At 43.3% G+C, this 72,089-nt stretch overlaps 2 protein-coding genes across 9 annotated transcripts in view; one reads left to right on the top strand and one right to left on the bottom strand.

The window, feature by feature from the left end:
- Nucleotides 1–17,688: 17,688 nt before the first annotated feature.
- On the top strand, nucleotides 17,689–42,403 carry si:ch211-89o9.6 (transcription factor Sp2). Of its 3 annotated transcripts, none has more exons than XM_019360489.2 (9): nucleotides 17,689–18,183; nucleotides 22,928–23,031; nucleotides 23,123–23,240; nucleotides 25,821–25,960; nucleotides 31,444–31,534; nucleotides 31,817–31,981; nucleotides 36,972–37,036; nucleotides 39,812–40,208; nucleotides 40,992–42,403. In XM_019360489.2, the coding sequence occupies exons 1-9, from the start codon at nucleotides 17,889–17,891 to the stop codon at nucleotides 41,639–41,641; spliced, it is 2,025 nt and encodes a 674-aa protein (XP_019216034.1). In that variant the 5' UTR covers nucleotides 17,689–17,888; the 3' UTR covers nucleotides 41,642–42,403. The 3 variants fall into 3 exon arrangements, with proteins under 3 accessions (XP_019216034.1, XP_019216033.1, XP_019216035.1); XM_019360488.2 differs by having other exon boundaries at nucleotides 17,690–18,183; nucleotides 31,441–31,534; XM_019360490.2 differs by lacking the exon at nucleotides 36,972–37,036 and having other exon boundaries at nucleotides 17,692–18,183; nucleotides 31,441–31,534; nucleotides 31,817–31,932.
- Nucleotides 42,404–64,214: 21,811 nt separating this feature from the next.
- Nucleotides 64,215–72,089, bottom strand: part of tmem132a (transmembrane protein 132A) — a 41,766-nt gene continuing 33,891 nt past the window's right edge. For all 6 annotated transcript variants that reach the window (XM_013264934.3, XM_025908115.1, XM_013264935.3 and 3 more), the window contains 3 exons: nucleotides 65,893–66,112; nucleotides 65,621–65,812; nucleotides 64,215–65,536 (listed from right to left, as the gene is read on the bottom strand). In XM_013264934.3, coding sequence (XP_013120388.1) covers nucleotides 64,685–65,536; nucleotides 65,621–65,812; nucleotides 65,893–66,112 — 1,264 coding nt within the window. In that variant the 3' untranslated portion in view covers nucleotides 64,215–64,684. The remainder of the gene's footprint in view (nucleotides 65,537–65,620; nucleotides 65,813–65,892; nucleotides 66,113–72,089) is intronic.

Genomic DNA, 72,089 nt, shown 5'->3' with positions numbered 1-72,089 from the left:
GAGAAAAACCAAAAGCTCCTCCATACTGGTGTGGAGGTGTACTTTCCTCCACAGCTCTGCCGTTAGGACTGCACCGAGTCAAATACAAGTATGAAATGTGATGGTGCTGTGAAAGCACGGTTCATGTCACAGCCACAGCTTCAGTTGACTTCCACAGCCTGCCATGATCCCCCCCCCCCCCGTTCACCGACTAACCATCGGCCCTGGTCACTGCATAGACAAACAGAGGAGCCAGTGGGACCGCGATGTCTGTAATAAACCAATATTTGAAGAATTCATTACATTACAAACGATTGTGGTAAAAACCCGAGTCAGGAAACACAGAAGTGATGGTACCTGAAGCTTCATCGTTAGTACTCACCAGCAGTAGCACGGTGTGTGGGACTGAGCCAGGAGAGAGTATCATCCAGTGCCACAGTGGCTCAGCTCTAACACACTCAAGACTAACATACATACACCCAGAATAATGTGTATTTTTCATCAAATGCTCATATGACTCTCAGTTGTAGGCAAAAACTCCACACTTGATTTCAGTCTTACTGCCTGTGTGAGAGCTGGGATGCAGTTTGGGTGAACATGCACAGTGCTGTGGAACATCCTTTTATGGATTTTGGTTCATATTCTGTCTGAATGAAACTACCATAAAACCTAGAGACTGTTCGAGTGTTTGGAAGTGAACTTACAGATTCAGCCGTTGTACCAGCGCACTGGAAATGTAGGACTGAGACTAAAAAAGTATCCAGATCAGTTAAAAAAGCACTTTGGCGTTTCACTGAAGGTGAAAAGGAGAAACTTGTCAGGTATTAACCTGAAAAATGCCGTTTCTAATCCTGTTTCTTTGCTGTGGGCTCCTCAGGCTCCACTCCAGGGAAACAGTCCCTCCCAGGGGCAGCTGGATTGGCAGAAGGACATCAGGACTGAAGATACGGAGCAGCCATCCTGTTCTACACTCAAAACTGCATCAATCAACCAAATCAGTTCAAAGCCAGCCTCTGCTTTTCCACCAGGTTCCAAGATGGCTCAGAGTGACATGGAAGAGTGGAGCTCTGCTGCAAAGCTTGACGGCGCTGCAGTCGGCTTACTGCCACATGGGGCTGACAGACGTGGTGGGGTGTGGCCGTCGGTAGGAGGTGGAGATGAGGGAGCGCCTCTCAGCAGCACTGAGTGCTGACATCATCAGCCATTGCTATGTATACAGCTTAATGAGCCAGCTGGAGGTGTGGGGTTTAACTGCGCGTCTTCCTTTAACGCCTCTCCTGTTGCCATAGAAACAGTGGACTCCCAGGTCCAGCTAACACGGCCATCGTGGTTGCAGATGCAGCAGATGGACAACTTGTCGAGTCCGAGCAGCATTTCCGATTGCCCCGGCTGTCAGGAGCAGGAGCTTTAGCTGAGCTTTGCTCTTGTTTGGTGTGTGTCGGAGCGATAATGCTTCTTTTGCAGTGCAGCTGTCTTTGCACCAGTCTTTCGCCGATGTAGTGTGTGGACTGTGTGGGAGAACCAGTATGTGACTGAACACCAATGGGCTATTAACTGACAAGGTGTAGCCTTCAGATCGTCATCACCAGGTGTTCCTAATACACTCTGGGGTGACCCAGCCACTGTGACAGAAAACAGCCTTCATTTAGTTTTCCTGACACGTTCAAAGGTGGACTCTGTGTGCTTGAACTACAGTGAATGATGGTCAGACTTTCTGCCTCAGGACTTTCTGGTAGAGAGCAGAATTCATGGTTTCATCAATTACAGCAAGTCATCCAGGTCATGGAGCTGCAGTTCACCCCAGACCAGGGGTCGGCAACCTTTCTGATGATGAGTGCATCTAAAATTTCCTCAGAAGTCGATGTGCCATATGATTGCATTAGCAATAAATTCTGAAGACAGTTAAACTTGTCAGGTAGTGATGTCCAGCAGGTGAAAATGCAGCTCCATGAACACACACAGCTGTGGATTCCAGCTGCTTTCGTAGTTTTGCAAACTTTGACCCCCACAGAGTCGAGCTTTTCAGTTCAATCAGCTGCATTTCGATGTCCTCTGTGTCCAGCCAGTTAATGTGAGACAAACCCAGCTGCTCATTAAACCTTTCTAGTTTGATCAGAAAAGAAAACATTGGTCCACCTGAAAGTCCTGAAAACTCATTGTGAATTCTGTCTCGAGTCTACGGATGTATCCGTGTATTTCCGTGGTGCTGATGCTGCGCTGAGCGGACAGATCCTGAAGCTTTTGAAGTGTTGGAATGTGGAAATTTCAATATCGCTTGAAAAAACTGCCAGCTAGCAACGTCCCTCTCACCGGTAGGCTAAGTTATTTTTAGCCAATTACAAGTTGAATCTGGTAGTTGGGGTTGTTAGCTAAGATACCGTCATTAAGAAGCGGCACAACTAATGTGTCTATGCAAGCTAATTTGCGATGTGCACCGCTGGCCCGGCCATTTATTTTTTAATGCACCTCCTTAGATTAATTCACTGCATGTCGTGCCCAGGGCTGGACTGGGACAAAAAATCGGCCCGGGCATTTTGACTAGAGACCGGCCCCCCAGGTATTATAGGAAAAGCCATAAAGCCTTTGAATGAAAATGAACACTGTTGTGACAGTGATGTACACTGTCTTTGTTGGTATATGTATGATTTCTATACATTTTACATCAGATAAAGACTTTGGTTGTAAGATTCAGATAATTATTTATTAAAAGCGAGACATTTTAAATGAGAATAAGAAAGAAAACTATTTCTTTGTCCACCTTTCCCTGTTAATGCCCTACCTGGCCCCCTGGCAAAACTTTGCTAGACCCGCTCTCAGAAACAGTTCATAACTTCCCTTCAACTCATCCATGTCACCTAAAAGGTAAACCTGTTTCTCCATCACCTGTTCAGCTCTGATGATTCAGTAAGGACATCCGCTGGTTTCATCTTTCTGGTGCAAAGTGGGCGATAAACAAATGAGAGAGAAAAGCCGATCAGCTGATCATTGATCAGTTTCATGATTGAAGTAGCAACAGGAGAGGGAGGGGGAGAAGAAGAGGCAGCTGTGCAGCATAAAGACAGTAACTCCAGCTTTGTGTCTTTTCCATTCTAGCTGAAGTACAGGACAAACTGTGTTTCTCAGCTCAATACGAAACGCCTAATGTTTTCTCTGAATGCGGGACGATTTTACGGGACGGTTGGCAACTCTACTAACTAACCTTAAGAACAAAATAAAGTTCACTATCAGTAACATCACAGCACCCACCCAGCTGTATAGAAACTCCGTCATGCTAGCTAGCACGCAGTACGAGTTATTGTAACTGACTGTAAAAAGTCAGCACAACGAAAATAAACTCCACCTAAACTTGGTTTATATCTGACCCAGATAGACTGCAGGTCATAACTTCTTACCTGAAGTTCAGTTCACCTGACACTCGGACCGGCGGCCGCCTCAGGTCTCTGCTCCTCCTGCCTCCCCTTCCCCTCATCCACCTGCTGGCCTCTGTGGAAGCTCCGCCATAGCCACCACCAAACAACTGAGTTATTTTTACACATCGGCCAGCATCTGGCCAATCCACCACCTTTCATTGTTTACACCGTTACAAAAAAATAAATTAAAAAAAAGATCATCGGCGCATAAAAACGAAAAATCACCATCGGCCATCGGGCATACCGGCCAGTCCAGCTATGGTCGTGCCATCAGTTAACCCTTCGCGTGCCAGTTGTGGCACACGTGCCCAGGGTTGCCGACCCCTGCCCCAGACTATCACACTACCACCGCCATGTTTGACTGATGTATGACGGTCTTTTTATGAAACGCTGTGTTACATCTTGATGCACTCTCAATCATTCAGGTAAGTAAATCTCCAAAGGTTGATTCTGTTCATCTGGACATTTTCAGTGGGAGAAACATTTCGTCACTCATCCAAGTGACTTCTTCAGTCTCAGCTGACTGCAGGTTTCCCCAATCTTATAAACAGGACATTTGCATACTGACTGAAACCAGCCCAGTGAAGGAACAATGGGCTGGGAGGTCACATTATGATGAAGGTGACCTCCCAGCCCATTGTTCATTCAGTGGGGTTAGCGCTAGGTGGTCAGCATGAACAGTTAACATCATTTTCAGCATCGCTGACAACAGCAGCTATCAAATCTAACACAAGGCATTATGTGATGTTATTCAAACTGAGGGCACCGTGCAGTGGATGAACTCAGAACCCGAGTGATTGTAAACACAGCTGTTAAAGACCTCAGAGTGAGAGTGGGTAAACGTACCTGTAGAGCTGCTGTGGATGCAAAGGTCTTGCTTTGGATTTTTATTGTGTGGATGCCTTCAAAGGCATCCACACTATTGAGTTCCTGTTTCTCTTTAAACTTTATTGTGTGGATGCCCTAAAAGGGCTTCCACACTATTGAGTTGCTGTTTCTCTTTAAACATTATTGTGTGGATGCCTCAGGCATCCGCACTATTGAGTTCCTGTTTCTCTTTATTCTTTATTGTATGGATGCTGGAGGCATCTGCAGGTATAAGATTAAAACGGTAGAAGATCTGAAAAAGCTGAATCATACAGTAATAGCCCAATAATCTGAGAACATTTTAAAGTTTGAATGGAGTTTCTAGGTGAAAGTATAAGGAAGTAGTTAAGTTTCCAAAACAAGCAAGTTTTAGCAGAATTTCTGAAGATTTCCATTCATTTCAATGGGACAAATTAAAGGAAAAAAGTGTAATATTTTAAAAAGTATAATAGTAATAAACACCAAAAGTCATAGCTGGCATTAGCAGAAAGGGCAGAACAGTTTAGAATTTGAACTGAGAAAATCGGCTGAAAACTGAGAGAGTAGTTCATCGGCAAAAAACGTACGGAAGCAACTAGAGGAATAATAAAGAACTAGAAAAAGTTTGCATTTCCTGCGAAAATGCTGTGTGGATGCCTTAACGCTGAAGCTGTCTGCTGAAAAGCTGAAAAAGATGAAAAGTTGCAAAAAGTTGTATGGTGGTGAAAAAAAAAATGTCACCCTGAGCAGGATTCGAACCTGGCCCTCCTGGTCTTAAGGTAGCCACTCATCTCACTCAGCCAAACTCATTCTCCCAATGAAGAGGTGGAGAGACTGACAATTTTGCTGAAATGAGCAGAAGCTGCTGAGAATTGTGCTGATAAGAGGTGAAAAGGCTGAAAATTTTGCAGAAAAGAGGTGAATCAGCAGAATTTCTGCAGAAAAGAGGCAAAGACGCAGAACGTTACACTAAAAAGAGGTGAATCAGCAGAATTTCTGCTGAAAAGAGGCAGAACAACCTGGTTCTGCTCAAATTCACCAATCAGAGGTACTGCTTCTGTCTGCTTCATCAGGCTGTGTACTTGTATGTATTTCTGCCATGGAGCGTTAACAAGAATCTGAGGTCCATATTTTATAGCACACATTAGCAGAAATAGCAGAATTTTTTTTAAAGTTTGAACATAGTATTTATAATATAACATAGTCTTTCTTCTAAATCATAATATTTGAACCAAATGATAGTATTTCTGCCAAATCACAGTATTTGTACCAAATCATAGCACTTGTGACAAATCATAGTTGTTAGCTGAATCTGTGCTAAAACATCGCATTTCTGCTAAAACGTAGTATTTATACTAAATAATATTTTTTCTTACAAATCATAGCATTTGTGCTGAAACATAGAAAATTCTGCCAAATCATAGTATTTGAGCCAAATCATACAATTTGTGCTGAAACATTATGTATGATTTATGATTTAGCAGAAACACTGGGACTTGGTAGAAATACTATGATTTACATGAAATACTTTGACTTAGCAGAAATACTATAATCTAGCAAAAAGTACTACAGCATAGCAGAAAACCTATCATCTAGCAAAATTACTAGGATTTAGCAGAAATACTATGATTTGGCACAAATACTATGTTTTAGCACAAAAAATATGTTTGGCTCAAAAACTTTATTTTGCAGTTATACTATGATTTGGAAGAAATACTATGTTTTGGAAGAAATACTATGCTTTGGAACATATACCATGATTTGGCAGAAATACTATGAGCAGTAATAATATAACATAGCAGAAATACTATTACTTGGGTGAATGCTATTGTTTGGCACAAACACTATGATTTAGCACTGTACAGAATGGTGTACGTCAGTTTAATGCTGGGTGGTGCTGCAATAGTAGCTATCCTCGGTCAGAAGGAGAGGCTAACATCCAGGGATTAGATTACCACAGGTGGAGTTTATTGGCAGTCTGATGGATGTTACAGGGAGATATGGCATACAGTAGGAGGATGTGGAGGGGTGATATGGTGTGGTTTCTATGATTAAGAACAGGGTATACATTACAACATGAATACAGATTAAAGATTAAAGAAACTGGCAACAAATTCCTCCACTAAAAACCAGTCTGATACCACTTCTTGCAGTGTTCACGTTTACTAAAGCACTACCCAAAAGGCGCCACAAGAGGGCACTCCAACACAAGAGATGACCTATGTACACTGATGCACTTAGTAACAGTCAGCCTCCTACGTAGCCACTACGTAATACAGCGATATTACAGTGTACAAATTCACAGAAATTTGCAGGGACAAAGAAACAAAGCAGGAACAAGCCCAAAACAATCAAAATAACTGGGCTGCCATAGCTATCGCTAACTAGCACATACGCTAAAGGTAACTAAAACCAATACACACAAGTAGCAGGGTAAACATCTTGAGCATGGAACATTAACTCACATTTATGTGACACACACCATCCCCAACAAATACAGGATGGGCTATTTGCTCCCCTTCCCAGCAGCTCTCTCCTCAATCGTTAGCGCAGGAACAAAGGAAGACCATCTAGCTCAGAAGTCCCATGAATCCCCTCACTGCTCAGAGGCTGCTGGGTAATGTAGCTCACACTAACACAGGTTTTTCTACAAGCACAAATACTATAATATAGCAGAAATACTGTGATTTTGTTGAAATACTATGCTTTGAGACAAATACTATGATTTGGCAGAAATACTATGTTTTAGGACATATGATCATGAAACTTTGCAGAATTGTAATAAATTAGCAATATAAATTACAGGTCTGTGATAGTGTATAAATTTGTAGTGTAGTGAAATTTGTAGTGAAAAAAAACCCCACGTGGACCAAGGTGGGATTGAACCCACGACCATTGAGCTGCAGAGCGGTGTCATTACTGATTGCGCCACCTGGACGGGGGGTGGGCGTCTAAAACACAGACACTTGAGCAGTCAGAATTAGATCGCGGTGAGAGGCGAAAAACGCCGTTTTTTGGAGTTACAAAACGTCGTGTAACTCGAAAACTAGGTGGGATAGAAGCATAATTCTTGTACTGGGTGAATCAGCGGACTTTGGTGTACTTTGACTGCGATTTTCATTGCTCTTTGTACCTTCATCGCGGAGATATGACGAGAGAAGAAACGGCTTCATTTTCGGAGTTTGAAAACTGAGAGGAGGACAGATTTCCACCCCTCAAACAAACGTAATTCATTGCTCAATGGTAAGATAATTGTAAAAACTGCTTCCACTGTGAGTGTCAGCAGTGTCTGAAGATATATTGGCACAAGCCTCATGTCCTAACTTTGCTTTGTTAAAGAGATATGGCAATTTGAAAATGCCTCCCGTTACAGAATTTCAGCTGTGAATTTCAAAACCTCCCCATAGACTTTGAATGGGGACTTGTCAGACCTTGTGTCACTCCGAGGCAAATTGCGAAAAAACGGTAAACCTCACAATAAAGATAGTGACATTTTCTGAAAGCCAGCAAAAATACCTACGTTTTGATGTATAATTTGTGGGGGTTGAGTGGAAATTGAGTGAGTAGCAAGAAGTTGTTTAGACATGAAGAGAAAATTCAGAACGGACCAGCACTCACTCTGACTTAATTGCATAGCAACCATAGCAACGCATGTATTTTCTGAAAAATCACAATTTTGCAACTGAAAACTTAAAGAGAGATAAGATTAAAACGGTAGAAGATCTGAAAAAGCTGAATCAGACAGGAATAGCCCAATATTCTGAGAACATTTTAAAGTTTGAATGGAGTTTCTAGGTGAAAGCATGAGGACGTAGTTAAGTTTCAAAGACAAGCAAGTTTTAGCAGAATTGTGGAAGTTTCCCATTCATTTCAATGGGACAAATTAAAGGAAAAAAGTGTAATATTTTAAAAAGTATAATAGTAATAAACACCAAAAGATATAGCCGGAATTAGCAGAAATAGCAGAACAGTTTAGAGTTTGAACGGAGAAAATCGGCTGAAAACTGAGGGAGTAGTTCAGTGCCGAAAAACGGGGCAGCAACTTGAAGAATAAAGTTTAAAACAGGAACTCAATAGTGTGGAAGCCCTTTTAGGGCATCCACACAATAAAGAATAAAGAGAAACAGGAAAAGAATAGTGTGGAAGCCCTTTTAGGGCATCCACACAATAATAAAGAAGAAAGAGAAACAGGAAAACAACAGTGTGGAAGCCCTTTTAGGGCATCCACACAATAAAGTAGAATAAAGAATAAAGAGAAACAGGAACTCAATAGTGTGGAAGCCCTTTGAGGGCATCCACACAATAAAGAATAAAGAGAAACAGGAACTCAATAGTGTGGATGCCTCCAGCATCCACACAATAATAAAGTAGAACTAGAAAAATTTGCATTTCCTGCGAAAATGCTGTGTGGATGCCTTAACGCTGAAGTTGTCTGCTGAAAAGCTGAAAAAGATGAAAAGTTGCAAAATGTTGCATGGTGGTGAAAAAAAAAAAAATGTCACCCTGAGCAGAATTCGAACCTGGCCCTCCTGGTCTCAAGGTGGCTATTCATTTCCCTGAGCCAAAGTCATTCTTACAAAGAAGAGGTGGAGAGACGGACAATTCTGCTGAAATTAGCAGAAGCTGCTGAGAATTGTGCTGATAAGAGGTGAAAAGGCTGAAAATTTTGCGGAAAAGAGGTGAATGTCTACGTGTATTTAAAATTGAGAGGTGGGCAACGACGCCAGGGGTGAGGTAGTAAAAATAATTCTAGCTGCAACAAAGAAAGCAATCACAAAGAATTGGTTACACCCAGACCCTCCCACTCAACGAGATAAAAGTTTTCCACTCGATAAAAGTTAACGTGAGGGTTCCTGATGGTTAGGGACAAATGCAATCGCATGGCAGGATGCTGTAAACGGACCAAACTTCAGTCAGGAGAACAACTGAGATAATCCATCCACAATATGAGGTTAGTCATTAATATACTGCAACAACATGGGAATAGAGCAGCTGTGATAGAATACAGCATTAATGAATCAATGGTACAGAAGTGGAGGAAGCAAGAATGAGATGAATAAAGTTTGATTTATCTGACTGCTTTGTTTTGCTTAATGTGCCTTATAATCCCGTGCACCTTATGGTCCGAAAAATACATATTTGACTTTTTTATTGGGCACACTGCAGTTTCATGTTGCAAAGCACCTCTTTTTAACTTCAGTGGATATTATACATGGTTATGCTCAGGATATGTCAGCCCATTTCTACTGGAAATGCCTTTTGGTTAAACGTTCAGCAAGGAATTTGCATTTGCACTGTTAAATGTTTATATAGCTTTAATGCACATAAAAAACAGCTGCTTGTTTAAGTGAGAATACATGGATGGGTTTTTTGCGCTAGTAAAGTTGTGGAGTTGTATTTTGTATTTTGTGTCACATCAATTATATCGTCAGTTATATCGTTATCGCAAATTTTCAAATATATATCGTGATAAATATTTTTGGCCATATCGCCCTGCTGTAGTCACGAAAATGTTTTCTTTGGTCAGCGTTGGTATTGTCTGTGAAATTCATACTTTTCTACTTCTGTTTAAGTTAGCTTTAATGATATCATACATACCTTGACCTTCAAATAACAAATAACTAAATTCTTACACTCTTACCTGATACAGCCGACAATGCTGTGCAGGAGCTCCTATATGGGCTCAAATTGTGGTCATAAATATTTTGTACTTGTAAATCAGGATTTGTATGTGTAAAAAAGATTTGTATGTAATGTATAATGTATAATATGTAATGTATGATTTTAGTTGTCGTGGATTTGCAAACTGATGACGAGTCGTCTCATAAGTCATGTGACACTGCTCTCCCTGATACTAGATGCTTATATAGGGTAAAAGTATTGCTATCAGTACTGGTACTGGCAATACTGTCCCTGAATTTACTTGGTATTGGACAACAGTAACAAAAGGGTGTGGCCTGACAGCTGTGAGCCAGTGAGAAGGCTGGATGCTGATTGTCTGAAAAGCTGAATATGACAGAGGGCCAGCAGAGTTCAAACAGGGGGAAAACCTCCAAAATAACAAAGCTCAAGTACTTTTGAGAAGGTTCTCAGTCATCCAGCTCATCGTCGTCTAAAGAGCTTGGACAGAAAAGCGTCTGGACTTCTTTAAGGTTCTTTGAAGACGTTTCATCCGAGGAGCTTCTTCAGCTCTAAGAGCAACTGGTGGAGAGTCTCTATGGGAGTGTCCCCAAGAGAGACATGGACCCCCTATTGAGCCTCTGTCTAATCACACGAGGCGAGGTGTGAAAACGGGTGTGGGTCACAATCAGCCAAGGTTTCAGGTGAACCCACTGTGAGCCTGGCCCCACCCTATCATGTGATTTCCTGAGGTCAGATGGCCCATGAGGTGAGTGGGCGTTAAGGCGCCTGGGAAGGATCTCAAACTGGATTACAGATGGCAGACTTGTGTAGCAGCATGAGACGCTGCAGAGGTGACCCGCGTGTGTGTGATCAGCCATCACAGCCCCTCCACATCACACACTCACCTGCATCTTGCACAGGAGTGCCATGGTTACACTTCCTGTCAGGATGTAGACCTCAGAATGCCTGATGATTAAGGCCTGTGTTTTTAACACACACACACACACACACACACACACACACACACACACACGCAGACAGACACAGACACAGTGGTGGTTATTTTTGTAACCTGCATGCTGTCACATGTGGGGCGGCAGCCTGCGACATGATACTAAACAACAAACTGACGTCATCAGCAGGCGACTCCCACCTGACAGCGCTATAGCGCTCGGAGCGCCCAGGAGGCCGACGCCAAGCCTGTGCATGTCTTCGGCCACACATCAGTGCGCGGATCTCCTGACGCCCGTGCACCGCAGCGTCTGCCGCGCGCATCTGTCCGTGCACTCCGACAGCGCGGGCCACGATGGCGGACTGCGTCGGCTTCCAAGCGCAGATCGCCTCCATCATAGAGATGCTGGCCAACTCGGCGGTGGCCGAAATTTGCAAACTGGTGGACGACGGTTACGCGGCGCTGCGCTCTCAGATGGAGCAGGAGCGGGAGAAGAGCGAGAAGGAGAACCGAGCCCTGCGGCAGAGGCTGCGAGACATGGACGTGAAGATGCGGAGCTGTGAGAGGAGGATGAGGAGACGGAGTCAGCGCGAGGAGCATCACACGGCTCATTTTAGGCCGCCCAAAGGTAGGGGAGCGGGACACCCTGCACATCCATCCATCCATCCGTCCACCCATCCAGATGTGAGCTCAGTAATGATTATACTGCTGCATCCAGCCCCGTGTGCTAGTCTGAGAAATTCGTCCAGTCTCCCATGAAGAGTATGGTAAAAGATGGCTCGCACGTTTTGTCCCAGCAAACCTGATTCAGGTGTCCTCGAATGCTGGTTGGTGTAACATGAACCTGCTGATCTGCTGGGCTCTTCCTGCACAGCCACCTGTGGAGTTCAGCAAAGACAGAATATCCAGTGAGCCGCAGTTCTCCAGGTGAAAAGGTGTAGTTGATGTCAGAGCAAATCAGAGCTCGTTACAACCGAGGTATGCAGAAGAGCGGGGCCAAGCGCGCAGCACATCGAACAGATGTGCTACAGCAGCAGAAGAGCAGGAAGCCACTGCTCACACAGGCTCAGCGAAACTGGAGAAGAGTGGAAACACTGCCAGGTGTGACGAGTTTCTGCTGCCACACAGTACAGCTCACCATGCGTCAAATATGACGGCGTATCATAGACATAAGATACAGGGATGTGTGGCGTATCTGTCTGATAATGTGGCTGCATGACACACAGCTGAAACACGTGGGGGAGCACATGTTCAATGTCCTGTGTTATTTTTCAGGACCTGATGACCATCAGCCCCTGGCACTCCCTCCTCTGGCTCTTTCTGAAGGCAAACCCTTTCATCCAGTTTCAAAGGTAAAGATGAATCATGCATTAGGCTGGTACGTTATATAACATCAGCTCTCTGCACTTTGTGAACCTCTAATTTGAAGATCAATCTTTTTTTCTTAATACAAGAATCCAACATTATTTTCATCAGTGTTGATCTGTGACCGTGTGACAAAGAGAAAAGGTCCACATCCTAAGGTCAGATATGTCTGAGTCCACCCTCTAACATATGTTTTAAATATGTTTCATATGTTATTCACTCTAAAAACATTACTTTGTTAGGTTTAGGATCTTCAAAGGGTTCTATTGTTTTAGGCCCTAAAAAAGGAACAGTTGGAGTTTGGAACTTACAAACTCCAACTCCTTGAGGCGATTTTTGTTGTGATTTGGTGCTATATAAATAAAATTGAATTGAACTGAATAAAACATAAACTGATGTAGAAAAAGTTCATGGTTTGGGTTCAAATTGAGCTTTATTTATACAGCTCCAAATCACAGCAACAGTCGCCTCAAGGTGCTTTATACTGTGAGGTCGGATCTACAATGATACAGAGAAATCACAACAATGAGCAAGCACTTTGGCAACAGTGGGAAGGAAAAACTCCCTTTTAACAGGCTCAGGGAGGAGCCGCCACCTGAGACCAGTTAGGGGTGAGGGGAGGAAGACAGGATAAAGACATGCTGTGGAAGAGAGACAGAGATGGATAACAACTAATGATTCAGTGCAGAGAGGTCTATTAACACATAGTCAGTGAAGAAGAAACTCTCAATGCATCATGGGAATCCCCGGCAGCCTACGTCTATTGCAGCATAACTAAGGGAGGATTCAGGGTCACCTGGTCCAGCCCTAACTATATGCTTTAGCAAAAAGGAAAGTTTGAAGCCTAATCTTGAAAGTAGAGATAGTGTCTGTCTCCTGAATCCAAACTGGAAGCTGGTTCCACTCACATTGTTGTTCTTGGTTGATATGACAACCTATCCACACTCTGTGCACCACAGACACAAAATCTGTTCTCTACTGAAACACATTACTCCTGCTGCTGATGTCATAATTGATGTCTATGAGCACAAACTGTGACTGCTCCACATTTTGCAGTGAGACCGTCTCTGCATCTGTGCCTGGGAGCCGGTGACACCCGAGTGTCACAGTGTATGCACACTTGTGCAGTTATTTCTATTTTGGATGCAAAAAGTCTTGAATGTCTTCCTTCAGCGTCCGCAGCGTCTAGACTGCTGTGTGGCACAGAAATGATCGATGCAGTAGCTGAAACTGTAGGGCTCGTTTGTCTTTTCTCAGCAGGAGGAAGCCAAGATGTTGACACTGGTGAAGCAGGAAAAAGAGGAGAGAGATGACTGCAACTTGGACCTGAAGGTGGAGGTTAACATAAGGGCGGAGTGTGGCCTCTCTGCAGGTGAGTGTGGCCCCCACACAGTTACATCGGTGTTTTGTTGGCTGCTCACATGGTTTCAGTGTTACTGTCTGTCCTTCTACAGCTTTGGAGCCCAGCGAGGAAAGCCCCCCTGCTGACACTGTTCTCGACACCAGCGTCAGCAGCCTCACATCCTCCACTTCACAGCTGTCCTCCTCTCCTGCTGATGCCACGGTGGACCTGACCTGCAGGCCTCGAGCAAAACGTAAGGCTGCTAAGCCCGTAGGTAACAGCGAGGGGTCCCGGCCTCCGAAGCGGCTCGCAGGGACCCTTTGGGAAGCCTACCTGATATGGCTCTGAAGCCAGAGGTCCAGACAGATGAGTTCGCAGAAGATGACCTTCATCCCTCTCAGCTGTCAGCCACTATAGCCTCTGATGAGTCGAGCTGCGACCGCCTCAACAGCCTGGGCCTGGATCTGGCCTGGATGCAGGAGCGTGTCAGTCATCTGGGAGCAGCCTATGCAGTAGCACAGCTGGGTTTGGGGAACACGGACAGCGGGCACCCTTCTGCCTCCTTCCCCTCACAGGGAGGTGGAGACAGTCTCGACGGCCCCCCGACTATGCTTTTTACAGGCGGCGCTCACGAGATGGCTGCTTTTGCTGCCTCCTTCGACATGGCTGCTGCTGCCGCCGCCGCTGTAGTAGCTGCACCCCCTCCACCTCCGCCCCCTCCCCCTCCTCCGACAGCTCCCACTGGCACTGCCAGCAGCCAGAGGCGGCCTTACAGGAGCAGCACCGCCGCCGCAAAAGAGCCGGTGGCGTGCGCTGTGTGCGGACGCGTGTTCCCCAGCACGGCCGGCTTGGAGCTGCACCAGCGGGTGCACACCGGGGAAAGACCTTACACTTGCCCTCACTGTGGGAAGGGTTTCGCCCAGCCCAACAACCTGCGGGTTCACCTCCTCATCCACACCGGTGAGAGGCGTTATCGATGCACACTGTGCGGGAAGAGTTTCATCTCATCGAGCCATCTGAAGAGGCACCGCACGGTTCACACGCAGGAGAAACCCTACAGCTGCTCGCGCTGCGGCCAGTCCTTCAGCCAGATGTGTAGCGTCCGCAGACACCGGCAACAGTCTCAGTGCGGCCTGTAGCATGAACACTGTAGCAGCATCTGATACACTCTGGACTCTGAATGGTGAACATTTAAAGATGGTAGCTTGAGCGAAGATGAGGTGATGTCATGATGACGTTCAGAGTAAATGTTTGTAAATGTTTGTCCTAAATCAGTTATATGGTTGGTCTACCCCAAACTGTCTTCATATTGGTGGTTTGACAGTGAGACGAGGTCACACAGGTGAGTTTGTGATAGACTAACTCTGAGACTAACCATAAACTCTGAGAACTCATTCGAGTGAGCTGTGAAGAAAAGCCCTCGTTAATAAAACTGCGATGTCGAGAGCAAATAAAAGGGCAGAACCTCTATTTTAATCTCGTGGCCCAAGGAGCATGAATGTGTACCAGTGTGGCTCATGCTTTTATCATTATCAAACATCAGTGTTCATGACTAGATGAAGCTGGAAGCTGACAGTGCAGTGTCGTGGCAGCGACACAGCTGCTGATTCCAGCATGTTGTATTTCATGCTGTCAGCAGCTGTAAGTAGCAATGACAACAGAAAGTCTGACTTTTGCTGCGCAGACTGTAGGCTCTCCACCTAACTGTTGTTACCTGGTGCTATATACATAAAGTAGTGATGGCAAACAGCATCTGCACATCTGTTGAGGGTGATCACTCTATTTAGAAGAGTGGACTTTATTCTATTAAATGTTGGTTGATAAAGTATAGGGAACTGGTTTGCAAACACAGAGCACTTTCTTTAGTTTAACTGTCTAACATCAGAACATCAGTCATTAATGGGACTCTAAATATGCCAAATTCATGTCTGAATGTATTATTAACATAATGAACGTTAGTAAATCCTCCACACTACATGTGCTACATGTGGCACAGTAACAGTACCTTAGTTATGTCTCAAGAACCAAGAAGGGAAATCCCAGAACGTTGTCTGTGTTTAAACGTTATGATGCATTCTCAATCATCCAGGAAAGTAAATCTCCAAAAGTTGAATCTGTTCATCTGGACGTAGCGTTTACAATGTACTGTTTATAAGGTTTGGGGAAACCTGCAGTCAGCTGAGGCTGAAGAAGTCACTTGGATGAGTGACGAAACGTTTCTCCCACAAAACGCTACGTCCAGATGAACAGATTCAACTTTTGGAGAGTTGTCTGTGTTTGTGTGGATGCTGCGCTTTGTTTGGGAGAAACGTTTCATGGCCCATCCAGGTCAGGCTGCAGCTTTCCCACCGTGCACACAGTACAGCTGACACGAGCACCACTAGCTCCGTTTCATAATCATTAACATGCAAATTGTCATGAACATTGATCGCTGACCACGAGTGCGATTCACAGAGTTGGGACTGGCAGCATTCACAGCGCGGACTCTCGTCTCGTGGATGTCCTGGAGCTTTCCTCAGGCCTGTTGGGATAATCGCGTTAATCTCTTTGACTGTCCTTTTCTGGGCTCTGCTTTCCAAAGTCGAGAGTTCTAATCAGAGGTCTTTATGGCCCAGATAAGGTGAACAGTCGAAAGGAAAAGTGGACATAGAAGGCACGTTGTAGCGGGACAGTGGGTCTCATCTTATTTTAGCTGATATGATGAAGACGCATGTCCTGGTGTGATGGGAGGAGCTGCGAGCAGAGGGCTGCTGCAGGAAGGCTAGGATACCACAGCTGTGCAGTGGCTGGGAGTCCATGTTGCTGCATGATTACAAAAGCTATAACAAACTGAGTAATGTTATTGTAGAAAATTCCAGACTCTTCCGTTGAAGCACTTTAAAGGTTCCCCTTTGTTAAAAGGGAAAAACTGGAGACGTAGTTTGAATCCATGCTCTCTGTATCAGCGTCATCGTGACAGTATCGTGGACGAGTGGCCTTCTCAGACGTGTGCAGTGACTCTGAAGTGTTGGCACTTTGTTGAAGCACATCTTGTAGCCCAAGCTCGCACCTTCTCGTTGTGCTAATGACTACATTTATGTGTGTGCACTCCACATTCATGTTGAATTGATGGAAATGTAATAAGCTGTTGTGAAGAGAGTTAGCCTCATGATTTGTTTCCCATAGAAGGCATTACATTTGGATTATTGCTATTATTATTTTTGGATGCAGAGCCTGACTGGAGAAGCTTTTTCCAGGCCTGAAGATGAATCTTTTTAATGTCAGACATTCATAGTCCACATTTCAACACATCACAGGACTGTAAAAAGATGTAAAGTGAAACATATATATCAGAGTCGTGTTAGTGTGTGTTGGTGTCTGGGTGTAATCGGCTGTAGCAGCTAAAACAAATACTTTGCCTTCGAGTATTCTTTCATGACATGTTTCAGTGTTGATGTCATTAAATATGTAGGAGGTTTGCAGTGAACCTCGCTATGCTGTGCTCATCATTTCTGCTGTGTGCTGTCACTTTGTCATTTGTATGCTCCAGAGCTGTCACTTCAGACGTGGCTACACTGACTTGACCCTAACCACTATTTACCTGCACATCCTCTCTGTGGAGACATTCTGTTTGCCTTAATGGCGTTATGTATGAGACGACAGCAGTTAGATCTTCGTGCGTGTCTCAGTGTTCCACAATTGTAATTATTACATTTGCATACACACCCAGTTATCATTATTTTTATAATTTAATAGATAAAAACATGACGGCAGAAGGTATTGTGCTTAGCAGTAGGTGTGGCTGTAGCTCAGGAGGCAGGGCAGGTCACTTACTAACAGGAAGGTTAGTGGTTTGATTCCTTGGGCAAGAAACTGAACCCCAAGTTGCTGCTGTATCTTTATGGCGTGGCTGGACAAGTTGTTTTAACTCTATCAGCACAGCCAGATGAAATGAACTTGTGTCATACAGTACACTCCTAACTGAGATTATAAAAGATATTGTGATATTGTTATCCAGCCACAGTCTGATGTTTCTGTTATTTTAGCCGCTGTTAAGGAATTAGACAAATTCAGAGTCGTAGCTAAATAAGGTGATCTGGTGACAAACATACATCTGAACAATCTCAACTCGGATTTCCAATTCAGAAAGTTGGAGCTCTAGCGCCACCTCCGATCTACGAGCAGCATTACATCCTCCGGAACAAAGGGTGGCGCTGTTACGGCAAACTGGCTGTGAGCCGCCGTCAAACAAGACATACACTTTAGCGGTGAGAGGCGCTAGTGTTTACCTGCTAGCTGTGCTGCAATGGTGTGAACGACCTCCAGGAGTTTCTTAGCCCTTCTCGAGCAGTGAAAGAGCAAAGACAGAGCAGCCAGCCAGCGGCTAACAGCCATGTCCAACCGCCTGGCCTTCCAGACTCAGCTGGCCTCCATCATGGAGGTCCTAGCAAACGCAGCGGTGGCGGAAATCTGTAAGCTAGTGGACGACGACTACGCGGTGGTGAGGTTGCAGATGTCTCAGTGCCAGAGAGAGAACAAGGCACTGAAGAGGAAACTACACCTGCTGGAGCTGAAGATGGCCCGGGGAAATGCCGAGAGGAGGCTCCGGGAGAGTGCCCTGAACAGCAGCCGGTCGAGGGTGCAGATAAACGGCAGCGACAGGCTCCGAGAGCCCTCCACCCCCACCGGTACGGTTAGCACGAATAATGCGAGCAGTAAGAAGAGTCCAGTCTGAAACCACATCAGGCCTTCTTCGCTCACGCGTTTGTGTCATTATGTTGTAAAAAGTCTGGACCCTGGATAGAGCCGGGGCTACAGTGTGCCTAGCTCGTTTTTCCGGTGTGCAGGGAGGACACGCAAAGTGGAGACATGAGCATCTCTGTTGTTCATTCATGCAAACTGTCAGAAATCTCTTCATCGAGACTCATTCGACTGTTTTTAAATGAACATCTCCGCCCATCAGCTGTTATATTAGTACATTACAGAGCACATGTAGAACAATCCTACATTAAATCTGTATTTAAATATAATCCCATCTTCTTTTCTGATTGGCTGTTTTCAGCTTATTTGTACCGTGTGACAATAAGCCTCCCATTCTTGGCTTTGGGACAAACGCGATCTTGGTTCATGTTTGTCACCCTGTACTGTTATTTTAGACACACAGTACGTCACAGGGCTCTAGACTAAGGTTTCCCACGGTTGCACTGGTGCGCCTAACGTTTTTTCTTAGGTGCACCAGGACAAAAGATAGGTGCACCCAAATTTTTCAACTGCATCACTTAACACCGCAGTTTTACATGTTGACTTTTTAAAAAAGAATTGCTGTCCATACAGACAATATTGATTTGGAAATGATTAATGAACAATCTTGTCAACACAAAGTTCTTTATTTGGAGCACAGTTCTACAGGAACCATAAGTTACTGACAAAGTGCTTAAAGTGCTTTACTGAGCTGAAATTTAACCTTAAAACATCTCAAGATATATTCAATGAAAAGAAAATCTAAAAGGACCTCAGAGTATCTCACAGGCTTCAAACTGAACATCTCAGTATCTGCACAGCCTGATATCTTATGGACAATCCTCCATTGCAGTCACATGGCCCTCAGATGGCCAACTCCTGTAACTCCTGTAATTTGGCCTTTTTCTTCTTTTCATCTTCAGCTACATTTACTGCTGTCAGGCCGAGGCTGCTCACCTCTCTGTATCCGCCTGCACTTTCAAACGTACACATACACATAGGCCTACAGGAATATCTGGACCATGGCCAATCAGAGAGGGCCCGCTCTTGACTATCTCTGATTGGTTAGACCATGATATGGGCTTAATGTGTGTCTGTTGTTGACCACACGGAGACTTTCAGGGTTGTGGTGACTTTTTTCTTTTTACTTGAACAGCTGGTGTCACCGGTGTGACCTAGGATTTTTTGTTTAGTCGCACATTGAGAAATTAGGTTGCATATGTGACTAAATTGGTCGCACTCTAGAGCCCTGCATCAGTTGAAAAAGCGGTGCAGGTGGGAAGAGACTAAAAACAGCAGAGGAGACGAGAAGAAGATGGTCACACAGACGGTCGTTTGGCCAGCCCTCGTTATATGGATATGACAGCAGATGGCTCTAGTGTCCCCTGAACTGCCTGGCATAGATGTGTGTTGTAATCTGTTGGTGCTACACAGAGCTTTGGTCCCAAGTGACACCAACACGAACCTCTGTCCTAATGAGGACACGATGGAAACCAGCACAGAGACTTTTGATCATGTAAACGATGTATATCTCTGCCCCTGTCCTGATCCAGTTTGAAATCGATGTGGAAGAAGTGCAAACTGAATCCCAGCCCTTCTTCACGAGTTATCAGTTAGTCAGATTTCTTTACTCTATAAAATGACTGCTCAACAAAAACCAACCCTGATGTAACTCTTTAGGAACCTGCACAGTATTTTCACACCTTTTTAGCTTTTTAAGTTTTCTAACCAGCTGTTTAAAGTCTCGGGTTTCCACCATTTGAATCAAATACTTGGCCAAACACTTCAGTAACCACGTCGCTCGAGTGATGCTCGGTGGAGTCATTTATTTACATTTGGGTGGCACATCAGTGGCTGCTAGTATCTCCAGGCTACGTCCACACGTACACGGGTATTTTTGAAAACGGAGATTTTCCGTTTTCGTTTTAAAAAATAATCCCGTCCACACGTAAAGGCAGAAATGAAGGAAAACGCTGCTAGGAACATGCCAAAGCAACAGGTGGCGCTATATTCCTAACCGTGTAGAAATGTTGGCCAATCAGAAGTCTAGAAGCCTCGGTGGGAAATAGTAAACAAAGATGGGGCGTAGAAGCAGAACCGAGTGGTATGTGTGGAGTAGTGATGGTAAATTTGATTCTTTTTACTGAATCGAGTTTTAATGAGTCACTCACCAAAGTGAATCGGGTTTTTTGAGTCACTGAGTCAGTTGACCAGAGAGTGCAAAAAATGTACATTTTCACTCAAACTTAATTTGTTTCTCTTTTAATGTAAATCCTACTGCTAAGATGAGTGATTCTTAAAGAAAACAACTATTTTATATAGCAAAAAAGAGCAAAAGAATTTCTAAAGGGAACATTTCTTTTGTTTATTTTTATTTTATTAGTATTTTCCTTACATGTGTCAAATATATATTTTCTCATCTAAATGTCCACTGAGCTGTGAGCCAGGGGGCGATAGTGCGCCTTAACATTGGTTGCCAACCAAGAAGAAGAAGAAGTAGCTGCGAGCCAGGAGGGAGGGGGTGAGTGAGTGAGTGATTCGTTCGCTCTATGATTCAGCACAGGAGGGAGGGGTTAGCGAGTCATGAGTGATTCGCTCGCTCTATGATTCAGCACAGGAGGGAGGGGGTGAGCGAGTCATGAGTGATTCGCGCGCTCTATGATTCAGCACAGGAGGGAGGGGTGAGCGAGTCATGAGTGATTCGCGCGCTCTATGATTCAGCACAGGAGGGAGGGGGTTAGTGAGTCCTGAGTGATTTGCTTACGCTACGATTCAGCACAGGAGGGAGGGGGTTAGTGAGTCATGAGTGATTTGCTTAAGCTACGATTCAGCACAGGAGGGAGGGGGTGAGCGAGTCATGAGTGATTCGCGCGCTCTATGATTCAGCACAGGAGGGAGGGGGTTAGTGAGTCCTGAGTGATTTGCTTAAGCTACGATTCAGCACAGGAGGGAGGGGGTTAGTGAGTCATGAGTGATTTGTTTCCCCTACGATTCAGCGCAGGAAGGGAGGGGGTGAGTAGCTCAAATGTGCTGTTAGCATGTTAGCAGAGCGATGCTAGTGTGAACCGAGGAGCTATTGTCTTGATGTGAGCTTCTACTCAGGGTTTTTTCTTCCAGTTCAGAGCAGAAATGTTTTTGTTAAGATACTGGATGTTGTGTTTTTGTTCACAATTTGAATTATAAGCTAGATATATTTCTACTAATGAAATTAGTTTGCTAACAGCAACAGGGATGAGTCAGTGAGTCAGTTGTGCTTGTGAATCATGATTCACGAGTCAGTAAAGTGATTCTCGAGTATTGAACGATTCGTTCATGATTCGCGCATCACTAGTGTGGAGGGACAGTAACTGTGTGTGTATATGTAAGCATTTAAACACTGCAGAGAGTACAATTAACAGTAACAGTATTGTAGAAATTCATTTCACCGAAACAACAACGTGGCGCACACTGTGACGTCAAAAAAGGTGCACACCTTTGACGCTGCGTTTTCTCCGTTTTTCTCGTCCACACGTAAATGCAAAAACGGAGTTTTAGAAAATATCCACCCTGGCCGGAGTTTTTAGAAATCTCCGTTTTCAGTGACCGAAAACGCCGTTTACGTGTGGACGAAAGGTGCAAACGCATAGAAAAATCTGCGTTTTCAAAAATACCCGGGTATGTGTGGACGTAGCCCCAGCTTCATAGCCTGCACTCCACGCTGTCTTTTTGCCTCAGGTGGTTAAACAGGGGTTTGTTGTTTCCACAGTTGTGCGTGTCATGCGAAGCGCCGTCAGGAGAACGTTGACGTAGATCCTTTGTAATAAATCTGCCTCTGAGGCTGACGCGTTTGTGTCATCGTTCTGTGCATTACAGAATGTAAATGCCATTGCTACAGCAGTGATATCACAATGTGACACTTTATTAATCACGTAGTAATTTAGACTGGTCTGATGTGATGTGGCACAGCTGTGTTGGCCGTGCTGCAGGTTAGCATCTGAGAGTGTGTTTCAGATGGAGAGGAACCCTGCAGCTCAACACTGCAAACCTTTCACTTGGATCAGGAAGTGTAGTTTAAATGGCAGGAATAATCAAACACATGATTTATGCAGAACACCAGCTGATGTTTGAGTGTGAATGCATGGCATGTGCACAGAAATCCCCACCAATGTACACATCACATTTTAGACAAAATCAAACTGAAATCAAAGGTTTTATCGACAGAACAGATCTTTAGCAAAACACATAGTATTACATAATAAAACTGTTTTTTTTTTCAATTCAATTTTATTTATACAGCGCCAAATCACAACAACAGTCGCCTCAAGGTGCTTTATGTCCTGCTGCGACAGGATAAAGACATGCTGTGGAAGAGAGCCAGAGATTAATAACACGGATGATGGGGCAACAGGAAGATGAATATTAACTGTAACACTGAAATATTGGATAAAATAAAGTTTCTCTGGTAAAATGCTGATACAGCTGAACACAGTAAAATAAGTAACGTCTGCCTGTCAAACACACCGTCAGACCCACATCATGGTTAAAATAAACAGGTGGGCTCTGGCATTACTGCCCTATAGAGACTGAGGGGCGGGATCTATTTACACTGACACAGAGCAGTGTTGGCGTTCACTTACAGTAGTGTAATATGTGAGCCAAACATGAGAATAACATGCATCAGCATTTGAAGACAGTTGTTTTTCTGTCGTGTAGGTGACGTGTTTGACCAGCAGAGGGAGGTGCTTCTGTGGTCCAGCAGAGCTGCAGGTGGAGATGCAACCAGTGAACTGATCCTGTCTGAAAGCATGCAGAGTAAGGTAGGCACATCATCACAGGTTAGCGTATGTGCACGCTGCTGTGTGAAGCTGCTATTGGCTGACCGAGAGATGATTCCCTGTTGCTGTGCAGTCTCCAGATGTGGAGTTGGTGGAGCCGGAGGCAGTGCTGGTGAAGGAGGAGAAGGTGCAGGTAGCCACGTCTCGAGATGAAGAAGCGGAGCAAAGTACATCGCTTATAGGAGATGATGGTGAGTACAGACAGAAACACTAAGGCTGCTGAGTGGATGAGTACTGACACTGGGATATTTCCACACAACATGCCGTGCTACAGTTTAAAAATGCTCCATCTTAACACCTTCAGTCGTAGTTTAAACCGCACATGCACGTGGTTGGAGGCGTCGCCTCAGAGGAACAAGGGTCGGCTCCTCCCACAGTCCACACACATGCATGTAAGGTTAATTGGTGATTCTGAAGTTGACTATGGACATAAAGCATGTGTGGTTAATGCTGTGAGTGGTCCCAACACAGACACACAGCTGAGCGTGTGGGGATTCCCACTGGGAGAGCACTCAGAGCTCCAGTGACAGTTTTACTGACTGTGATCAGACAATAACAATACTAACCGATCCAAAGAGACAACACACATGTCTGTCATGGTGAACAAATCATCACTGTCATTTAACTGTATACAGCATCTGTACAACATCTGTACAACTGAGCCCTTTTATGTGTATGTATTTATGTGTCATATTAAAATGTCTTGATGCATTCTCAATCATCCAGGAAAGTAAATCTCCAAAAGTTGAATCTGTTCATCTGGACGTAGCGTTTTGTGGGAGAAACGTTTCGTCACTCATCCAAGTGACTTCTTCAGTCTCAGCTGACTGCAGGTTTCCCCAAACCTTATAAACAGGACGTCTCTGTGAATGGTACTCAACTCTCTGTGAATGGTACTCATGACCATTGATCAGTGTTCTTTGATCAGTGGGTTTTGGTCAGTGATTGTTGATCAATGGTCATGGGAATTTGCATAATTATGATTAAGGAACTGACCTCACAGCCCATTGTTCCTTCAGTGGGCTGGTTTCAGTCATTATGCAAATGTCCTGTTTATAAGGTTTGGGGAAACCTGCAGTCAGCTGAGACTGAAGAAGTCACTTGGATGAGTGACGAAACGTTTCTCCCACAAAACGCTACGTCCAGATGAACAGATTCAACTTTTGGAGTCATGTTAAAATGATACTTTTTAAAGAAAACGTCCTAAATGAGTAAATAAGTTTGTTAGTGAGTGACAGAGGTGAGACGTGTAGGTTTAGACACTGGTGTGCACAGACATGTCAAGTATTCAGGTTAGGATGTAGGCATCAGTAAAATAGTTTCTTGGTCACATTTGTGTTTGGATTGAAGCACTCGAGTCCTCAGAAGTCAAAGCTTTACATTTGTAGAGCGTAGTTAGGCTTGTCACGTCGTACACATTTGTAACTCTAACTGTACTCATACAGCCTAAACTCAGACATGAAGACGTTACTCTGTCCTCCTGGAGGACCTTTGATTTTTAAATAAAGAGGAGGAACAAAGAGCGGCGGCAGTCACATCTGCTGCATCAGGTGGAGAGTGTGTGTGTGTGTGTGTGTGTGTGTGTTAGCCTCACACAGAGCGAGCGTGTGGCTGTTCTCAGGTTTGCTGTGCTGTTGCGTGTTGTTGTACGCTTCGACAGCAGGACTGCTTTTAGGCACAAATGTAAACTGGAGCTCTAAGCAGCGTGCTTACAAGCTGCGCTCTGCATTAAATGCATCCAAGCAAAAAAAAAAATGCATTGAGGAGTTTTTATAATTTCTCCAACAGAGAGGTTCACATATTTCAAGACATGAGTGCTGGAGCTAGAACAGAGCACAGCAGTGTTTCATATTCTCTAAAGCTGTTTGTTTGTATATTAAACACGTTTGACCACAAAAAGAGTTAAAACATTGTAGAATAGCTCATATATTAAAAACACTAAAACGATGCAAATCCAAACAGGACTCGCTGCTACAGCCATGTTGTTTCATAACAGCTGTGACTCCTCCCACACTGGGTGTGATGATGAGCAGGGGCAAGTAAAGTTCACATGTGAGAGTCGGTGAACATTTCCTTGCATGTTTTTCTAGATCTGCTTAGACCGTCATGGTAAAAAACATCCTCTCTTATTTCTGAGATTTGATGTGTCAGTGTTGTGAAACTGCAGAGAGCTCAAACAGCAGTAGTTTCTGGTCTTAGACTGTAAGCTCAGATATCGATGTGGTCTTCAGGACCAGTTCTCCGGGCTCCTCTGTCAGGTTTGAGCCCACGCTGCTTCAGTAATGATGGGCGGTGTGACCGGGATCATCGTCATGCCCAACAATCAATATGCTGCCAGTCAGACTCTGTGCAGATCGAGGTCTGCTAAAATATTTTCATACAAGAATCTATTTAACATATTAGAGACCTCAGAGGATGTTTCACAGTGTGGTGGTTAATGGAGTCACTCACAAAGTGAATGATTGGGTGGTTCTTGGAGACACAAATCAACGTTTTTTGGCCCAGTGAGGAAGGCCATTCGACAGAAAGCTTCCGTGGCGGCTCCTCTGTGACGGGAGCAGCCAACAGTAGCTGTTAGAGACTTTGGAGAAACGTTGTGCCTCGTTCTACATCTGTAACTCTGAAAGTCGTCTCCCTGTTTTCCCTGAGAGTGTGCAGAGCTGCGTATCCACACGTGTTACAGCCAGTACTTAAATAGCAGTTAGCATTATAGAATAGTGCTCTATTAATTGAGTGTAATGGTAAACTGTGTTTTCTTTCTCTGTTTAAAGGGCTGATGGAGTGTGTCCCTCATGGAGCTGAAGGTCGGATGCCTGGCCCCGAGGACCAGGACGCCCAGTCCATGTCTACTCGGTGCCAGTCGCAGAGCCAGGCATGCAGGACGAAGCTTACCGGCAGCAGAGGAGTGGAGGTCAGTGGCTCCTCTCCTCTTAAGTGTGAACTCAGTGCTTCTGTTGAAGGCAGAGACTCGCTGCAGGAAGCGGCGATCCCACACCGGTATATCGATGATGGCAGCAGCGACTCAAAGTTTGACGTCTTGTGTGACATCGATAAAACTGGTCACTCGTTGGTCGGGGAGTTTTTTGACGAGCCCTCAAATGTTGACGTGGAAGGAACAAGTCCGTCGTGTTCGTACTCGATGGCGGCCGTCGATTTGCCATCAACTTCTTCCGGCGTTAATGGCTGGAGTCGCTATGACAATGTGTTTTCCTTGCCCCGGCCCTTCACTGACAGCAGCAAAGCGTTCCCGCGAACTGGCAGGGAAAGACTGTTTGCCTGCAGCTACTGCGGCAAAGCTTTTAACCGGCCCAAGAAAGTGGAGATCCACCAGCGTGTCCACACAGGGGAGAAGCCTTTCAGCTGCTCCACATGCGGGAAGATGTTCTCAGAGGCCGGGAACCTGAGAAAACACCAGAGAGTCCACACTGGGGAGAAACCATACACCTGTGGGGTGTGCGGCAGGGGATTTGCCTGGATAAGAAACCTGAAAACACACCAACAAAAGAGCCACGCTGACATTTACAACGAAGAGACCTGGGAGTGTAAATGAACTGCCGCCTTGTATGAAAGATGTAGCGATCCAGGAGAGACACTGGAAGGCTGCTTTGTGCTGGACAGAATGGAAAGTAAATCTGTGGTGACATTTTAATGAAATACAAGGTTTCCTGTAAAAAGGCATGGCTCACTGTAAAACAGATTGGCCGACTACAGTCTTTGTTTTTACACAAGTGAAATTTACACTCCTCCCACATGATACTCAACGCTGGAGTCAGGGCAGTGTGTCAGCTAGCCATTACAGCAGAACTGTAAAGCAGAGTGAAGCTCTCTTTGCTTCCACATCTGTGTGTGTTTTCTGTAAAAGCAGGTAGCAGAGCCACCCTCGCCTGGCCTGCTCTGATTGGTCAGGTCCAGTGTCCTAGTTCTCGCTCTGCTGGTTTTGTGTATGCCCCCCGTGCAGGCGTAGTCTGTAAGCCACACGCTGTGATGTTATAGGTGTCATGTATGATTTGTAAAAAAACACTTCAACATAGCTTTTTTTTTTTTCATGGCGTCTATAATAATAACTTTATAATAAAACAAATCGTAGTTTACAAAAAGATGTTTGAAATATTTTCAGGAAGCTGAATTGAAAAGGTTGAAGTTACATCTCCAGTCGTAAAACCAAAGTAAGCACCCAGGTAGGGCTGTAAGATAGGACGATATGTCTCTGATGGCAATATGAAAACAGCTATCCTTTCATATTACGCTATCGTTTTGATGCATGCTCAATCATCCAGGTAAGTAAAACTCCAAAAGTTGATTCTGTTCATCTTGACGTAGATGAACAGAATCAACTTTTGGAGTACGCTATCGTTTGTTTCATGGTGACACAAAATAAACAGTTTACATCAATATTTTTTCATGGTTTTGACGGTCACTGTAGTGGCTATATTCATTTCTTAAAGTTCTCTCTTTCTCTTATATTTAAAATAACTACACTACGGACGGACAAGCGACTGTTTTTACGTGTTGTCGTTAGCAACAACGAGGGTAAACCCAGCATGAGGCTCCGCCGTGCCCTTGTTTATTTTCCACATAAACCTTTCACAATAAAGCTTAAGATCCTGTTGAGATTTTTCAAAATAAACTGATGACAAACAGAAGGACCAGTCCAAACAAATCGAGGACCTTATTCCTAACCGAGGGGCTGCCTCTGTAGCATGGACATGGTTTGCTTAGGAAAAGTCTGACACAGACCAGAAAACTGTATGATGCAAATTATGCAGGAAACTGGTCCACACCTCAGACTCAAACATGACAAACCTCTTCTAATACCTACACAAGAGTCACATGACCGACTGTGGAGAGAGTTTACGGACGGGAAGCAAAAAGAGCCGTCAGGTGCTCCAAATAAACCTTAGACTCTCTACACTCCGCGTGCTGCGGGCTTTTCCCTGCAGCACGCCGTCTAATAAATACTCACTAAGAAAATGGCGACTGTTACAACCTATGTCTGAAAATGTACAGTTTAATGCATCGGTCAAAACACTGGACTGCAGGTACACGACGCCCAGCTGAAAACACTTCACACAGGTCGAGTTGGCCGAGATTCACAGAATTTACAGAAAATTCACTATTTTGCGATATATATGGTTATCGGGATATGGGATATGGGATTTTGGTCATATCGCACAGCCCTACACCCAGCTTAAGAGCACACGTTGTTCCTGTTCAAAGGCTCAGCACTGTGCTACCTTTATCTGTGCTGCTTGGGCTGAGACTGTGTGCTGTGGATGAATCTGCATTAGTTTGATCAGTAAGGTATTCAGACAGTGTGTGTCACTACTGTACAAGGGGAAAAACTGCAGTGCGCTCTTGGTAATGAACGAGCGTGTCAGCCAGTGCAACAGCGTGACTCAACCTCACTGTGTGGCACAGAGTGGCACCATGTATGACGAGACCTTTGGGTCTCTGTGAAACAAACTCTGCTGCCGTCAGTACTCGCAGTGACCTGCTATCAAAGGTTTGTGGCCCACAAAAGCACATTGTTTACATCTGAACCACTAGATGTATCAGCTGTTACATTAAAATGTGTACAGTCACATTTTCAGACTGGCTGTTTTAACTTTTGGGAGGGAGACTGTGCTAAGCATGAACACCGCTAACCTAGCAGTTAGTAACAGTGATGTTTGTTACACACTGTTGGCTTGGAATTGATTAGAAATGCCTTTTGTTTGAATTGCAAAGTATTTTAGTTACCGAGTCTACATTTATTTGTAGCTCATGTTAGCGTCAGAGCATTGTTCATTTTGGTAGGTTTATTAGCTGAATATTCCACATTCTGCATGCATCATTTCATTAAGGAATAAAATGTTGTCCTTTACCTCAAAGGTGTGGGTTGTTTGTTTTCAGACCCTGCAGAAACATTACAGCTGATAAATTATAAATAAAGCATCAGATGTAACCCTTGACACCTGCATGAAGGCGTCCTCGGCTGTTGTACTGCAGAGCTTACTTCAAATCAGTGATAATAACACAGAAACCACATTTGTCCATTTATCCATTTTCTAACAACTCGTGGGGGTGGCAGTCAAGCAGATAACCCAGATCTCCTGCTCCCTGGCCATCCAGGTAGGGGCAGAGAGGTGTTCCCAAGCTATCTGAGAGAGGTCGCAGGAAGTCACAGCTCTACTCTAGTGCTTCTCTACGCTGAGCACTCAAAGATTTTTACACAGCATCCATTCATTCAAGCATTTTTACCATACTTAAGTGCTTTGTATCCTGCCCAAGGATACTAACTGGAGCAGGCAGGGATCACCACCAACCTTCCGATTAGGCAGTAGAGGAGGAGGATGACCTGCTCTACTTCCTGAGCTAAAGTCACCACATGACCTCTTGGGACCACCAAAAAATATACCTTGGCTGCACCAAGCTGTCACTGCAGTTCTGAGGGACTAAATGGACCAGACCACATACTCCTGAAGCCCCGCCCACAGGATCCCCTGAGGGACGTGACTGAATGTCTCTCCCACAGAACACCTGCAGACTGGTTGGACAAACTCCGTCAAATAACCTGAAGAGGATAACGAGCTAGTCCAGTTATGACCAAGATGCAAACCAGAAAATTGTTGTGTACTCATATTTCTTGACCTCAGCGTTTGATTCTGTTACCATAATATTTAATAGGCTCAGTGTTTTGGCTGGTATCTCCAGCTCAGCACTAGACTGGCTTTCTTCCTATTTATCTGGAAAGACATTGTATTAGGGTGAGCTAGTTCTCCTTTTATACTGCATCTCTAACCTGTGGGGTTCAAAAGGTTCAGTCCTGGGGCCATTGTTGTTTTCCTTTAACGTCCTTCTTTTCCAGTGTTTCTTGTTTCTGTGGCACTGACAAATGTTTGAGCCTCAGCAGCTGGATAGGCTGTCCACACTAGTTCACTATTCCCATGAGTTTTTCCTTTCCAGTCACCTTTCTCACTCACTATGTGTTAATAGACCTCTCTGCATCGAATCATATCTGTTATTAATCTCTGTCTCTCTTCCACAGCATGTCTTTATCCTGTCTTCCTTCTCTCACCCCAACCAATCACAGCAGATGGCCCCGCCCCTCCCTGAGCCTGGTTCTGCCGGAGGTTTCTTCCTGTTAAAAGGGAGTTTTCCCTTCCCACTGTCGCCAAAGTGCTTGCTCATAGGGGGTCATATGATTGTTGGGTTTTTCTCTGTATCTATTATTGTGCTATCTACTGTACAATATAAAGCGCCTTGAGGCGCCTTTTGTTGTGATTTGGCGCTATATAAATAAAATTGAATTGAATTGAATTGACTATCCCAGGATTGTGACCGCTTCTCCAATAATAAATATATGTATTATTTTTGGTTCCAACAAGACTGAGGCTACATTATAGATCCTGCTCATATGTATTCAAGAATCCGCTCCTCTGTGAAGACCTGTTTTCCTAATCTTGATGTAATGTTTCATTCTGAACTTTGGCTCACATGCATAGGGTTGATGTCACGTTCCTGTTTCTTTTCTATTCTAAACTGTGAGCTGTAGTGTTCTGCTCTGAACCAGAGGCAACCGTTCATGCATCAGCGTGCCTAGACCCCTGTAATGCCCTTTTTACCAGGTTATGCGTATCGTCTCTTTCACGCCTCCCAGTCATACAAAATGCTGCAGCTAGGAAGTTCACATTACCCTTTTATTCATTTTCAGGGGCTTTCAGTTGATTTTAGATTTTCAAATTCTCACACTTACATACAGACAAGCTCCAAAATACTTGCTGTCTGCTGTCTTTGCTCACAAGCTCAAAACCTGTTAGGTTTTCCTCATATAAGACTGAAGACTGGGCGGCACAGAGCGTTTGAGTCTGTAGCACTGAAACTGTTTATCAGTTTACCTCCCCGGCTCTGTTCAGCCAACTCTGTGGAGTCTTTTAAAAAACAGTTCAAACCTTTTTCTGTATAATCTGGCTTTCTGCTGACATCCTCTGGTTAGTTATTCAGTTCAATTCAGTTGTATTTATATAGCGCCAAAACACAACAACAGTCGCCTCAAGGCGCTTTATATTGTAAGGTGGACTCTACAATAATACATACAGAGAAAAACCCAACAATCATATCATATGACCCCCTATGAGCAAGCACTTTGGCGACAGTGGGAAGGAAAAACTCCCTTTTAACAGGAAGAAACCTCCGGCAGAACCAGGCTCAGGGAGGGGCGGGGCCATCTGCTGCGACCGGTGTTATGTTTGTGTTTATTTTTGTTTTGTTTTATCATGGTTCTGTATTGCTTTTAATTGTTTTTGAGTGATTGTACAGTACTTTGACTTTGTTTTCACTGGTATTTAGTGTCTTTATCTTCTATGTTGTGTATTGCATCAGACAGTTCCTATGTTTTCTTTGTGTGGGCAGAAGGATGAGGAGCCAGATGTGGTGCTGGTGAAGGTAGAGGAGGTGGAGCCGATGACAAGACCTCAGAACAGGCCGTGCCTCAGCATACAGGAAGGTGAGCAGACCCGTTCACTGTGAACTGTAGATCAGTTTAGGAAGTGTTCTGACTCCCGACTACAGCTGACTGATGACATCAAACAGGTGTCCCCTCGAGGCAACTGTTGCTGTCATTTGGTGCTATATAAATAAAATAGAACTGAGTCGTCAGTCATCATATTGCATCATCTGATGTTTTGCCCAACATCAAAGATTGGCGCTCCAGAAAACCCTGTGAGAATGTTGAGTCCATTTAACCCTACCTGGGTGAGAACATGACTCTGAATCTGTCTGTGTCCAGGGTTGGTGGAGTCCAGCACAGACGACTACAGAGGAGTGCTGCCCTTTGATGAAACCACACAGATGTCCACCAATCAGCCATCCGACCTGCAGGACTCTGGGCGGGGCTTCTCAGAGGTCAGCTGTGGCCATTCTTCGCTGTGGACTAATAGAGGGGGCGGTTACGGTGAGAGACTTCCAGGGCTGTCCTCACACTTCGCTCCACTCTCATACTTGCCTGGCACACTCACTGGAGGAGAGCCTGGCAGCTCTGGGAGGGGATCGGCCGCTGAGAACGCAACAGAGAGGGGATCGGCCGCTGAGAATTCTAGAAAGCTGACCACTTATCCCTTTGAGCAGAAGCTTCCTGTTATTGATCTGTCAGATGAGTCCAGCCAAAGTCAGGTGTCAGGTCAGACGCAAGCAGGACACCTGTCAGTCCAGGGGTCTCAACAGTTTCTGCACCCAGGTCCAAGTCAGGGCCCAAAAAATCCCACGAAGAGGGATTGTGTCTGTAGTTTCTGTGGGAAAAGGTTTCCTGCTCCAGCAAATTTGGAATCTCATATGAGAACCCATACTGGAGAGAAGCCATATGGCTGCACCATCTGTGGTAAAAAATTCTCCCAGTTGTGGAATTTGAAGATCCACAGGAACATCCACACAGGGGAGCGACCGTACCAGTGCTCGCTCTGCCCCGAAAAGTTCTCTGACCCCAGCAACCTGAAAAAACACCTAAAGAGACACCATCCACAAAACATGGGCATACAGTCGGGAACATCTTAGATGAAAGGGCTAACACACTGTTAATGAGTACTGTATTTTTCAGACCATTAGGTGCACCAGATTATATTATAATAATTATATACTCATTCTTCTTGCTTCCTCCACTTCTGTACCATTGATTCATTAATGCTGTATTCTATCACAGCTGCTCTATTCCCATGTTGTTGCAGTATATTAATGACTAACCTGGTATTGTGGATGGATTATCTCAGTTGTTCTCCTGACTGAAGTTTGGTCCGTTTACAGCATCCTGCCATGCGATTGCATTTGTCCCTAACCATCGGGAACCCTCACGTTAACTTTTATCGAGTGGAAAAAAGTTAGCGTTCATCCTCCAGCTTCACTGTGTTTATGTTATGCTAACATAGCTGTGTCGCTAGCGATCACGTAGCACATCATTATATACCAGCTAGCCCAACTTCAGTAACCCTACAAACGTCACTGCTGTTTAGTTTTCTGACAGATTACTCTGTGAGGCTCCTGACTACGGTAGCCGGAATTGTCCAACAATCCATCAAGCGGTGCGGCTTCATAGCTTACCAAAGTCGTGCTAAAACATTTTTGACAGATTTTTGAGCACCGTGTACCACATAAAGTTGGATCGAGGTCAGTAAGCACAACCAGAATTCATACATAAGGCGCACCGGATTATAAGGCACACTGTCGATTTTTGAGAAGATTTAAGGATTTTAAGTGCGCCTTATAGTGCGTTAAATACGGTAGCCTTATTTTAAAAATCGTGTCGTGGGGTTAAAATAGGCTTCAGGAAATGTAGCGTGTACCCTGCCTGTTAGTGGTGTAAATGGACTCGTTCTTAGGTAGTGATTTTCTACTCAAAGCATTTCTACAAAATGCTTTTTCTATGCTTAAGTGCTTTCTGTCGAACATTCACACTCTGAGGGATGCATCAGAGAGCAAGTTGGGCTAGTGTCCTGTCCAAAGCACATAGACTGGAGCTACAGGCATCCTAAATAGAATTGATTTGATAATATTGCATTTAAGTGAGCCACTCAGTACAGGACATTTGGTGGGGGGTTAGAGTTGCTTTGCTTGGTTTGGTCTGTGGTCTCCAGAGTCAGACGTTTACCTTGTTGCACTCAGAGTATATTAGCTTCACCTTTTGAAAACACAACACTTGTTTTGTTTCAGCTTTAGCATGCTAGCAGGCTATTAGGCCTCTAAAGATGCAGATCCAGTGTTTTATGTAACTCATGTTGTGTAAAGTCATGCTAAGTGTTGCTGTGTGTGCCCAAGGGCAGTTCCAGTCAAATTTATTCCGTACTGTTGACAGGAAGTGAAAGCAGTAAGCGTTCATTCTCACAGCTCTAAAGCTCACCATGAAAACACTTGACTGAAAGTTTTTGATTCATTTTTTAACTCAAGTCTTTTGGTCATTAGAAAATGTGTGTGCTTTAGACTGGAGTGATTAGTGAGCCACTGTTCAACATTTACAATTTCAAAATAAATGCAGAAATCTTAATTTTATGTATGTGTGTTTTATCCATGTAATAGATTGTTAGCCCATTCTGGTATCATAAATACAAACTCTTAGGAACTCCTTGTGAGTATTTCTTGAAGATTGGCACACATGTTTACTGGGACTCATGGATGGATTGGTAGATGGTGGTCAGAGGTCAAGGTCACTGTGATCTGACAACACAGATTTTTGCAAGCACAAAAATTCATACACTAGTTCTGTCGAATGTCTATCTTGTGTTTAAAAGTAATAACTGAACTTTTCTGGCTGGTCGTCTGCATCATAATCCTATTTTACATTTGGTCTTATATTAAATTGTTGACCTTGATCTTTCTGCCACCTGGAGGTGACCGTTGTTGCCATTTGACACTATTTAAATAAAATAAATTTCATTTAGTCTTTACTTTTAGAAAAGTCTGGACAAACATGGACACAAACTGCAGCCTTACTGGTTTCCAGGTATCAATGATTTACACTGTGGTTTTCCCACCAATCATATGACCCCCTATGAGCAAGCACTTTGGCGACAGTGGGAAGGAAAAACTCCCTTTTAACAGGAAGAAACCTCCGGCAGAACCAGGCTCAGAGGGGGGCGGGGCCATCTGCTGCAACCGGTTGGGCTGGGTGAAGGAAGACAGGATAAAGACATGCTGTGGAAGAGAGACAGAGATTAATAACAGATATGATTCGATGCAGAGAGGTCTATTAACACATAGTGAGTGAGAAAGGTGACTGGAAAGGAAAAACTCAATGCATCATGGGAATCCCCGGCAGCCTACGTCTATTGCAGCATAACTAAGGGAGGATTCAGGGTCACCTGGTCCAGCCCTAACTATATGCTTTAGCAAAAAGGAAAGTTTGAAGCCTAATCTTGAAAGTAGAGATAGTGTCTGTCTCCCGAATCCAAACTGGAAGCTGGTTCCACAGAAGGGGGGCCTGAAAACTGAAGGCTCTGCCTCCCATTCTACTTTTAAATACTCTAGGAACAACAAGTAGGCCTGCAGTGCGAGAGCGAAGTGCTCTAATAGGGTGATATGGTACTACAAGGTCATTAAGATAAGATGGGGCCTGATTATTTAAGACCTTGTATGTGAGGAGCAGGAGTTTGAATTCTGGATTTCACAGGGAGCCAATGAAGGGAAGCCAAAACAGGAGAAAGGAAACAGAGGTTTGATTACAGACACAGCTGAGTGTAAAGTTTCCATTTCTTCAATATTAAACAGCTGAAATGAGGCTTTGATGTCAGAGGTCATTTTTGAGAAAAAAAACAAACAGGGGCCAACAGCACTGAACACAACGGTAGACTGATCCCTAATAAGCAGAGAATAATGCAGAAAACAGATTTGTTGGGAAACTGTTCTTGAAGTACAGAGAGAGAGAGAGAGAGCTGTGCAGGAAGTGTGATTTTATCGTGGTGGATGCAAAACAGCAACAGTCAGAGAGAATTAATGACAATTTTTATCAAACGTGAAGCGTAGTTTGGATCTTCTTTTGCTGCTGGTTCAGTCAATTTTAGTTGGAGTGACAAAACCTGCAGCATCAGAATCTGTGAAATTTTCAGCCCTGACAGCATGTCCGTGTACGTGCTGCCGGGTGACCGATCCATGCTGTGTGAAATCCATGTACCTGCTCTCATTTACTGTTTTCGCTGTTCGGCGGTTGTTGAAATAGATTTGTGAGCTTTAAGCTGAGATTCTGGCATGTCTGGAAAAATACATTTTATTTAATAATTGGTTCAGGATTTATTGAATTGATGTCGCTTTATTCAAACTAATATCGATTTTTTTTTAGCCCACCCCTACAAATAACAGATTAAATGCCATGTTGAGGCTGTCATTTTTAGCATCTACATGGATGGTAAAATCACCCACAATAATTATTTTATCTGAGCTGAGCACCAACTCAGATAAAAACTTTGAAAACTCAGACAGAAGCTCAGTGTAAGGCCCAGGTTGTCACGTCTGAAGGTGAAGCAGACCCAAAAACAGACGATGGAGGTAGAGTGAGGTGATGAACGAAAAACAAGCCATTATTTGGCTGAGCAAAAGTACAAACAAAACAAAGGACGACTGAGAGAAACTAACAGACACCTAAACGGGGGTCAGCTAAACATTACATGCTACCTGAAACATCGAACTAGAACCTGGGATTCTGAGATTCGATTTTCACCCAGGTGTCATCCACATACCTGAACCAATGACTTGGTGGTGTTTCACAATAACATTTGATGGGAAACCACAGTGAATCAGGCCTTCATAGTGGAAGTGCTTCAAGGAAACCAGTACTGATGGTGAGAAAGGGAGAGAACAACGTACTGGACAAGTTGAAATCTATAATTAAGTATGATGACTCCAAATGTGATCTTTGATTGAAGCTGTCATGTCTTTGTGAGGCAGAAATAAGGTGGACACACAAAATCTCCCTGTGGAGTTCTAAGCATGGAGCAGAGGCTGTAATGGTTTTTGGGGACTGGCACTATTGCCCACTTAATTATAGTCCCAGTAACCACCCTCTGCAAACACACATCGCTGATGTCTGCTCAGTGTCAGCATTTCCACTTTCAGCTGCTCTCTTTAGGGGTCTCCACAGCATCATCAGCCTCAACCTCACCCTATCCCAGCATGCCCCTGCATCTTCTCCTTCACTATATCCATGAACCTCCTCTGAGGTCTCCCTCTTTCCCTTCTGCTTGGCTGCTCCATCTTCATCATCCTGTGTCCAGTACATCCACCCTCCCTGCTCTGCACATGTGCGAACCATCCCAGCCTCTAGTCCTGTCCATCCCACTCACTCTCAGTGAACACCTGAGCATCTTCAGCTCTGCCTCCTGTCTTTGTGTCAGTGCCACTGTCTCCACATCATACATCACAGCAGCTCTCACTACCATCTTCTAAAACCTTCCCTTTCACTCTCGCAGTTATCCTTCTGACACTCTTCTCCACCCACTCCACCCTGCCTGCACCTCTCTCTGGATGGTCCCAGGTATTTAAACTCATCCTCCTTCACTGTCTCTGCTCCTTACATGTTCACCTTTCCTCTGGTCTCTCTCTCATTCACACACATGTATTCTGTCTTGTTTCTGCTGTCTTTCATTCCTCTACTCTCCAGAGCATACCTCCACCTCTCCAGGCTCTCCTCCACCTGCTCCCTCATCTGCAAACATCACAGTCCACAGAGACTCCTGCCTGACCTCATCAGCCTGTCCATCAGCGCTGCAGATCCCTGATGTAATCCCACCCCCAGCTCAAACCCACGTGTAGCTCCTCAAGTTCGGGCCGTCTCTCCCTTTATACTCATAGACCTCACACCTCCACACTCCTGCTGTTCCCTCTGACTTGCTGCCTGTCTTCGCACTTTCGTCTCCGTCTTCATGTTTGATGTGGTGAAGGTTTTAAGCTGGATGACCTTCCCGACACAACCCTTTCCATTTGTTCAGGCTTCGGAGTGCCTCCACCCACACGTATCAATGATTTACACTGTAAATCATTAAAGAAAATCTAAAAACTGTGGTTTTTATTATCAACCATATCCTGACCTGTTTGTGTTTGGACACAGTCAGAAATGTCACCCTCACCATAAACCTTCAGCCCCTGTTCTGTGTGTTGTAGTTGGTTCAGATGGTTTACAGTGACCTACAGTCAAACAAACAGAACTGCATGCAAACATACTAGTTTACTCAAAAAACTGCAATACTCTGAACTCCAAAAGTAAATGGATTTTGCAGTTTTCAGTCATTTTCAGTCCTGTCCTGTACAGGACCACTTTCATCTGTGTTTGTTAAGCAACTGAACTCTGACCTGTGAATCATTCAGGGTTACATCTACACACAACAGCCAACCAATTTTAAAGTGAGGCTGTCACTAAAACCAAGCAAATGTCAAAGATGACAGTTTCACAGGCATAATATATTTTTGTGTAGCCAAGAAAATTCTCAAAGATCTTTTAGCCAGTAATTTTGCAAAGTGTGGATGACGAGAGAGGAAGTACCAAACCTAAAAAACTGCAGCAGATCAACAGTATCTGCAAGCCATGTCTGTAAGAAACACGGGACCTGAGAGATGCATCTGGACCTGCGGCTGATCCATCGACTGGTCACTAAAGCCTCATCAGAAATGGTTTCAGTGGGAGGGTGGCTGTAAAGAAGCCAGAGAAAAGGATAAAGTGTGAAAATTAAACAGGAACTGGACTGAAAATCAGTGAAACAGGTCTGATGAAGTGATGACCTTTTCTGTATATGCTACTTAAACCTTTAAGATCAAATGGATATCACTATGGAGAAGGTCAGGACAGAGGTACAACAGTGAGTGTCTACAGCCATCTGTAAAACACGGTAGGGCTTCTGGTGTGGTATGGCTACATTTCAACCACTGGTGTTGGGATTTTGTCAAATTGGTGTAATTATAAAGACAGAAAAGTACCATAAAATTCAGACCAACCACGCAGTTGCATCTGAAGAGCATCTGATGGACAGCAGCTTCATTTTTCAGCATGGCAATGATCCCAAATACCATGAAGTAAAAGCATATCTGGATAGAAAAACACGACGCTATCAGTCGTGGATGGACCTCCCCATAGCCCAGACCTCAACATCACTGAAGCAGTTTGGGATCATGTTTTACAGAACAAAAGGCAGAAACATCCAGAGAAGAGCTGTGGATGTCCTTCAAGAAGCCTGGAGAACTTTTCCCGAAGACTGCTTGGAGAAATGACAGAAAAAGAGGAAAATAAATGTGCTCATACCAAATATTGTACTAAATATTTCAGCATCATTAGACTTGTACAAACTATGCTAAACTGGGAAATGGGAATAGGTGACAATGGGAAATAGGTGCAGCAATTTTCAATATATTGCTGCACCTATTTCCCATTGTCCTAGAAAAATGTAAAGATGAGGGGGAGGGGGGTTAAAGTGCTAAACTAGTGCCATGTTATCGTATCAGTAAACACAAGTTAAATTTAATTGAACTGAATATATGGAGTATTTTCTAGATATTTCCCACCAGGACCTGTAATGGAAAGTTTCCAGGACTCATTGTAATTAAATGGCAAAAACCCTGACTCTGTTTAAAAGGAAGAAGCAGCTAAATTTGCCTGAAGTCTATGTCTGAGATCCTCCCTTTGTCTGAGGAAGAAACGTCTGCCAGCCTTACAATAAGAAAGGTCCTTGGTTCTAACCTGGACCAGGGCGGGGCTCCCTATGCTCTGGGTACTCCAACATCTCCCCCCATCAGAAACATTCCAGCTTAATCCTCCTGTCAGTGTACCATTGACCACAGAGCTGGCTTATAGCTGGACTCCACTGTACTCTGTAGGCCCTGGTTGTTGTCACTGCATTATGGTTTATGATATAGATATAGAAATGAATTTTCCTGTGGGGATCTTCATGACCTCATCTTTTTTTCTCTAACCAAAGCAGCCCAGTGTAACACTGAGTGAAAAATAAAAGTGTTGTGCTGTCTGTGGCATCATCATCATAGACAGACGGCCCTTTCGCTCTAATTAGAGGACATGCGACTCAGTCTATACCTTCTGATTACTAAAGTAACCACACTGTGACTGTTGTGGCAGCTCTTCTGTCAATGGAGCACATACACAGATTAGTTTGTGGCTTCTGTTACATTTGTACAGAAACTAATTCTCTGTACATTCTCTTTCAGAAAAAGGATGAGCAAACTTCTGTTAGTTTCAAACTTTCAAACCAGTCCTGTAAGTCTGTGTCATGAAAGCCTGCTCATTCTTCTGCTGTCCTTCTTCCAGGTTGCAGCACCTCAAATGACCCCTGCAGAATCAGAAGATAGCAGCATTGTGGCGGTCCAGCTGAGGGAACCAGACACCAACATGCCAGCCAACCCAACCGAGCAGCAGCAGCGATGCAGCAACAACCCCACGAGCTCTGACTACTCTCTCTTTGAACTGGAAACCTTCTTCACCCGCTGGGCCCCTGATAGTGACCCTGTGTCAGCTCCTGGTGGCCCTTCATGTGCATTCATTCCTAACAAGTCAACCGAACATGACCAGGATAGAGTCGTTATCATAGACACTCGTCGACAGCCTTGGCAAGTGCTCGAACCACCACAGACCTCGATGTCCTCGGCGTTGAAGCCGAGCGGAAGGCAGAGTTTCTCCTCTGCAGGCCGTCCGTCTGCATCACAGGGTAACACTTTGTCTGCTTTCCTCAGTACAGCCTCTTAATGCTGTTGTTTTGCCCTGCCTGGGCACACCTTCAGATATCTGGATCACTTTATTGATGTTTCATCAACGTACTTAAAACCAGTAGTGTGTGCTGTCAAAGCTTCCATCGGTGAGACGTCGGCGTGGTCGTCAAAGTGATAGCAGACAGGTCGACAGCAGACGGGTGATTGTGTGCTGGACTCATTCAGTTAAGCTTTCCTTTACACACTGAGGTCATTGTGGCAGCTGTTACTGCTGAAGCCTGACAAAAAGATACTGGTGATGAAAAGTCTCTATTGTACTATACATCGCATGCTTTAGGGTCTGAAGATGCTAATGTCACAGTCTGTGGACCAGCAGAGTGAGTATAGTGAGCAGCACGCGGAGTTTAACAAAGAGACAGCCGTTTAGTCGGAACATAAACTTCAAACTGAGGGTTCAACAGCCTTCGTGTGTGTGCCTGCGCACGCTCGTTTTAGCTGCTCTCGTCGCTGATTTGCGTGTTTCTGCTGTATGAATTTGTTGTTTTTCCTTGTATGTTTTTTACAGGTGCAGCCATTGGTCCTTTTCTGTTTATTTTTAATATATATTTATATTTACTTGTATTACACAAAAATACCACTAAGAGAAATGAATAAATACACGAACAAGACGAGCCTATGGAGAATTAATAGAGCTCATCTTTGAAAAGCAACCATCACATATAACTGCCTGGCTCCGAGTTCAGTGACAGCGTGCTGATTCCTTGTTTTCTCTGTTTCCTCAGGGAGTTCTGTGCCCACGTCTTTGAGAATGCAGGATCCAGGATCTTCCCAGCCTTCCTGGAGGAGAACATCAGCACAGGCTCAAATGCTGCAGCAGCAGCTTCAAAATGGCAACACTTACTCTCAACAGGAAAGCACCATTCCTCCCTCACAAATCACACCGTCCTCCAGCACAGGTGCTGTCAGTAAAACAGGTGGAGTTACAAGTAAAACCAAGGCTGCTGGGGCTCCACAGTCCTCTCTATCAGTCCGGGGAGCCATAGCACCGCTGGCCAGCACTGAGGTGGCCATCGCCCCACAGCATCGGACAACTCTCCTCACTAACCTTAATAAAAATCGTGCCGTATGCACTTTGCCCACAGAGCGCCGCAGGAAGAGTTACGTATGTGGAGCCTGCGGAAAAGCTTTCTCTGGCCTGTCCAATCTAGAGGTCCACAAGAGAGTGCACACAGGCGAGAAGCCTTTCCGCTGTGACACTTGTGGGAAGCACTTCTCTGAGGCTGGAAACCTGAAAAAACACCAAAGGGTTCACACGGGGGAGAAACCCTTCAGCTGCAACCAGTGTGGGAAGAGGTTTGCTTGGATCTGCAACTTGAGGACACACCAGCAGTCTGCCACAGGCTGCGGAGCACAAGCCAGGGGAGGGCTGTAACTGCTGATGCTGTTATTATTTGCTTGAGTCAAAGTGTAGTATAACTCTGCCCAGTGACAGCTTTTTGTGGCCCTGGTTATAGTTGACCCAGTTTAGCTCTTTCTCTGTGTTCCTGTGGACGTTTTGAGCCTTTTCCTTTGTCTTCTGGGTCCTCAGAGAGCCTCTGCATGGCACAACCTAAAGAGAGAGCGCCAGCTCTCCAGGACGTATACGCTTAAAGAAAAGAAGAGAAACTGAAAGAGCTTTACTGAACAGAGGGGGTGGCTCATGACAACAGCTATCAGTGGCCTAAAATGCAGGGATTTCAACCCCCAGTCATACCTTGGCTCCTGTAATAATGCCTTGGCTCATGACCATTAATGACCCACATGATTACAGTAAAAGGCTCTCAGGACCACCGCTGAGGTGACAACCTTGCTAATGGTTAAAAATTTCAGTTTTACATCTTTAACATCATCTTTACCAACCAAAGAATTCCACTTTCCAAGCCTGCGGGACATTTCACTAAATATTGTATTTTTGAGCCTGTATATAAACATGTGCGTTACAGAAAATCCAAACTAAACTCAAACTCACGAAAGGTGTGTGCTGGACAATTATTTCACCTCAAAAAAGAAAAGTTCACAGAGACCATTACATGACATTCGTCACCATGATGAGTAGTTGGAAACGTTTGACCACGATGTGTATTTGACCACAGTGGGAACATAATCAGACTGAATTTAAGAGCATATAAAGTCTCCTGTGACCATCCTCATCAGATCTAATGTGGTGCTTTCAGCTCTTTTCATACTTTCCTGTGGGATAGTTGCCCTCTCTCTCTCTCTCTTGTTCTGTGGTGAATTTTGAAATCTTCCACTTTCACAGAGTTAATAAATACATTGGAGGTGTAGGCAGAATTCATCTAGAGTGCTGCGTTAAACTCTTCATCCACGAAAGCCTGAAGTCTGTGCTACAGCTGACCTGTAGGCTGTAAAGAGGAACACAAAACATTATTTAGCAGATCCTAACTCATCCGCATATTGAAGTTCTACAGTAACCGCATTATGTGTTTTTTCTCTTAGTGTCGTGCATTGCTAGATATTTGTTAATGACAGTACTATATACTGTACGATCCAGGCATGAGTCTCATTAACTGTTGTTTTGAGAGATCCTTCCACGCTGTGGATCACCGACACTACCTCACTGATTTTGGTGATTTGTGGTGTTGCAGAGCTGTGTCACTGCACTTGTGCTCATTATGGACCAATTTCTAGGATTTGACTAAAAATCTTAAACACTGAAAATCTGTCAGTTCACTTTAAAACTGTCTTGCCTGCAGGTGTCTCATGCTGCAAACACAAATTTCAAACATATTAACTGCAAAAGTAACTGTATGCATGTGTCACGGTGTGGACTCAAAGATAAGACTCTGAGTCTCCAAAAGTTGAATCTGTTCATCTGGACGTAGCGTTTTGTGGGAGAAACGAAAGATGTACCCTTAGGTGGTCTTTCTGAATCGAGGAGGGGGCCTAAGGATACATCTTTCGCCATCTTACAATGCTGTGATTGCAGCCATTCCCCAACTCTCTGTGAATGGTACTCATGACCATTGATCAGTGTTCTTTGATCAGTGGGTTTTGGTCAGTGATTGTTGATCAATGGTCATGGGAATTTGCATAATTATGATTAAGGAACTGACCTCCCAGCCCATTGTTCCTTCAGTGGGCTGGTTTCAGTCATTATGCAAATGTCCTGTTTATAAGGTTTGGGGAAACCTGCAGTCAGCTGAGACTGAAGAAGTCACTTGGATGAGTGACGAAACGTTTCTCCCACAAAACGCTACGTCCAGATGAACAGATTCAACTTTTGGAGATTTACTTTCCTGGATGATTGAGAATGCATCAAGACATAAGACTCTGAGCTAAATACAGTTAAATAAGTTTTATTGGAGAAAGAACTTCAACGCTGACGGGATCACAGGAGCTCTGCCAGAGAAGAGAGGGAGTGACTTGTGATGGCTGGTGAGAGTGGGGGCGTCCAGACTGTTGGCAGGTGGGGGAGGTAGTGAGTGGGAGCTGCTGCGGTCACACGGGAGGCTGATTAACTGAAGCAGTTCACAGAGTGCCGGTGAGTGTTCTTCCAAACAGGAAAGGTCCAAAGTGGCCTCCAGGTGGATAACTGCTGGGACGCACAGATGGCACGTCAACACCGACACTTTCAAGATTAATTCAAGAAAGTGGTGACCTTTCACCGTGGTGAATGTCTGGCACCACCTGTTCTTGACATCAGCACTTGGCAGCTGAAACAGTGAGAAGATACCCCACCAGAAGAAGAAAACCCTCTGTTGGGGTTAAAAAAGGGATTTAATGCAGAGGCACAGCTTCAGCTTTGTGACTAAAGGTGTTGGCACATCAGGTGTTTTAGTGGCCTTATTGCCTTTGAATTTGTAAGAGCTTCCCTTTCACAGCACAGAGTCTATTTAAATGAACACAAATGTGAGGTTTACTGCTAAAATAATGCTGAAGAACACGTGGTATTGTGGCTTTGGGATTTATGATAGCTGGAGTGTTCATTCATTTGGAATGAGTGGGATGGTCCTGGGTCTGAGAGCCAGAGGTTTCCTGAGAGACAGTGAGAGAAAACAGGGAGGACCATTTGGGGACCGTCTTATTGAAACCAGAACTGAACTGAGTTTCAGGTTTTGTAGCTGCATGCACAGAGATCAGTACTACTCTCAGCAGTGCGCATGCAGTGTGTCATGGTCCTGGGTCATCTGACCCAATGTTTCGTGTTTATTATTATTATGATCTTGTGTTCTAGTGTATTCGGGTTTAGACTTTTTAGTTATTAGGGTTTGGGTTCTGTGCTCCCTCTGTTCTCTCTGTGTACCGTGTCTCTGAGTCCAGTATCTGATGTCAGTGTGTTCAGTTTTGCGCTCCCCCTGTTTTGTCATGTTGAATAGGTTCAGTCCATCAAACTGCAGCTGTTTATGTGACTGTCAGTGTATCACATTAATGTGAATCTGTAAATATGTAAAAATTACTTTAAGAAGTTCCCATCAATAACATTTGGTTTATTAACACACAGAGGCCTTGGGATCTGCAATGCACCATCATACTAATTTTCTCTGTGCCTTTCAGTCATAAGAACTACACTATTAGTGGTGCATGCCATTACTAATCTGGCTGTGAACATCATGATTACAGTTTAGGCCAATAGGGTCTTACAGCTGAGGACAGGACTGGAGTGATGGACCCAGGGCTTTCAAAATGTGTGATATTGTGTAGCAGCCAATCATCAGTAGACACTTTGACAGAAAAGTCCATGAGTCAATGTATTCAGGAGGAGACCTGCAGAGGGGTACTGAAGTACACAAGAAAACAGAAAAAGAAAATAAACTGGGTCCAGTATGTCCAGGAACAAAGCACAGCAACCATGATTACTTTCAGTGTGTCTTTTATACAGTGGTAAGAAAAAGTCTTTGCCCCTTAAAACTAGAGATGGCACGATACCACTTTTTTATGTCCGATACCGATACCGATATCATAAATGTGGATATCTGCAGATACCGATATGAATCCGATATTGTGTGTTTTTTAATCAATAAAACTGTTTTTTAAATATCTTGCTGCATTTTGTATAAGTTCATACTCAAGTTTAAATAAACAACAACACTAAAGCTATTCTGTTATACCTGTATGTAAAAAATACACTGCACCCAAAATATTTCATAGTTCAGCAACACTGATCAATCTAATAAACTTAAACCTGCTCCATCCTCCCTATTCTGGTATTTTAAAGAGTACTTAGCAGAAATATTAAGCAACCTAACTAATAGGGTTGCAAACTCCCACCAAAAGAAAATGGGGAACCACCCCCCACCCTCCACCTCATGATGCTTAATCGATGTAATCAACTTTAATTTGATGCAGGGTGAAAAAAAATGCACAGAAATAAATTATTTTTCAAGAATAATTAAATAGATTCAACATCTTTCTTCAACAGAATTGCAGACTGCACAGATGGTACCTTCCCAAAGGAAAAAGTACTATAGCTTACTAGGGTATATTAGACTTAACAGTTACTATATACAGTAATGGACTTCTATACATTTTACATCAGATTAAAACTTTGGGTGTAAGATTCAGATAATTATTTATTAAAAGCTAGACATTTTAAATGAGAATAAGAAAGAAAAGTATGTCTTTGTGCCCCCTTTTCCCTGTTCATGCCCTATCGGCCCCCCTGGCTAAACTTTGCTAGATCCGCCCCTGCACAGTTACCAGCCGTCAGCTACGTAGAAAAGGATCCTGGTGTAGAAAGTAATATTAAATACATTCTAACAACAGCTTATCAAGCTTAAACGTGCTGCTGTTGTTCAGCCGCTGGTTTCCTCTTTCTGGTGCAAAGTGGGCCAAAAACAAAGAAGAGAGACGGACTCGCGACAGAAAAGCCGATCAGCTGATCATTGATCAGTTTCACGATTGAAGCAGCAGGAGAGGGAGAGAGAGAGGCAGTCGCTGCATATATCGGTTGTTAAGCTTAACATGGGAACGCTTTACAAACATTCAGAGATGAACTTACACACTTGCTTTACTTCTCTCTGGGATAACTTCCTCGGAGATGAAATGCTGGTTTGGTAGCGAGGCTACAAATACACACAGCCGCTCTATCACGTGATGCATACTGCTCCGACGTGCTACGGTTATGAGCCGAGTTACACCGTGTTGCAAGTTTTTTGAGGTGCTTTTTTGATATTTAATGGATCGGATTACATTTTTTATTTCCCTCCGATATCCGATCCAGTAATTTAGGTCAGTATCTGACCGATACCGATATGTAATATCGGATCGGTCCATCTCTACTTAAAACTTAAAACTGGTTTGGTCACCCTAAGCAGCAAGAACTGCAATCAAGCATTTGCAATAACAGTGACAATGAGTCTTTACAGCACCATGGAGGAACTTTGACCCACCAAACTTTGAAGTGTTGTAACTCAGCCACATTGGAGGGTTTTCGAGTTTTCTTTGACTAGGCCACTCCAAAGTCTTTATTTTGGTTTTCAGCAAAACAGCCCCAGACCATCACACTAACACCAACATATGTTACTGTAGTATGATGTTCCTCTTCTGAAATGCTGTGTTGCTTTTACACCAGAGTGTTTTTCCAAAGGTCTTGGAGATCATCAAGATGTTTTCTGGTAAAACTGAGACGAGCCTTCATGTTCCTTTTGCTCAGCAGTGGTTTCCATCTTTGAACCATGTAGGCCATTGTTGCCCAGTCTCTTCCTTATGGCAGAGTCATGAACACGTTCTTTATCAGCTCACTGTAATGATTAACAGTCAGTTAAAGGACCAATACACTGGTCTGAAAGCTTAGCTAATAATACCATCAATATTCCAACTCATCACTTTTTCTGAATAAACATGTTAATAGTTCAGGGTACTGCTAAAGTCAAGGAGACTGGGAAATTGGTGCTCGTAATAGTTCGTAAACCTCATAAAATTTCAACAATCACCAAACAGCTAAAACAGTAAATGAGAGCAGGAACACGGATTCTGCACAAAGACGTAAACACAAAGCGCGGAGCCGCCGACGCATCAGAATCAGTGACTTTCTCACCCGACGGCACGGACACGGTCGGGGCTGACAGGCGACAGCTCGCTGATCCATCAGCGGGTCAACGCTTTGTGTTCACGCCCTTTTTGCCCTAGATTCAAAAGCTGCAGGTTTTTATCTCTCTCCAAACAATATTGACCGAACCAGCAGCAAAAGAAGATCCAAACTACGCTTCACATTTCGCTTCACGTAAAAATCGTCATGAATTCACTCTTAGTTTTGCTGTTTTGCTTCCACCACGATAAAATCACACTTCATGCAGAGCTCGCTGTGTCTCTCTCTCTCTGTACTTCAAGAACAGTTTCCCGTCTAAAAATCTGTTTTCTGCATTATTCGCTTGCTTATTACGCACAACCCAGATAGCAAGGAAACATTGAAACAATGTTGAGTCAATATCACGCGACGTCATTGAATCAACGTTGAAGTGTGACGTTGACCTAACGTCACTCTTGCACCCATTTTTAACGTTGAAACAATGTCAGGTTTTGATGTTGAATCAATGTTGAAACCTGACATTGATTCGATGTTATATTTTCTAATACTGTTGACATTGAAACAATGTCAAATTCTGATATTGAAACACTGTTGAGCTATGGTGTTGATTTTCCACCTCTTTCGCACAGTTGTTTTTTATTAAAACAACAGTTAAATCATGACTGGAAATCTACCTTTCTTTATAGTTATTTTAACTAAACTACTGCATGTTTCCATCAATACTTAAACCACCTAAACACATAATTGCACTTATTCCTCAAACTGGACACCCTTTATAAAAATCAAATGTCTCACAATGTATCATGTCAATATTAATATCCTAAAATAAGAAAGCATTGCATGTGATGTAACAGAGAAAAAAAAACTAAACAAAAAAAGGTCAATAGACATGTTTCATTTGCTAAATACTTTATTAAAACACAGTTTTCTATTTACATTTATATTTTAACATAACTTTGTAGTTTTTACTCCGGGAAGGGGACGGATGATGTGCGTCCTGCGCCACCCAAACGGTCTGGGGCGTATCGGAGCCATTTCTGCACTGCCTGTGCAAAGACAAACTCTGACATAGTGGGCGTTTATCAATATGCGTACTTGTGCGTACTTGCGTTCTCGTGTACTCGTGATACGTCATCAGTCGGAGACCAAGTACTGTTCCAATTCGAAGTACGCATCAAGCCGAGAACGCGAAAAAGTCCCGGATGTCTTCTCGCTCCGCCCGTTTTATCGAGCATGCATCGGTGTGGACTTGGGACAGCTATATATCCCAGAATGCATTTCGTCCAAAACTCAACAGCGGACTCCCGGCACATCGTTTTCAACCCCCCCCCGCTCGCGGTCTTCTCACTACTCAGGTTAAACAAACCCCAGCAGCTGTCTATAGTATTGAGTGTCCACCAGAATAGAAATAAAAGCGTTCTAACATCTCACCTGCTTGTTTTTATTAAGGTCTGTACACGTATGTACATGTACACTATTTTTATTAATAGAGGTTTCACTACTGAGGTTAAAAATGATATATAAGTCACTTAGATCACTTCTAAATGTTAATGTTTGGTTTATTTCAGTGTTTTATTTGTTCCTGAGTAAACCGGTTTGGCTGTGATTACAGTTAAGCTTCATAACATGTTACTCACAGTTAAATTAGGAGGGGACGGTAGTAAAAACTCCGGACCTGTGACATCATCACGTACGCAGGTGTTCCAATTGTACATATCGTGAGTCCGTGCTCGCGTTCTCGGCGGGTACGTACTCCCGTGCGTTCTCGGCGAGTACGTACTCACCGAGAACGCGAGTATGTACTCGCGTACTTGGGCATTGATAAACGGCCAGAGTTTGCCCCTAACTGCTGCGTCAGGCCATCTAGGACAAAAATACACACACACAAACAAAAAAAGTGAATTAGAGCACATGAATAAGCTCTTGTTATCTGTCTTCAGCAGGGAGAAAGTATATAAACTCCCAGGCTGATAAACATGAAAGTCACCAGGCGTAAATCTGCAAACTGCCGCATTTGATTCCCAAAGAGCTATGAGTGGAAAAAGTGATAAGTCTTAGCATGGTGTGCCGTGCATCCTTTAAAACAAAATAAACATGGGGTCCTCGGGCTGTACAAACTACAACCCGAGGACTAAACAAGCCAAAGACCAAAGACTCCATCTCCAGATTAACCAGACATGAAAGTCTTGTTATTAAAAAAGACAAAGTAATATAACAAAAAGCGGACATAGGACATGTGAAACACACCCAGCAGATCAATCGATCCCTTTATTGTTCACTTTAGGCTCATAAAACTACAATAAACGGTAAAACTTACCAAACATGCATCTGCACAGTGCAGTATCTTTAAATGCCCTTTTTTGCTTCGTCTGGTCCTTTGTTTTTTTCCCTGCCCAGTTTAGTACCGAGGCCAGCTCGTTTGTGATGGCATAAGCCATTACACGGCGGACTCGCACCTCCAGTGTGGTCCCTCCAATCAAGGCAAAGCGTCTCACCTATAGACACATTTTAAGAGATGGAATTAGCGTGTCTCATGTCTTAAATGTGTATGCAAGTGCTTGTGTGTATGCCGTTGTTATGCATTTAAATCACATCTGACAGCTATTACACTTTATAGTTACAAAGTGTACATAAGCTTTATATACTTACCATTGCCTTATTTGCCTCTTGCGATTGAAGAGCTGCCTCTGCATTGTTTAGCTCCTCAATGTTGTGCAAGGGCAAATCCAAAGGGAGTACCCCAGCATCTACCGATTCATTGGAGCCGGTATTGCAGATGGCTCTGACCTCCTCACGGAGTTCGTTAAGAGATCTCGTCAGGTCTGACAGCATAGTTAACATCTTTTGTGAGGTCGCATCTGTTTCAAAGAACAATTCCAGAAAGATTAATGGCTTAAGCAGTGAGAGGCGAAAAACTAATATATCCATAAGTGATGGTGTAACATTCTGCATTCAAGTATTAGTTGTTTTAACTGCTAAAAGTGTTTGCTAGTTTTTTCCTGTCACATATATTTGATATTTGCATATGTAGCTTGCCATCACCAATGCGTGAATGTGTGTGTGAATGGGTGGATGACTGAATGTGTAAAGCGCTTTGGGGTCCTTAGGGACTAGTTAAAATATAGGCCATTTACCATTTATACCATGTAAAATCTGAAATTCCAAGATGTTCGAACTTGCCTTGTAATAGTGGCCTCACAGAGTCTCTGGAATCTACAGAAAAACAAATCACAACAAGATGACATTCAGGAGTATAAACTGGTGTTTTGAAGATAAGTGCACAATGACATTGTGATTCAGCTTTAAAACAATTTTAAAAGCATACCATCTATAGGGAAGGCCTCGACATCAGACTCTGCATGCTGGGGAGATCGCAAAGCTGTGTCGTTTGGAGTGTTCTGCCGGAGTGGCGAAAGGTGCCGGAAGCTGGGAGAGGCATTATGATGCCTGCTGTCAGTGGGCTGGGGGGCAGATTGCGGAGTGGTGAGGGCTGTTTAGAAAAAGATAAATTTTTTAAAGTATTTAAGAATATGGACAACTTGTCCAAAAAGTTTCCATGTGTCAGACACAGATATGTACACAGACACTAGACATTATTTTATTACCTGGTATTTTCACTCGAGGGGCCTGGGGAAACCGCTTTTTTGTGTGCTGCTCATCCTCTGAGTCACTATATGTGTACAGGGGATTTGGTCTAAAGAAATAAGTAGAAAAAGTTCATAAGTAATTACAAATGTTTTTTTGGCATATTTTTTCCTAAAGTTACAGTTTGATTTATAACAACACACACAGGAAACGGAGATGTGCAAGAAGGTACAGTATACAAGGAATTTTTGAAGTGCACAAGTGTACACGGCTTTGCATTTTTAAAAAGTTTACAAACTTACACTTTTTGGACTATGTTATGTGGTTATATTGCAGTATTCAAGCATCAGATATGTACAAAAGACAAGATTATAAATTCTTAACAATCAAAGATATGTTTGTGAATAAAAAAAGTTTTACTTGTGCTTTCTTTTATGACTGGTCTGAGTTTCAGCTTCGGACTGAAGGTCAGACGTATCACAGTGTTCTCTTAGTCCTATGTGTGAAGGGTGTGAGGAAATGAGGTGTTATTTTTCTGCCATTTTTATTATTGCCTTTTACTATTTCTAGTTTCATTATTTTGCTATTGCTATTGCATCATAATCATATAACAAGCATTTGCATTGACGCATTTATTAATAGTGATATTGCATTTAGATGTTTAAACATATTGGCACCCAATTAAGTTTTTATTACAGGTGCAGTTATAACCACTTTAAACTGTTGAGTTGGATTAATAATCTTAAATGTTTATATGCAGACTGCATGGTGAAAGAAAAGGCCTAACGCTGAGTAACTCTGTGCCAAAATAAGACAGGAAGTTACATGTTTTTGAAGTTACATGCTTTGCAGGAAGTGAAACCAAAACCAGAGTCTGAGTGCGAGTTATTCTGAGGAGCTAGTTGGCGAGGTGAAATGGGGTGTGATTGTGGTTAGCACATAGACACACACGTAACCACACACACACACACACACACACTTAGTTAGAGGGAATCATTTGTAGGTGAAAGTTTAAGCATGTTTTGCTAGGGTTGCAGTTTTATGTTGGTGTACGTGACTGTTTGATGAAGAAGCAGGTGCACGAGGCGAGAGCTGAGCGGGCTTGCGGGAAACCACCGGGGAGAAGATGGAAGCCAGTGTTCTTTTAATTGTGTCACAAGTTGTCAAACAGAACATTTGTGGTTTTGAGTTGACGTATCCATGTAATTTACGCAAGAGCGGGCGTTCTAATACCCCGATGTATAAAACTGTGTTCTGAAGTTTTGGAGATAGAGATCAATGCTGTCTGCGTACAGGATTTATCTCTCCACATGTGTCATTAAATCATTCGTTGACTCCAACTGACTGGGTCAGTGTGTTATTCCGATCTCCACCATCTCTCTCTCCTCAAAATGAACCTTAACAAGGGACAGTTACTGTGTGTGTATATGTAAGCATTTAAACACTGAATATACTAAAATTAACAGTATTTTGTCTAAGTCTGCCATTGTAGGAATTCATGGCACTGAGACAAAAACGTGGCGCATAGAGTGACGCTGCGTTTTCTCCGTTTTTCTCGTCCACACATAAATGCAAAAACGGAGTTTTCGAAAATATCCACCCTGGCAGGCGTTTTTAGAAATCTCCGTTTTCAGTGACCAAAAACGCCATTTACGTGTGGACGAAAGGTGCAAACGCAATTGGTAGGTGAGCGTGCAACGTAAAGTTAGGTGAGCGTGCAACGTAAAGTTAGGTGAGCGTGCAACGTAAAGTTTGAATTGAGTGCGAATTGAAGCGGGTGCTCTCCAATCATTAAAAGTAACAAAGTCCTTGAACACATTTATACAGTTACCATTACGTTTATCAATCATATATCACAGATTTACAATTTTTTGTAGTACTATGCTAAAAGCAACTACAGAGCGAAAGTCTGGGTCAAGCGCCGAGGTGACGGCAAGAACAAAGGAAACCTCGAAGCGTAGATAGCAAGGAGCAGACGGCCGAGTTTATTAAACTCCACCGACACAGCGGTGACGCAAATCTGAAGGCTAGACCGTCCCATTTCACAGGCTCGCACTTCCGGCCTTCTCGGTCTTCGAAGGACCCGGCCCACGTAGACCGCGAAGGCCAGGTCCTCCGAAGGATGCAGCCGACGTTTTGGGACACAGCTATTGAATACCTGGGGGGATGTACCAATGTGAGAGGGGTGCTGCGGAATAGTCCAAGTGATCGCTGCTTTAATTTCCCGGTCAACTATACATAAATTGCACGTAGACACGATTTTTTGAAGCTGGTGAACTAGACCAAGTCATTGATAACAAATGAACAATAAATCTACTTTCTCTGGTACTTTATACCCGATCAGTTGCAATGCAATTTAATGCTCAACTACAAATCGATGGTTTTTGATGGTGACCGGAGCCGAATGATCGTCAACTATAAATAGACGTTTTCTCGACGTTGTTGTTGTCACCTGGTCGACTACAAATAGATCAAATATCAATGACAAAAAAACAACGGTAAATCAACATTGTTACAACGTCCCTATACAGGGAGTGCAGAATTATTAGGCAAATGAGTATTTTGTCCACATCATCCTCTTCATGCATGTTGTCTTACTCCAAGCTGTATAGGCTCGAAAGCCTACTACCAATTAAGCATATTAGGTGATGTGCATCTCTGTAATGAGAAGGGGTGTGGTCTAATGACATCAACACCCTATATCAGGTGTGCATAATTATTAGGCAAAGTATTATAAATTTTTCAAGAACGGCAGCTGGGCTGCTAAGAAGCGCATAGCCCGGATTTTGCAATCCCTCCTCGATGTGGACGCGCATCGTTGACCTATCGGCGAATAGGGTTAGCTCGGTTTGGCTTGACCGTGGGGTACAGGGCATCCTGGAATAAGTTAGTGGTTGGACCACTTTACCGTTTGGAACAGTATCTGCGCTTTTTTGGTCAGTAGAAACCGGGTTTCGGGCGTGTAACTTTAAGACTTAAAACTTCGGGAAAGCCTTGGCTGAGGAAGGCCAAAATAGGGCTTTTCGGCAGGGGTTGACTTGGTTGATGCTTTTAAATTGTGTTAGGGCACTAGAGATGAGGCCGCGGTCCGGGACCGATAAACGGTAAATTGGTCGCAAAAAACTCAGGGAGTTTTCCGCTGGGCGGTTATTATTAAATTTGTCGAAATTCGGTAGGTATTAAGAGGCCTAAAATCTGTGCAGTTGTACTTAAAAGACGTCTGTGTAATATAAAATAAGAAATCTTTGTGTGAAGGGAGTCTTCAACTTCAACTTCCTTTCCTTTGGCAAAATGGGTCAAAAGAAGGACTTGACAGGCTCAGAATAGTCAAAAATAGTGAGATATCTTGCAGAGGGATGCAGCAGTCTTAAAATTGCAAAGCTTCTGAAGCGTGATCATCGAACAATCAAGCGTTTCATTCAAAATAGTCAACAGGGTCGCAAGAAGCGTGTGGAAAAACCAAGGTGCAAAATAACTGCCCATGAACTGAGAAAAGTCAAGCGTGCAGCTGCCAAGATGCCACTTGCCACCAGTTTGGCCATATTTCAGAGCTGCAACATCACTGGAGTGCCCAAAAGCACAAGGTGTGCAATACTCAGAGACATGGCCAAGGTAAGAAAGGCTGAAAGACGACCACCACTGAACAAGACACACAAGCTGAAACGTCAAGACTGGGCCAAGAAATATCTCAAGACTGATTTTTCTAAGGTTTTATGGACTGATGAAATGAGAGTGAGTCTTGATGGGCCAGATGGATGGGCCCGTGGCTGGATTGGTAAAGGGCAGAGAGCTCCAGTCCGACTCAGACGCCAGCAAGGTGGAGGTGGAGTACTGGTTTGGGCTGGTATCATCAAAGATGAGCTTGTGGGGCCTTTTCGGGTTGAGGATGGAGTCAAGCTCAACTCCCAGTCCTACTGCCAGTTTCTGGAAGACACCTTCTTCAAGCAGTGGTACAGGAAGAAGTCTGCATCCTTCAAGAAAAACATGATTTTCATGCAGGACAATGCTCCATCACACGCGTCCAAGTACTCCACAACGTGGCTGGCAAGAAAGGGTATAAAAGAAGAAAAACTAATGACATGGCCTCCTTGTTCACCTGATCTGAACCCCATTGAGAACCTGTGGTCCATCATCAAATGTGAGATTTACAAGGAGGGAAAACAGTACACCTCTCTGAACAGTGTCTGGGAGGCTGTGGTTGCTGCTGCACGCAATGTTGATGGTGAACAGATCAAAACACTGACAGAATCCATGGATGGCAGGCTTTTGAGTGTCCTTGCAAAGAAAGGTGGCTATATTGGTCGCTGATTTGTTTTTGTTTTGTTTTTGAATGTCAGAAATGTATATTTGTGAATGTGGAGATGTTATATTGGTTTCACTGGTAAAAATAAATAATTGAAATGGGTATATATTTGTTTTTTGTTAAGTTGCCTAATAATTATGCACAGTAATAGTCACCTGCACACACAGATATCCCCCTAAAATAGCTAAAACTAAAAACAAACTAAAAACTACTTCCAAAAACATTCAGCTTTGATATTAATGAGTTTTTTGGGTTCATTGAGAACATGGTTGTTGTTCAATAATAAAATTATTCCTCAAAAATACAACTTGCCTAATAATTCTGCACTCCCTGTAGTAAGACCGTCGGTTTACCACAGTATTTCAATGTTGTTACAACATTGGCATTTCAACCCTGACCATATACGACGGTTCGGATGAAAAATCAACATAGATTCAGTGTCGTCTTGCTATCTGGGAAGTCTACCGTTGTTTGCAGCGCTATCGGCCGCTGTTTTTTTTCCTTTTACCTACTTCCTACTTTTCTGCTGTTCAATACTGAACAAATTTACTTTTTAAAATTATGCAAAATTGCAAAATGCTTAGCTGTGTCTCTAAAACCTCTGTAACTTTGCTCTGCTTCACTTCAGCAGCATCAGGTAATGTTCAGATGTTGATTAATGGTTTTCTTTCATTTTTGATCTACTGCAGAATATTTTTAAGGTCATCTGCTATAAAATCCCAGGCCAGGAAAGTCGCCTTCATGTTTTTCTGTGTTTTATCCTCTGTTACCTTGACACAAAGGCATCTGCTGTGATGCTCACACTTTTGATAAAGTCTCGCAAGTGTCAGCTCTTTTTATAGATATAAAAATATGTAAATCTACTGATATGTGATCAGAATGATAATATTTCTGACTGAGGCAAAATTTCCCCGATTCGAATCGAATCGAAATCTTATCGATTCTAGAAATCAGTGACGATACCCAGCCCTAGTTAGCACTGTTGCCTTCCTGATTCAAATGCCCCCTTTTTACAGTGTGAGAATGAACACACACACACACACACACACACACACACACACACACAGATACACACACTTTATATGCAACAGCCAGTCAACATCATAGAAGCCAGAGAATTTCATTGTCTGTTTTAATGACTCATGAAACATATTTCACAAGTTGTGAAATGTCTGCAGAGGAAAACAAATAGCCGAGGACGGTTACAAGTCCAGGACACTTCCACTGCACCACTCTGCTCCACAATGAGTCGGGAAAAATGGTTTCAGTCAAATTCTGGCTCACTCAGCAGCTCAATGTTCAATGTATCATTTTTGGCATGTCAAGTGTACAGCACTTTGTGTTCAGCTGGGGGCTGATCTGAAAGTGCTATATAAATAAATTGCTTGCTTGCCTTTAAGGCTACGTTCACACGTACACAGGGATTTTTGAAAACGCAGATTTTTCTGTGTGTTTGGCCCTTTCGTCCACATGAAACAGCGTTTTGGGTCACTGAAAACAGATTTTTAATACTCCTGCCAGGGTGGACATTTTCAAAAACTCAGTTTTTGCGTTTTTTACGTGTGGACGTCTTTCACATCACGCTGTGCGCCATGTTATTGTTTACATGAGATAAATTTCTACAATGGCGGATAGAGACCAAATACTGTTGCTGTTAATCTGACTATCTGCAGTTTGTACATGCTTACATACACACACAGTTACTGTCCCTCCATTTACAAAGACAGCGGCGTCTGACTGACCTTTGGACGTGGCTTCTACATTCAACACAGACGCTGTCACAACCCAAATCCAGACGTCAGTGTTGAATCAATTTTTTTTTCAATTAAATTTATGTATGCTGTATGCATTTGTTCATTCCTAAGTTGTGAGTCTACACAACAATGAAAATACTGTCTTTAGTTATTAACATTTGAAATGATGAAGGCACTTGAAAGCTAACACAAAATTAGCTGCCTTTACAGAAAGTACTTCAGGTTTTATGAGGGCACAAAACCCTGTTTAGTCCCACCCAGGCTCCTGGACTTCTGATTGGCCAACATTTCATTTTAGCATTTACATGTGGACGGAGATATTTTTCCAAAACTGCACGTGTGGACGGGATTTAAAAAAAAAAAAAAGGGAAAACCTCTGTTTTCAAAAATACCCGTGTACGTGTGGACGTAGCCTAAGTCACTGATCATTACACCCACGTCCTGCAGTATAACTGAGCTGCAGAGATAAACAGCTCCAGTTCAGATAACCTTTCTCAGTACCACTCAGTAGGAGGAGTGCTTTGAAAAGCAAAAAGACTCTTACAGCAAACTTTATTTTTGACACAATGAAACCATAACTAACGACTGACAAAAATGAGAGCACTGCGTTTAGCATTAAACGTGTCATTTGTTTTAATAGAAAGTTGTTATGTTCTCTCTTATAACTTAACTGGTAAAGTAACAACACCTTTTGGTTGTTAGTAACTTACTTTATTAACCATGTTGTGGAAAGGCACAGGCATATCAATGCGCACATACACCACACTTGGTGTTGTCCGGAGTGGTAAAATATTATGCTGCTATTATTTGCTGCTATTTCTAAAATCATCATTATCATTTCATTATTAAGAGTGATGTTGCATGCAGATGCATTCAGATGTTCAAATATATTGGTATCATATCAGTCTTTATTACAGGAGCAGTTATAACCACTTTAAGCTGTTGAGTTGAATTTATAATCTTAAATGTTTGTATGCAGACTGCATGGTGAAAGAAAAGGCCCCACGTAGAGTAACTCCAAAATGAGACAGGAAACACTTCTGCAAGGCATGCTTCTGCAGAAGCGAAACTGAAACCAGAGTCTAAGTGCAAGTTAAGAGTAGGGTGTCTTTTATGCATTTATCGCTGATTAAGCTTTAAGTAGTTGTATTAGATTGAAACATTTGTTTTATACATTTTATACATTTCACATATAAGTCAAGATCAGTACACACAGGATGGCCTTAGCCTGATTGCTTAAGCTGAGGTCAATTAAGGTGCAGCGTGTATGTACAGACATACACACATACACACGCATAGTTTCAGTTGTGTTGGCCTTCTGTCTGGTGGAAAGGTTACAAGGTTTAGCCGATGAAGTGAAGGGTGAAATAAAGGACAGCACACACACACACACACACACACACATATTAGATAGACGCATTTATATAGGGAAGAGTTTAATTATGTTTTGCTATGGCTGCAAAGTCGGGGCGTACGTGTTAGTCTGTTCCAGGAAGTACACCAGATGTCCCAGAGATAAGCGACAGCGAAGACGAGCTGGGGGAAGCACCTGGCTTCGACGCGAAGATGATGTTCTGTTTTAAACTATGTCAACGTTAACTGAACGTTTGTGGTTTTGCATTGACGTATGCTGTATTATGTCTGAGGGGGGGGGGGAGCAGTATCACCCCCAACCCTATAAAACCTTTGTCTGACTATTGTAAAGTAGTTCAATAGTGATTGGGCTGTTGAACTCACACATGTGTTCATTAAAATGTCGTCTAATTGCACCAGCCCGGATCTGTGGTTATTTTTGGATTTCCCCTCAATATCTGAACCTTAACATTTGGGGGCATCGTCCGGTGAGAGGGGGATTTTTGGAATTTTGGAGGTGTAAACGGAGAGATCCGGGGTCCGTGGTGATTGGACGGGCAGATACGAGTCAGTGGTTGAAAGTGAGTGACAAGCCGGCTTATACAAAGGTAAGGCACATACCTGTTGAATTTTCCAAAGTGTGCCAAATTGAATATGACAAATTAAAGTCTACTCACTAAAAATTACTGGTGAATGTCTGTTTTGATTTTGGTGATAATGAAAGTAATAAAGTACAGTACTGAGAAAGTTAAAAGCGGTTGGAGCCGCTGAGAGAATTAAGAACGGTTGGAGCCGTTGAGAGAATTAAAGCAGTTGGAGCTGCTAATTTAGTGTGGTAGGGAATTTGGTCATTTTGTGGGTTGGAGCCCCATTGGTTATGCAACCCTTAAGAAGTTTCTCGGAGGTGACGCTCCCTGCTGGATAGAGAAATTTATCCTTCACCTAGCGATGACTAGGGATAGTTTCGGGCAACATCCGAGGAGAACTGGGGAATCTCCAAAACTGTTGAGGGTTGTCCTTAATCCTGGTTCGGATGTAGATTGTTGGTTCAAATTACTCTAAATCCTTGTAGAACGACAGCGGCGTCTGTTAAGAAGCGCATTTTTCTCCTTGGTAACGCTTGCGCCTGGGCAGGACGCTGACCCTTGACCTACCGGCGAGTAGGGATAGTACCGTCGACAGCGGGGGAGGACTTGGGAATCTCCGAAATTGCTAGGAGTTAGAGTCTCCTATTTTGCGCTTTTTTGGCTACCGGTAAATTAAGTTAGGGCTAGAAATGTGGACGGAACGGTTGGAGCTGGTCCGGTGAATTGGTCTCTGCTTTACGCCGAAAGTAGTACCACAAAAATATAAACTGATTTTACTAAATACATAACAGTTCTTCCCATCCAGCTTTGATGAACACAATAAGTATCAAACAATCAAGATATTTTCAGGTAAATGCTGTAACCCAATAATTTTACTTAAACTGAAATATGACACCTACTCAGTGATTTACAACATAGAGGTAGGTTGTTTCCTCTTAAACATTTTAACTGCTTTCCTTACGAAATGAACTGGAAACCTATAAGTTCAGTCTCTGAAGTGCTCTGCGATTTCTCTCAGGGTAACGTCTGCCTGTTTGGTCAGAGTCCATAGTGCTCTGTGTGAAAAGTTAGGGTGTTTAAGCATTGGTAGTTTCACATAAACCCTGAACCTCGGGTTGTGAAGCGAAGGCAAACTCTTCTGAATCTTGAGGTGTAGATGTGTCCTCTCAGGTTGCTTTGGAACTATGTGACTTTCCGCATTTAGAATCTGATCAACTTGTCTACGCCAGACTAAGTTGGCTCCAACATTTATGGTGAATGTCAGCGGTCCCGTCCGTGACAGAATCGTGCCAGACTGCCATTTCTGACTTGGGTCTCTGTAGTCTCTGGTGAGATCTTTTTGTCCAACATTGAAGAATCTGGTTTTGTTTCTTGTTGCTTCCACCATGGAAGACTGTTTATCTTGGACATCCTTGCGAATGTCTGGTTTCAGCAAATCTAGACGTGATCTCAGATTCCATCCCATGAAGAGCATTGCAGGTGTGTGTCCAGTTGTTGCATGGGTGGTGTTCCTGTAAGCCAGTAAGAAATTGTCAATTTTCTGTTGTAGCGGCTTCCCCTCTGTGCGACTGGCTTTCATTGACCGCTTGAAGGACTGGATGAACCGTTCAGCTTGTCCATTTGTTGCAGGATGATGGGGAGCTGAAGTGATATGTCGTATGCTGTTACTCCTAAGGAAACACTGGAACTCCTCTCCAGTAAACTGACGACCATTGTCACTTACAAGCTGTTGTAGCAGACCTGTGCATGCAAACAGTGACCGAAGACTATTGAGCGTGCTGGCAGCTGTTGCTTGCGGGGAAGATTTCTGGCCACTTTGTGTGAACATCAACCACAACCAGGAACATTTGGTCCATAAATGGGCCAGCATTGTCTATATGAATGCGTTGCCATGGAGTGGATGGCCACTCCCACACGTGTACAGGTGCTGTTTGAGGCTGGCGTAGCATCCTCTGGCAACCAGTGCAGGATTTAGCCATATTCTCTATTTCACAGTCAAGGCCTGGCCACCAAACATAGCTTCTAGCAAGACTTTTCATCTTAACCACACCCAAATGTCCATCGTGCAGTGAGTCCAGTACCTTTGTACGTAGTTTGGGTGGCAGGATGACACGAGTTCCCCACATGACACATCCTTGGCAAACGGATAGTTGGTCTTTGCGGGTGGAGTACGCAGAGAACTGAGTATCACTACAGGACGGCCAACCATTCACAGTAAGATCGTACACTTTGGACAAGATTGTGTCTCCATTCGTTTCTCTTTTCACCTGAGCACTTGTGACAGGTAGGGGTTCCATTTGTGTAACATGAAACACAGTAGCTGGATCAGTCATTTCTTCGGTGGGTTGCATGTGTGGAAGACGTGAAAGTCCATCTGCATTTCCATGTAGCTTTGTCCCTTTGAACTCAATGGTGTAGGTGTGTGCACCCAGGAACAAAGCCCATCGCTGCAAGCGTGCCGCAGCCATGGTTGGAATAGCTTTCTGAGGGTTAAAGATGGACACCAGTGGTCGGTGGTCTGTGATCAGGGCGAAGTGTCGTCCATATAAATACTGATTAAACTTCTTCACTCCCCACACTAGACTGAGTGCTTCCCTGTCTATCTGTGCATAAATGCGCTCGGCTGCATTTAGGGACCTTGAGGCAAAGGCAACTGGTCGTTCTGATCCATCAGGCATTTTGTGAGATAGCACGGCACCAATGCCATATGGTGAGGCATCACAGGCGAGGCGAAGTGGTAGATTGGGGTCAAAGTGTGTCAGAACCTCCTCTGATGTAATGAGCTGCTTAGTGCCATCAGCCTCTTCACAGTTTTTTTGTCCATTTCCATTTGACATTTTGTTGCAGCAGAGAGTTTAGGGGGTGCAGGACTGTTGAAAGGTTTGGTAGAAACTTGTGGTAATAATTAATTAAGCCCAAGAATGAGCGTAGCTGACTCACATTATTAGGTTCTGGTGCCTTCAGGAGTGCTTCAACTTTGTCCTTGGTTTTGTGGAGCCCATGTCTGTCAATCTTGTGTCCACAATACTCAATGGCATCCTTAAAGAACTCACATTTGTTTTTGTTTGCTCTCAGTCCATATTTTTCTAGCCTGGCCAGGACTGCTGTTAGGTTAGCCACATGAGTCTCCTCATCAACACCAGTGACGATTATGTCATCCAGAAAACACTGTGCCTTGTAGGACCTGATCGATGGCACGTTGCCATACTGCTGGGGCACTGGAGATACCAAATACCAGTCTGTTGTACTGATATAGGCCTTTGTGAGTGTTTATCACCAGATATTTCCTGGATGTCTCTTCTACTTCCATCTGGAGATAAGCCTGGGCAAGGTCAATTTTTGAAAAGTGTTTGCCACCTGCCACTGCTGTGAATATGTCTTCTATCCGTGGAAGTGGGTACTGATCTATGCGGAGCACTGGGTTCACTGAAACCTTAAAATCACCACAGATCCGCACACTGTCACTTGCTTTCTTGCTTACTGATACTATTGGTGTAGCCCAATCTGACCATTCCACCTTGGTGAGTATTCCTTGCTCTTTCAAGCGTTGGAGCTCTGCTTGGACTTTGGGGCGTAAAGCATAAAGTACAGGACGTTCCTTGGGGAAATTTTGTTTTTGCATTGTCCTCCAGTATGATCTGTGCTTTAATATTTTTCAGGGTGCCGATTCCATCTTTGAACACCTGGGCATGGTTATTAAGTATCTGTTTCAGTGTTTCATCCACAGAATGTGCACTCGGGCCTTGTTCCAGTCTCATTGACTTTATTTCTTTCCATTTGAGGTGGATGTGTTTCAAGCAGTCACGCCCAAATAATGGCACACCTCCATTTTTCAGAACATAAAGTTCCAGGTTGCATTTCTTTTTCTCATATTCCACTTTTACTTTTAGTTTTCCCAGAGGAGTTATTCTTTCACCTGTGTATGTTTTCAGTTTCACTGAGGTGTGTTTCAGTTTCAGATTGGGGAATTTGTCTCAGTAATCTTCATATGAGATCAGTGAGAGGGCAGACCCAGTGTCCAGTTCCATCCGTAACTCAACCCCTTGTATTTTTGGTGTGAGCCATATTGCATCGTTACCTTTCTCTTGCATTGTGTACAGCTCCAGGCATGCCAAATCCTCCTGAGAATCATTTGACTCTGTCTCATTTATTTCATGCAGCTTTCTGTCTCTTTTCCACATTTCATTTTTCTTTTTATCATACTGCTTTGATTTGCACATTTTCTGTATATGCTCCTTTTTGTTACACTGCAGGCATTCCTTCTCTTTAAACCAGCAATTAGCAGCGTCATGTGACTTTTTGCTGCATCTGAAGCACATCTGTAATTTATTATTGAGCTGCGGATGTATTTTATTTACATAACACGGCTCCGTGCATTTCCCTGGAGCTCTCCTGCATCTTTTGCCGCTGTCTCCATCGATGTAGCTATCTCTAATGCACGGTGCAACGTGAGATTATCCTCTGTGAGGACTCGTTTCTGTGTGCTTTCATTGTGCATGCCGCAGACGAAATGGTCTCTCAGCGCATCTGACAGCCCCTCCCCAAACTGACAGCATTCTGACAGCCGCCGGAGTTCCGCAATCTACTCCGATGTGGACTCATTCTTTAGTTGATTTCGTTTATCAAATCGGAAATGTTCGGCTATAACCACTGGCTTCAGTCGGAAATGTTTTTGGAGCACTTCTGTGATCTTGAAACTTTTGTCAGCTGGTTTGGCGGGGTGATGAGGCTGCGCAACAAGTTGTATGTTTTCGCTCCCATCACACTCAGTAACACTGCAACTTTCCTCTCATCCTTTACTTTGTTAGCCAGACAATATTGTTCAACTCTCTCCACATATGTTGTCCAATCCTCTGTGCCATTATCAAAAACGTCCATTTGTCCAACACCTCCTGACATTTTTTCTGTATTTTTATAAGTGTCCTTCACTTAAAAGAATTGATGTTACTCACGTCCTCTCTGCAGCGCGTTAACCAGGCAGGTGAGTTAGCATCCACACGGAGGGTTAGTTGTTTTTGCCATAACTTTTTTCATGTCTTTTGGCCATTTTCACAAGGATTTCCCCCTCTCTGTCATCCAGTGCACATCGGGGATCCGTTTTAATCCTCATCGCCAGTCTGTTATGTTCACTCTTATAACTTAACTGGTAAAGTAACAACACCTGTTTGTTGTTAGTAACTTACTTTATTAACCATGTTGTGGAAAGGCACAGGCATATCAGTGCGCACATACACCACACTTGGTGTTCTCTGCTTTACACAGAAAGTAGTACCACAAAAATATAAACTGATTTTACTAAATACATAACAAAAGTCATTATTCAGCTCACAGTCTGCCTGTTTCACACAATGGCTGCCTTCTAAAGAACTGGCTTACTAAGATCAAACCTAATGTTCTGTCTCCAAAATGTGCCTACAACCGGGAAAGGGGGATTAACAATAAGAAGTGGTTCTACAAAGCTAAATTATACACACTTAGATACATTTTGAAAAGCTGCTTTGCTCACCTACCTTACTCAGATATCATGTGCACTTAAAGTTTTAAAGGGGTCGGGGTGGGGGGATAAAAGTCGTGTAGATGAGCATCAACCTGTTGGTTGGTGAAATTAAAAAAATTAAAAATCAAGTTGTTTTTCTCAAATTAAAGCTCCGCTCATGCTCAAACTGGTTGAATTAAACGTTTAAAGTGTTTGAATAGAACAGTTTGAGTTTTAGTTCATTAGATCCTGATATGAGTCTAACAAAGAGAAGGTGTCAGTATCAGCTGCAAATACAATACGTGCCGTGAAAATCAGCAAATTATCTCTACTTCTTTTAAACTCTCTCCATTGTTCTCTGTTTAGCTAAGCCTCTATGTTCTTCCTCTCCTATGTCTTCCAGTCCTTGGCCTTTTCCCTTTTCATCTCCTCTCCATCTTCTGTCGCACCTCCCTCCAGTTCTCCTTCCATTCTCTCTTTCGTCCTCCTCGACTTGTGTCGCAAGGTGGAGGGCAGACAGTTAGCCAGAAAGAGGACAGCAAAGAGACAGAGCAGAGAGAGGACAGCACCCACGCCAAGTTCCAACTCATGAGTTCCCTGCTCGTTTTCCTCTGCTCCTCCTTTATCCTGGCTTGGAAAAAAATACACCTTGCCTTCGTCCAGGCTCGGCATCAGCACTGCTCTTTCTAGAGTGTTTCGACTGACCATGCCTCCTTTGTCCACCTCATTCCACCTTCTGTTAGTCATGGTCTGACTTACTTTCTCATAGTAGTTACTGCTGGTGCTCTCGTTCCAACTTTCATCTTTGTTTGATGAGTAAGTGTCACCGTGTGATTCAACCAGTGTGTCTGAAATGTCAAACTCAAACGCCACACCATCCTCGCTCTTCTTGGCTACCGTCTGCATGAAGTCCAGGTCTAAGTTGACCCTTATCCAGCCTGATCCCCTCGCCAGCCTCCGGGTCCCTTCTCGTCTTGTAGAAGCCTGCTGCTCCTCGTTCTCTTCACCAAAAGAGTTTGAGACAATCAGCTGATCGGCGCACGTAGAAACCAGAAGCTCTGCTTGCAGTAAAGGCCCACCTCCGTCACCCTGAGCAAAGACGCGTTGATTGGAACTGGGTGTCACCATAACAACACTCTCAGCCAATGAGGAGAGACGCAGGGAGAAGGGAAGGTCACTGAAAGAGGAGAGGAGGGACGCAGTGTCGTCACTGAACTGCAGCCAGACACTGACGGAGGCCTCCTACAGAGAAAACAGGACAAATTTATCTCAGCTTCAGTGGATTAATGAGACTTCAGGAAGTGGAATGAAAAGAGTGTTTGTCACCTGGTGATAGCGGTACATGGTGTTGTAGGCTGTCACTGTTGCTGTGATGATGGAGGGGAGGGCAGGGCTGGACTTCACTGACATTCCCAGGCCACTGACCGCTTGTACAGACAGGTCACCAGCGCTGACAGTGTCAGAGGACACAGTGATGTCACATGCGCCCAACATGCCATCCCACTGCTCCGAGATAACCTAAGGAAGAAGGTGAGAGTGAGAGGAGATGCTCAAGGAGTGAAACAATAGCAGTTAACTCATGCACAACTGTCGCCTACGTGCAGTGATGTCTTTCCAGGTCTTAATCCTATCAAGATGTTTTGGGGACTGAGGGAAGCCACACGGGGGTCTTCTACTCTCAGCCAGTTACGGACCAGCTCAGTCACATCTACAAACCAATCTGAGGAACCCAGGTGGTGTGTGGTTCTGCTGTGGGAGTCCTGAGCTGTGAACTGGGTCAGAACCTGGACTGAGGAGCGCTGATACACCGGCACACACCTGAGCAAGAAGAAAACACACGAGGGATTAAAGATCCTGACGTATTTGTGTCTGCATGTTGGAGAAATGTGCGTGCAAGTTTACTCTGAAAGAAAGCGAGAACCGTGTTTTCCATCCAAATGTTGCTGATGACAACACTGATATTTTAATGCCAACACATTCTCTTTCTCAAATGACGTCTCGTCAGGAGCTCTGAGGCACAATGATGTAGTCAATTTTTTCTTTTTTTGGGGGTGGGGGGGGTGGGGTTGTTATTAAAAGCCCCAAATTACATTAACATTCATGTTCCCACTGAACTTTGTAATTAAACAAAAAACAATAATAACAACAACCTTATTTGCAAGTTAGCAGCTCCTCAGATTACAACCCAGATCAATGCCACACAGAGTTCCTGTCGCAGACACATCTCTGCATCAACTGTTCAGAGCACACTGTGTGAATCAGGCCTTTATGGTCAAATAGCTGCTAAGAAACTACAACTAAGAAAAAGCAACAAGAAGAGATTTGTTTGGGCCAAGAAACACAAGGAATGGAAACTAGACCAGTGGACATCTGTGCTTTGGTCTGATGAGTCCAGATCTGAGATCTTTGGTTCCACCTGCCGTGTCTTTGTGTGACACAGAAAAGGTGAATGATGGTCTCTACATGCATGGTTCTCACTGTGAAGCATGGAGGAGGAGGTGTGCTGGTGACACTGTTGGGGATTTATTCAAAACTGAAGCCACACTGAACCATCATGGCTACCACAGCATCCTGCAGCAACACGCCAGGACAGGACAGGGCAATGACCCCAAACACACCTCCAGGCTGTGTAAGGGTTATTTGACCAAGAAGGAGAGTGATGGAGTGCTGCACCAGATGGCCTGGCCTCCACAGTCACCTGACCTAAACCCAATGGAGATGGTTTGGGATGAGATGGACTGCAGAGTGAAGGCAAAAGGACCAACAAGTGCTCAGCATCTCTGGGAACTCCTTCAAGACTGTTGGAAACCATTTCAGGTGACGACCTCATGAAGCTCATGGAGAGAGAGAGCCAAGAGTGAGCAAAGCAGTAATCGAAGCAAACGGTGGATATTAGGAGGAATCTAGAATATAAAACATGTTAACTACATAACTCCATATATTTTCATTCATAATTTTGATTGCTTCAGTGAGAATCTACAATGTAAATAGTCATGAAAATAAAGAAAAAACATTCCATGAGAAAGTGTGTACACTCTACACTCTGCACATGACTGTGTCAGTTCACACCCAGACAACGCAATCATTAAGTTTGGGGCTCATCTCTGGGGGAGACGAGACGGCGTACAGAGCTGAAGTTCAGAGGCTGTCAGATTGGTGTGTAGATAACAACCTGGACCTCAATACCACCAAGACAAAAGAGCTGGTAGTCGACTTCAGGAGGAGGAAGTCTGAGCTGCAGCCTGTCAGCATCAACGGGGAGTGCGTGGAAAGGGTCTCCAGGTTCAAGTTCCTAGGTGTGCACATAGACACAGACCTCCAATGGAGCTCTAACACCTCTGTGGTTTTAAAGAAAGCCCAACAGCATCTCCACTTTCTGAGAATCCTCAGAAAATGGACCTAAAGGAGCTGCTGACCGTCTGCTACCGCTGCTCCATTCAAAGTGTGCTGACATACTGCATCTGTGTGGGGTTCTCCAGCTGCACCACAGCACACAAAAAGCCACTTCAGAGGGTCATTAATATGGCCCCAAAATCACTGGACATCCTCTTCCCTCCCTGAAGGACCTGTACAGCACTCGCTGTCTCAAGAGGGCACGCAGCATCCTACGGGACTGTACACACCCAGGACACCGGGTGTTTAAGCTGCTGCCGTCTGGCAGGAGGTTCAGGCTGCTGAGGTCCCGAACAAATAGACTCAAGTACAACAGGGCAACAGTCCTAATCAGTGCTAACAGCTGACCTGATTGGCTACCTCCCTGGACTTTTTGGGGGGATAACAACAGTAACAACAATAACATTAATAATATTTATTTTCCTAACAAGATGCAATAATAACAATGTTTTCCAATTTCATTGTACTATTGTACTATGTATAACTGTGCAATGACAATAAAGAGTTATCTTATCTTATCTTATCTTATCTTATCTTATCTTATCCAGACTTTGACTGGCAGGGTAAATAAAGTCCATGTTTGTGCCTCATGATGAGTGTCTGTAAACCTCTGACCACTCACTCATATGCCTCCAAAGACTATTCATCTGCTGGATCTGAGGAAGACCTTGTTTGAAAGAAGAGAAATTCAGCTTTGACTTGAGTGTAAAATTATGGTTGTGTGGTGGTAATTATTGGATTACTGGCAGGTTGAAAAGATTTCAGTGCAGTTTTTCTGCTTCTCCCACACTCTGCCTCGCTCACTGACCTGAATGAGGATTTTTTTTAAATATACAAACTGTGAAACATATATTTTTCATAATCATCCCGTTGCATGACCCAGTTTTGGCCAAGCTTTAACTGTTGGACAGATGGCTGAACCCAAATCACGCCCCCCTCCTCCCCCCCAGTGCTTGGCAGTTGTTGTGCAGTGTTGTGTTGATATGCTGTGTTTTCTCCAAACATGCTGCTGTGCATTATGGCCACACATTGGTCTGGTACGGTCATTGTTCTGGTCTTCTAGTTTGTTCAGCTGGAACTCTGCAAATCTGTGTCATCATGTTCAGTTCAGAGGAAGCACTTCCAGAAAACCCAGATTTGTTCAGTCTTTGTCTAATTGTGAACTTGAACTAAGTCTGAGATGTAGCTGTTGTTTTTTCTTTTTTTGTTTCTCTGAACATTGCATGCTTTGACCTTCGGGTGCTAGAATTTGTACTCCTAGGAAGATTGTGGCATTGTTAACATGCACATGAATGCTTCAGAGCAGCAAAGTGCCCAAACTTCAGATTGTACCTTCTTCAGAGATGTGGTCCATCTGTGTGCACCTTCCTCATCAACAGCTTGAATCCATCTCCAATTCCTCTTGCTTTCCTCCTACCTGGGCTCCTGCTCGTCCCTACTTTCCCTACATTCAGCATCCCTACTCTCATCTCCACACTCCCGCTTTCCCTCTCTTCTCTTCTTTTGTCTTTGGCCAACAGTTTCCACCAGGACCCTGTTGACAAGTAGTACTGGAGGCGGTTGTTGTTACCCTGGGCCCCGACTGACTCTTTCTGGTGATCCGTGTGTTTAATTTGGACAAAATTTGACACCATGCTCTTCCTGATGTGACCCTTCCCATTCATCTGGGCTTACGAGCTCCACTACAAGTACGAAAGACGATGAAGGAAGGTGTCAGTTGCTGAATTTGCCTGTTTGCTAATGTAGCCCTGTATTTTTGTTTGTGATAATGCACAGCTTTAAAGCTAGTTAGAATGTTTGAATAAATAAAAAACAGAAAATATGCATGAACATTACTTGTTTAGCTGATGCTCTTAAGCATCAGCTAAACAATATTCTGTGGTCAGAAATGAAAAATGTAATGACAGGAAAACTATTTATGACAGGCCACAGCACTGTAGTGCTTTTCAGTAAGCAAACGTTTTTATACTCTTACTGTGTTTGATCATGTTTCTGGTAAAAGCTTACAAGATTACGATGTATCACATTTTTCATTTTTGTTCATGCAGTATATGAATGCAGTATGTAGTATATGAATGCAGTATATGAATGTAATATATGAATGCTGTGTATGAATGCAGTATATGAATGCAGTGTATGAATGTAGTATATGAATGCAGTATATGAATGTAATATATGAATGTTGTGTATGAATGCAGTGTATGAATGCAGTATATGAATGCAGTATATGAATGTAGTATATGAATGTTGTGTATTAATGCAGTATATGAATGTAATATATGAATGCAGCATATGAATGTAGTATATGAATGCAGTGTATGAATGCAGTGTATGAATGCAGTGTATGAATGTAGTATATGAATGCAGTATATGAATGCAGTATATGAATGCAGTGTACGAATGCAGTATATGAATGTAGTATATGAATGCAGTATATGAATGCAGTGTATGAATGTAGTATATGAATGCAGTATATGAATGTAGTATATGAATGCAGTGTATGAATGTAGTGTATGAATGCAGTATATGAATGCAGTGTATGAATGTAGTATATGAATGCAGTATATGAATGTAGTATATGAATGCAGTGTATGAATGTAGTGTATGAATGCAGTGTATGAATGTAGTATATGAATGCAGTATATGAATGTAGTATATGAATGCAGTGTATGAATGTAGTGTATGAATGCAGTGTATGAATGTAGTGTATGAATGCAGTATATGAATGCAGTATATGAATGCAGTATATGAATGCAGTGTATGAATGTAGTATATGAATGCAGTATATGAATGCAGTATATGAATGCAGTATATGAATGTAGTGTATGAATGTAGTGTATGAATGCGGTGTATGAATGTAGTGTATGAATGTAGTGTATGAATGTAGTGTATGAATGCGGTGTATGAATGTAGTGTATGAATGTTGTGTATGAATGCAGTATATGAATGCAGTATATGAATGCAGTGTATGAATGTGGTGTATGAATGCGGTGTATGAATGTAGTGTATGAATGTAGTGTATGAATGTTGTGTATGAATGCAGTATATGAATGCAGTATATGAATGTAGTGTATGAATGTAGTATATGAATGTTGTGTATGAATGCAGTATATGAATGCAGTATATGAATGTAGTGTATGAATGCAGTATATGAATGCAGTATATGAATGTAGTGTATGAATGTAGTATATGAATGTTGTGTATGAATGCAGTATATGAATGCAGTATATGAATGTAGTGTATGAATGTAGTATATGAATGCAGTATATGAATGTAATATATGAATGTTGTGTATGAATGCAGTGTATGAATGTAGTGTATGAATGTAGTGTATGAATGCGGTGTATGAATGTAGTGTATGAATGCAGTGTATGAATGTAGTATATGAATGTTGTGTATGAATGCAGTATATGAATGCAGTGTATGAATGTAGTATATGAATGCAGTATATGAATGTAATATATGAATGTTGTGTATGAATGTAGTGTATGAATGTAGTGTATGAATGCGGTGTATGAATGTAGTGTATGAATGCAGTGTATGAATGTAGTATATGAATGTTGTGTATGAATGCAGTGTATGAATGTAGTGTATGAATGCAGTATATGAATGCAGTATATGAATGTAGTGTATGAATGCAGTGTATGAATGTAGTGTATGACTGCAGTATATGAATGCAGTATATGAATGCGGTGTATGAATGTAGTATATGAATGCAGTATATGAATGTAATATATGAATGTTGTGTATGAATGCAGTGTATGAATGCGGTGTATGAATGTAGTGTATGAATGTAGTGTATGAATGTTGTGTATGAATGCAGTATATGAATGCAGTATATGAATGTAATATATGAATGTAGTGTATGAATGTAGTGTATGAATGCGGTGTATGAATGTAGTGTATGAATGTAGTGTATGAATGTTGTGTATGAATGCAGTATATGAATGCAGTATATGAATGTAGTGTATGAATGTAGTATATGAATGTTGTGTATGAATGCAGTATATGAATGCAGTATATGAATGTAGTGTATGAATGCAGTATATGAATGCAGTATATGAATGTAGTGTATGAATGTAGTATATGAATGTTGTGTATGAATGCAGTATATGAATGCAGTATATGAATGTAGTGTATGAATGTAGTGTATGAATGCAGTATATGAATGCAGTGTATGAATGTAGTATATGAATGCAGTATATGAATGTAGTATATGAATGCAGTATATGAATGTAATATATGAATGTTGTGTATGAATGCAGTGTATGATTGCAGTATATGAATGTAATATATGAATGTTGTGTATGAATGCGGTGTATGAATGTAGTGTATGAATGCAGTGTATGAATGTAGTATATGAATGTTGTGTATGAATGCAGTGTATGAATGCAGTGTATGA

This window comes from Oreochromis niloticus, linkage group LG6 (genome assembly GCF_001858045.2).
Source record: "Oreochromis niloticus isolate F11D_XX linkage group LG6, O_niloticus_UMD_NMBU, whole genome shotgun sequence".
Lineage (NCBI taxonomy): Eukaryota > Metazoa > Chordata > Actinopteri > Cichliformes > Cichlidae > Oreochromis > Oreochromis niloticus.
The sequence above is the reverse complement of the archived record's forward strand: the minus strand, read 5'-3'. Positions and strand labels throughout refer to the sequence as shown.

Coding starts and splice junctions, on each gene's coding strand:
- si:ch211-89o9.6 (XM_019360488.2), top strand. CDS start 17,889: ATGTCCAACCGCCTGGCCTTCCAGACTCAGCTGGCCTCCATCATGGAG. Junction 25,961..31,440: donor CCGGCAGCAGAGGAGTGGAG/GTCAGTGGCTCC, acceptor TTGTGTGGGCAG/AAGGATGAGGAGCCAGATGT. Junction 31,535..31,816: donor GTGCCTCAGCATACAGGAAG/GTGAGCAGACCC, acceptor GTCTGTGTCCAG/GGTTGGTGGAGTCCAGCACA.